Source organism: Tripterygium wilfordii, chromosome 11 (genome assembly GCF_013401445.1).
Source record: "Tripterygium wilfordii isolate XIE 37 chromosome 11, ASM1340144v1, whole genome shotgun sequence".
In the NCBI taxonomy this organism is placed as follows: domain Eukaryota; kingdom Viridiplantae; phylum Streptophyta; class Magnoliopsida; order Celastrales; family Celastraceae; genus Tripterygium; species Tripterygium wilfordii.
The window spans coordinates 9,699,327-9,760,274 of record NC_052242.1 but is presented as its reverse complement, the minus strand read 5'-3'; the positions used below and the strand labels follow the sequence as shown (position 1 = coordinate 9,760,274).

The following is a 60,948-nucleotide window of genomic DNA, read 5'->3' as shown; positions in this document are numbered from 1 at the left end:
CTCGTAAAAGGAAATACACCATACGAGTCTGAGTCTTGTCGCCAATTCATAGGTGCCAAACTTGAAACCCTCATCTTATCACTATCAATAGTGTTGGATGACTAATTTCACACTCGGCATTATACAAATAGACTCATGAATGGCGGGGAATCATTCATGTCGGTTTTTCTTGTTTGAATAAACTCATCTTGGCCCTAACCAAGGCGACTACATTTTCAATGATATTGAATTATATTCACTCCCACTGCGCCCAATCACGTTCTGAGCGTTCTAATTCAAATAGTCTCATCTCTACTCGCCCTCCTAGCGTAGACTTACGTCAAAAAGATGTTAGAGCGCTATCACATGCAAGATAGTAAGCCGATGGATACCCTTGTTGATAAGAACTTGAGCCTAAGTTGTGATATGTGTCCCAAGACTCCAGAGGAGATAGAAAAAATGTCCAGAGTACCATATGCCAGTGTTGTCGGTAGTTTGATGTATGCAATGATATGTACACGTCCCGACATATGTTACGTTATTGGGTTGGTTAGTTGATTTCAATCGAACGTTGGTCAAAAGCACTGGATAGCAGTCAAACGAATTCTGTGATATTTGAAAGGGACTTCAGATTACATGCTATATTACCAACGAAAGGAGGATTTGCGACTGATCAGTTACTCTGATGCTGATTGGCGAGGAGAAATAGATCAGTGTAAATCAACTTCAGAATATACTTTCTTTCTTAATGGCAGTGCAATACTATGGAGTAGCAAGAAGCAATCCTATGTAGCTTGTCTTTGATGGAGGCTGAGTACGTAGCTTGTTCCACAGCAACACAAGATGCAGTTTGGTTACGGAGTTTGCTGCAGGATTTAGAAGTTGTCAAATCAACGTCAAAACCTGTGACAATTTTTTGTAATAACACTGTTGCATTGGCTGTAGCCAAGGATCCCAAATACCATGGAAAGAACAAACATATCAAGATGAGATATCACTATATTAGAGATGCAATTGCTGAACAAGAAGTGGTCCTCAAACACATTTCTACACATAATATGGTGGCTGACCCACTCACCAAACCAATAGTTAGGGATACATTTGTTAAACATGTGAGGCCCCTAGACTTACGTACAATGTGATTTATAATGTTATATGTTATGTGTACGATGTAAATACTTACAGCTACTGAATAATATTTGAATGCCGTTAGTATATTAAATTATTCAATATTTATGGCGTATACTGTAAGTATTGATAGTACAATTTGTGAAGTGTGTCAATAGACAAAGATTGACTCACCCATACGAGCAATCGCCTCTCTTGAGAAATACCCAAAAGCCTTCTAGAGCGATTGTTCAGCTATTTTGGAACAACAAAATAGGTGCTGAAAAATAACTCAATTTAATCCTTGCAACTAAAAAAAAAAAAAAGGTTGTTGAGTATAGTGAGAAGCAAGGGTATCTCCCGCAGAGGATTGGAATGTAATTGCAGGTCAAATCTAATTGTGATTCGAGCTAAACAGTATTGTGACTCAAGCTACACGACTAACTTAGAATAATCAATAAGAAGTAGGAAATGTTTTTGATTCTTATAAGAGAAAGAGTCAAGGGAAAGCTATTCACCACTAACAATCATGTACTGCTGCAATCTTCAACTGTAATTCTTGATTCACGAATGATGATATTTAAGATAAAACAATGGCGTGTTGATTTTACCATATTGCTCTCTCTTAATTAGTATGTCAAGTGCATGGCATGTACTCCTTAACTTAGTTCTTAAGATGCAATCTAGAATGACATGTTCATAGATTCAACACCCAAGAATCATTAAGCACAAAGAAAGCAAACATCACTAAATTCACAAGATGTGGCATGCATCTTACATAACCTAGAATCAATTCACATGAATATGAGCTATCTTATTCATTGGCTACTTGAGACTTTATGAAGATATGGGCGATCAATCATATTGTCCTAGCAATAGAATTCTAAGACATGCATCTAAGCGTGCACTCAAAGAAACATATCTCAGATTTCATCAACAAGTAATATAGTGAAAAGATTTTCATTCGATATCAAGAAATAAGATTAAAGATTAACGAAACATCAATACAATCATGTTCAGGCTTCAACCAGCCCCTTAACTGAAGGAAAACTAGCCACTCATCATCTGTTTTGAACACTAAAACACAAAAGAGAAAGAGACAACCAAGTAGTAGATCTCCGCTTGCTTGCTGCCGATTTCACCTTCTCTTTGCGTCCTCCGTTCGTTCTTTCCTCCGTCCGTGTGTTCTTCGATGACTTTTACATCCCTTTTATAGTTTCACAATAGGGCACGACTGAGACTTTTGAGACAAAATAGGAATTAAGTCCAATTACCATAAGGAAGTGATTCTCCTAATTGATACAGAACTCGACTTTCGATACACTTCTCCTTATGGAAACTGAACTTAATTGACTGAGAGAGTTGTCATTGACTTCTAACACATGATTCGAGTGCCCCGTAATCTCCCAAGATTTGTTCCGTGTCTTGAGTACCAAGAATAGTAACTTGAGATATCAAATCTTCTAATTCCGTATATAATTTCTGCACTGAACCACTGATGCTAAAACTGATGCAACTTCCTCTAGGGAACTCCAAATCACGAACCGTAAAATTCTATGGAAACGAGACTTCTAGATCTTTCCAACGGTATATCACTCGTTGTCCAATTCCTCCTGAGCACGTCCAGTTTATTCCGTGAAATTGACGAATCTGTTTAGGAACCTGACTTGGCTTCAAAATTGTGAACATATTCATCTTTTCTTATTTCACCATATTTTTGCCTCTTTAGCTCTCAATCACCATTAGGGACGTATTCCTTCAAAACTTACACAAAACACATCAAAACAACCAATTTCACAAAGGAAACTAGTGCAAAGTATAGGAATAAGGGATGTAAAATGTGCATAAATATGTGTTATCAAATACCCCCAAACCTGAACTTTTGCTAGTCCCCGAGCAAAATGGTAAACAAAAGATAAATAATAACCTAGGCCACTTTCGTAGGGAAACACGATGACACTTAGCGTGTGTCACAAGCCTTTAAACCTCTAGGTGTCCCTAGTAGGAGGAGTTGTGTCTCCTGAGGGTTTACTAGAACGATACCCACAAACATTTATGAAACCAAAATTGTAAAAGGGCATCCTTTAAACAAACTAATAGAAACCAATGTGTGTCAATCGTACTCAATGAACTAAGATCATGCCACTATAAGGAAATACATCACAATGTATAGACTAATGCAGATACTCATAAAATCCAAGCTTAAAGAAACACCATACCCGAATGCCATGGAATAAATTCGCCTCGACTCTATACCTCACATGATAACTTTCTCTCATTTTCTTTTAGTTCACTCAGAACCTAGGGCTTGAAATCTCTCACAAGCATAAGTGGCGGAAGTTTTGTGAAATAGGTAAGGATATTCCACGTATGAATAGATGACAATGAAGCACATTTATAGAAAGAAGATCTCACGAAAGAAATCAGATACTAAGAGCACAGATAAACCATAACACTTATCTTCACTTCCAAGAGAAATTCACCCAAAAATCAGTTAGGTCTTTTGTTATGGTTGTAACGTAAGGTAAGGCTTATGGGTAGTCTTGCATTCATGAAGTACAATAGGTTGGCCCGCTTATAAACTTTGTAATTGGTGTCCAGGCCTTCAGTGCCCTCTTTTTCTTTTTCTTCTTCTTCTTTTTCTTTTTTTTTTTCACTTGGGAGCTCAAATGATTTTTCCTTAATTTGTGAGCTCATATTCTTCTCAACTCCAATTTCGTTTCTTTTTTTTTTTTTTTTTCATTACAACATATTTCTTTCTTCCAATCAAAGCACAATCTGCCTCGGTACACACCATATTTTTTTTCTTTTATTTCCAGCTCAACCTCGAATTTCTACAAGATTACCTTAACATAGCTCAAGCTACAGGGTAGGTTCAGAACAGGGCAAGCTGGATAAGTTGAGGGTAATGAAAGAAAAGGCTTAAGTGTTTGGTTTCAACAGGGTAAACGGCGCACACAAAAGGTAATGAATTCAAAAGGTTTAACAAGGGTAAGACACACATAGCCTAACTTCATCTTTCAGGGTTCATTCAACTCAAAAGCAAAGGCAAGCATCATGATATCAGTATAGAGATTAGTTCTTTAGTATCCAATGCAAGGCCTAGTGAGATCAATCTAAACGATGAAGTTGAGAGTGTTTAAGAATAGAAATAACAATGCATCTCTCAGAAAAAATCAGTATAGGCTCAAAAATCTCACAAGGTAGTCTCCACTATTTTTCCGCAGTTCATTCTGCTATGGCATCCTTGTCCACCAAGATATTAAGAGCACAACACAATTAAATGAATCATCTATGATGCAATCCCTACGTGACACTCTCTCAGTCAAAGATTATTGATCAATGCACACCATATACATCTCCATTAGTAAGCAAAAGTAGCACTTCAACTCAAGGTTTCAAAACAGTTTTTTTTTTTTTTTTTTTTTTTTTTTGACTGACTCTAAACCTGGACTCTAAACATTTCCCGCACCCCCAAACCTAAACTAAACATTGTCCCAATGTTAAGAAATTAAAACACAGAACAAGCTAAGCCAAGCATGGAAAGAGGGAAACACAACTAGCTATTAGAAATTAAAACTGAAAAGAAAAGAAAAGTTACGAGAGTGTAGCCTTCTTCTCCCTTGTTGGGTTGCCTCCCAAGTAGCGCTTGAGTTAACGTCTTCAGCCAGACGGCACCACAAATCATGCACTAACATCAGGGTCACGGAGAGGTACATTCTCCACCAACCGCTCTGTGACCAACTCAAGGTATGGCTTAAGCCGATGCCCATTCACCTTAAAAGTGCTCCCTGTTTTTGGATTCTGAATTTCAACTGCACCATGAGAGAAAACATTAGTAACAACAAATGGTCCACACCAACGAGAGCGAAGTTTACCCGGAAACAACTTAAGTCGAGAATCAAAGAGAAGGACTTTCTGGCCAACTTCAAAGGTCTTCTTGGCAATTAGCTTATCATGAAACGCCTTCGTCTTCTCCTTGTAAATTCGAGAATTCTCATATGCTTCAGTCCTTAACTCGTCAAGTTTGTTCAACGGAAGACGTCTATGATCACCCGCCAACCTCATATCAAAATTGAACTTCTTGATGGCCCAATAAGCACGGTGTTCAAGCTCCACTGGAAGATGGCATGACTTCCCATATAGTAACCGAAAAGGACTCATGCCAATGGAGGTCTTGTAGGCAGTTCTATATGCCCATAAAGCATCGTCCAACCTATCACTCCAATCTTTTCGGTTTGTATTGACGGTTCTTTCTAGAATGTGTTTAATCTCTCTATTCGAAGCTTCTGCTTGACCATTCGTTTGAGGGTGGTATGGTGTAGACACTTTGTGAGTGATATTATACTTCTTCAACAAAGCTTCAAAAGATCTGTTACAAAAATGAGTTCCTCCATCGCTGACAATAGCTCGAGGCGTACCAAACCTTGAAAAGATTTTAGCTTGAAGAAAACTGAGAATAACTTTAGAATCATTAGTCCGAGTGGCCTGTGCCTCCACCCACTTAGAAACATAATCTACAGCGAGAAGTATATAAAGGAATCCATGAGAAGAAGGAAAGGGACCCATGAAATCAATGCCCCAAACATCAAAGATTTCAACAATATTGAATGGGTTTAGTGGCATTTGATTTCTTGGGCCAATATTACCTGTCCTTTGACAACGATCACAAGTCTTACAAAAATGATATGCATCCTTGAACAATGATGGCCAATAAAAACCACTCTCAAGTACTTTAAGAGCTGTCCTCTTAGCTCCATAGTGGCCTCCACATGCATAAGAGTGACAGAAAGTTAGAATAGAATCAAACTCACTTTCGGGTACACACCTTCTTATCACTTGATCCGGGCATTGCTTCCATAAATATGGATCATCCCACACATAGTACTTTGCCATCGTGACAAGTCTATCCTTTTGTGCTCTAGTGAAGTCCGCCGGAATCTTCTTGGTAACAACATAATTGATGATATCCGTATACCAAGGATCCGCAACCTGCATAGCAAAAATTTGTTCATCTGGAAATTGTTCTTGTAAGGGTAAAACCTCACCTTCCCAAGTTCGAGTATGTGTCATGCGGCTGAGATGATCCGCCACAACATTCTCACACCCCTTCTTGTCTTTGATTTCAATATCAAACTCTTGAAGCAAGAGCATCCATCGAATCAGTCTAGGCTTAGCATTCTTTTTTGTGAGAAGATATTTTAATGCTGCATGGTCAGAAAAAACAATCACTTTAGTGCCTATAAGATATGATCGAAATTTATCTAAAGCGAAAACAACAGCAAGTAGCTCCTTCTCTGTGGTGGTATAGTTGATTTGAGCCTCATTGAGAGTCCGAGATGCATAGTAGATAACGTGAGGCAGCTTGTTTACTCGTTGTCCCAAAACAACGCCCACCGCGTAGTCACTTGCATCGCACATTAATTCAAATGGAAGGCTCCAATCTGGTGGCACAATGATAGGGGCTGTCGTTAACATTCCCTTAAGCTTGTCAAACGCCACTTTGCATTCTTCATTGAACTCAAATTCCACTTCTTTTTGAAGTAGGCGGCAAAGAGGCCTTGTAATCTTTGAGAAATCCTTGATGAAGCGTCGATAGAAACCTGCATGACCAAGAAAAGAACGAACCTCCCTCACACATGTAGGGGGTGGTAAAGAACGAACAAGATCTATCTTTGCTTTATCAACTTCAATACCCTTAAGAGATATAATATGGCCTAAAATTATGCCTTGTGTTACCATGAAGTGACACTTCTCCCAATTAAGTACAAGGTGAGTTTCTTGACAACGTTTTAAAACAAGCGACAAATTATGAAGACAATGGTCAAAAGAATTACCGAAAACTGAAAAATCATCCATGAATACCTCAATAATTTTTTCGACCATGTCAGAAAATATGCTCATCATACAACGTTGAAATGTGGCAGGCGCGTTGCATAAACCGAAAGGCATCCTCCTATACGCAAATGTTCCGAAGGGACAAGTGAATGTCGTCTTCTCTTGATCTTCCGGAGCTATGGCAATTTGGTTGTAGCCCGAGTAGCCATCCAAGAAACAATAATATGCATGACCTACAAGACGCTCAAGCATCTGATCAATAAAAGGTAAAGGAAAGTGATCCTTACGCGTAGTATTGTTGAGCTTGCGATAGTCGATGCACACTCTCCAGCCCGTTTGCAAACGTTGAGGCACTAGTTCATTGTCCTTGTTCTTGACAACTGTTATTCCAGATCGTTTGGGCACAACTTGTACAGGACTCACCCATTTACTGTCAGAGATAGGGTATATCATACCGGCATCAAGAAGTTTGAGAACTTCTTTCTTTACCACTTCCATCATAGGAGGGTTCAATCGACGTTGGGATTCTCTTGTAGGTTTTGATCCTTCCTCAAGAAGTATTCTATGCATGCATGTGGTTGGGCTTATGCCCTTGATATCTGCTATACTCCAGCCAATTGCTGTTCTATGCTCTCTGAGAACTCGAATCAGCTTATCTTTATCCTCTACCGAAAGGTTAGCTGCGATAATAACTGGTAGTGTCTCATTGTCTCCCAAGTATGCATATTGTAGATGGTCCGGTAGCTGTTTAAGCTCCAATTTTGGTGCCTCAATCACAGAAGGTACAAGTTTTTCATTAGAAATTGGAAGAGAAATAAAAGGAGAATAATACTTACCTTGTATCCGTGGCAAAGCTTCAAGGGCAGCCACCGAACTCTCCAATTCTTCACACCCAATAGCTTCTTGGGTGGTCATTGTGATGGCTGATTGTTGGCATGGTAACAAACCCAACTCCAGCACAGTTTTTAAAGAGTCATCACCCATGCTTGTATTGAATGTATCCTGCACCAAATAATCAAAAGTATCAATGGAAAAACAGGATTGATCATCACAAGGATACCTCATTGCTTCGAAAATTCTAAAGCCGATTTTTTCTCCTTGAATTTCCATGGACAAGGTTCCTTCATAGACATCAATCTTGGTACGCGCAGTTCTCATGAAGGGCCGACCAAATATGAGGGGTAAGGAGACCGGCATAACAGCTTCTTCCATCTCCAACACAAAGAAGTCGGCCGGAAAGATCAATTCATTCACACGTACCAAAACATCTTCCAACAAACCTCTTGATCGTCTAAGTGATCTATCCGCGAGTTGAATAGCCACACTAGTCTCTTGAAGCTCACCTAGATCAAGTGCTTCATAAACAGAAAAAGGCATTAAATTTATAGAAGCACCTAAATCAAGTAAGGCTTTTTCAAACCTTTTTTCACCGATGGTACACGGTATGGTAAAGCTTCCATGGTCTTTCAATTTGGGAGGTAGTTTACGTTGGAGCACAGCTGACACCTCCTCACTTAGAGCTACTGTTTCATGTTCTTCAAATCTCCTCTTGTTAGTGCAAAGCTCCTTAAGAAATTTCGCATACTTGGGAATTTGTTTTATAGCATCCAAGAGAGGAATGTTTACTTGGACCTTACGAAAGGTATCCAAGATATCTTTTTCGTGTTGCTCCTTCTTGGTTTTCATGAACCTGCGAGGGAAAGGAATGGGCACAGTATACGAATTTGAAGCATTGGTTACCTGATGGTCGGTTGTTTGCTTCTCCTCAATATTTTTTTCCATCTCCTTTTGCCCAAGAATTGTGTCCCTTTTGTCCTCCTCCTCTACCACATCATTCTTTCCTTTGTTATTCAACATTGGTTTGTCCAGAACGTGCTTTCCACTCCTCAAAGTCACAGCCGCTGCTTGTTCAGGGTTTACTCCTTTAGGATTAATTTCGGTTTGGCTAGGGAGTTTACCCGGTTCCCTTTGAGAAAGAACAGTCACAACTTGACTCATTTGTCTCTCAAGGTTCTCTATAGCCTTATCTTGCTTTTGGAAACGACTATCCGCTTTCTGTATAAAGGAATTAGTGCTATCAACCATAGTCATAACCAAATCTTCAAGTGACTTACCAGGTGCACGTTGCAAAAGTGCTGGAGGATTCATAGCTCGAGCTATCTGTCCTTGGCTCGAGCCTTGAGGTGCAGTAATTGCTTGTTGGACATTGTCATTGTTACTCCATCTTAAGTTTGGATGGTCATGCCAACCCGGATTATAAGTATTGGAGTAAGGGTTATACCTTGACCTTTGTGCCGCATAGTTAGCTTGCTCCAGCTCTGTAGAATACATGTGACAAGTTTCAGTTGTATGATCAATATTGAAACATTTAGCACATACCTCACTTTGAGTAGCTTGTCTTATTGGGAGTATGGTCTTCATTAGCATGTCTAATTTATTTTCAATAGCTGCTATTTGTGAGGAAGATCCATCTCGAACATTTACTTCATAAACACTCCTACTCCTTGATCCTTGCCTTCCTCCAGTAGAGAATTGCTGAGAATTTTCACTTAAAGTCTCGAATATTTGAAAAGCCTCATTACTTGTTTTATTCATGAAAGCTCCCCCACATGCTGAGTCCACTAAGACTTTGTTGGCATCGTTCAAGCCTTCATAAAAGGATTGAGCTTGGTCATCTTTGGAAAAACCATGATGAGGACACTTGCGAAGCAACTCATTAAAATGCACCCATGCTTCATGAAAAGAATCTCCATCTTTCTGCTGGAAGGCATTTATCTCCTTTCTCAATTGCCTTGTTTTCTGAGCAGGGAAATACTTTGCGATGAACTTGGTAGCCAGTTGATCCCATGTGGTAATAGATCCTGCTGGCAAAGAATTTAACCACCACTTAGCATCATCCTTTAGAGAGAAGGGAAAAAGAATTAACCTGAGTCCCTCGGCATTTAGGTGTTGGATGTTCTGTGTCCTACACAGATCATAGAATTCCCGAAGGTACATGTTCGGATCCTCCATCGACTTTCCATAAAAGTGTGGTACAGAATTGATCAATTGAGGAGATATGCTATATGTAGATGCCGCAGTGGGAGTAAAGGCAATGCAAGACGGCTGAGCTAGATTTGTAGGGACAAAAGAAGCCTTGAGTGGTTTCTCCTCTTCAGCCATTGCGTTATCCTCAAAAATATGCTGCTCTTCCTCTTCGTCCAAACTAGATCGTGGCGATGGTGGTAGTGACTGAGAGGATGTGGATTCCGTAATTCGGCGTTGGGCTGCTTCTTTACGGTGTAGACGAGCAGTGCGTTCAATCTCTGGATTGTAAACAAGGTCCTTTCCTTGAGAACTTCGAGTGTGCATACACTGAAAAGAGAAACAAAAAGAAAATTAATTTGCAATTAAATTAAACAATCCCCGGCGACACGGCGCCAAAAATTGTTCAGCTATTTTGGAACAACAAAATAGGTGCTGAAAAATAACTCAATTTAATCCTTGCAACTAAAAAAAAAAAAAGGTTGTTGAGTATAGTGAGAAGCAAAGGTATCTCCCGCAGAGGATTGGAATGTAATTGCAAGTCAAATCTAATTGTGATTCGAGCTAAACAGTATTGTGACTCAAGCTACACAACTAACTTAGAATAATCAATAAGAAGTAGGAAACGTTTTTGATTCTTATAAGAGAAAGAGTCAAGGGAAAGTTATCCACCACTAACAATCATGTACTGCTGCAATCTTCAACTGTAATTCTTGATTCACGAATGATGATGTTTAAGATAAAACAATGACGTGTTGATTTTACCATATTGCTCTCTCTTAATTAGTATGTCAAGTGCATGGCATGTACTCCTTAACTTAGTTCTTAAGATGCAATCTAGAATGACATGTTCATAGATTCAACACCCAAGAATCATTAAACACAAAGAAAGCAAACATCACTAAATTCACAAGATGTGGCATGCATCTTACATAACCTAGAAATCAATTCACATGAATATGAGCTATCTTATTCATTGGCTACTTGAGACTTTACGAAGATATGGGCGATCAATCATATTGTCCTAGCAATAGAATTCTAAGATATGCATCTAAGCGTGCACTCAAAGAAACATATCTCAGATTTCATCAACAAGTAATATAGTGAAAAGATTTTCATTCGATATCAAGAAATAAGATAAAGATTAACGAAACATCAATACAATCATGTTCAGGCTTCAACCAGCCCCTTAACTGAAGTAAAACTAGCCACTCATCATCTGTTTTGAACACTAAAACACAAAAGAGAAAGAGACAACCAAGTAGTAGATCTCCGCTTGCTTGCTGCCGATTTCACCTTCTCTTTGCGTCCTCCGTTCGTTCTTTCCTCCGTCCGTGTGTTCTTCGATGACTTTTACATCCCTTTTATAGTTTCACAATAGGGCACGACTGAGACTTTTGAGACAAAATAGGAATTAAGTCCAATTACCATAAGGAAGTGATTCTCCTAATTGATACAGAACTCGACTTTCGATACACTTCTCCTTATGGAAACTGAACTTAATTGACTGAGAGAGTTGTCATTGACTTCTAACACATGATTCGAGTGCCCCGTAATCTCCCAAGATTTGTTCCGTGTCTTGAGTACCAAGAATAGTAACTTGAGATATCAAATCTTCTAATTCCGTATATAATTTCTGCACTGAACCACTGATGCTAAAACTGATGCAACTTCCTCTAGGGAACTCCAAATCACGAACCGTAAAATTCTATGGAAACGAGACTTCTAGATCTTTCCAACGGTATATCACTCGTTGTCCAATTCCTCCTGAGCACGTCCAGTTTATTCCGTGAAATTGACGAATCTGTTTAGGAACCTGACTTGGCTTCAAAATTGTGAACATATTCATCTTTTCTTATTTCACCATATTTTTGCCTCTTTAACTATCAATCACCATTAGGGACGTATTCCTTCAAAACTTACACAAAACACATCAAAACAACCAATTTCACAAAGGAAACTAGTGCAAAGTATATGAATAAGGGATGTAAAATGTGCATAAATATGTGTTATCAGCGATCTCTTATGATCTTCACACCTAGCACGTAGCTAGCCTCACCCGTGTCTTTCATTTTCAAAGTTCGATAATAACCACTTTTTAGTGGCATCAATCAATTCTTTGCTATTCCCAGTCAACAAAATATCGTCAACATACAAGGACAAAATTATGAAACCACTACTTGAACATTTTAAATACACACAATGGTCTTCTTCCATCATCGTAAAGCCATCCCTTTGGATTACTTGATGAAACTTGATGCTTGTTTAAGACCATATATGGATCTATTTAGCTTGCAAACTTTGCGCTATTGTCCTTTAGACTCAAAGCATAAAGGTTGATCCATATAGATTTCCTCGTCTAGTTCTTCATTGAGAAGTATAGTTTTCACGTCCATCTGGTATAATTCTAAGTCCATGCGTGTGACTATTGCTAGGATGAGATGTACCGAAGTTATTCTCACAACTGGTGAGAAAGTATCTGCATAATCAATTTCCTCTTCTTGAGTGTATCCTTTTACTACTAACCGAGCCTTATATCATTCTATTGACCCATCCGCCTTTCGTTTAATTTTTAGAATCCATTTATTTTCAATTGATTTTTGACCTAGCGGTAAATCAACCAACTCCTAGACTTGATTAGTTTTCATAGACTCCATCTCTTCTTCCATAGCTTTAATCTATTCCTTAGCTTTAGGACCAGATAGAGCCTCATTGATTGTTTTAGGCTCTTCATCATCCTGTGGAGTAATCATGAATATTTTCCCCTCAAACTCAAATTGACAACGTGGGATTCGTTCACGAATACTTCGACAAGGTTGAGATTGCTCATGATCTCGCTCCATAGGAGTTTTATCATGCACTACGTCGCTCCCACTTTCCCCAGGAGGATTAAGAGTTTCCTCTAATCCCCCTGTTGGTATAGGTGCATTATTTTATCGATTTTCCATTTTGTAAAATTGAAAATTTTTATCAATCTCACCTCTCACAAGAAAGTCATCTTCTAAGAATACAACATCACGGGACTCCATTTCTATCACCTTCGCATCAACTTCTTCACCAATAAACACGAATCCTTTGAGTGAGAAGAGTATCGAATGAAAGATACATTTCTTCCCTCTAGGATCATGTTTCCTATGTTGATGGGAATTATTATGAACATAAGCTGCACACCCCCATGAAAGCAAATTTCCTAAATTAGGTTTTTCACCATTTCATAGCTCATATGGGGTGGAAAAGGATAGATTTAGAGGGCACACGGTTAAGAATGTAGGTAGCAGCCAATATTACATATCCCCAAAAGGAAATTGGTAAATTGGCTTGTGCCATCATTGACCTAACCATGTCTAATAAGGTCATATTCCTTCTTTCTGCTACGCCATTTTGTTGCGGAGTATAAGTAATAGTTAGCTGTCGAGTTATACCTTTTTCATCACAAAAAATTTTGAATTGGTCAGACAAATATTCACAACCTCAATCAGTCCTTAAAGCTTTGATCTTTGTGTTTAATTGATTTTCCACCAAATTAGTGCATCGTTTGAAGCAGTCCAATCCTTCAAACTTATGTGAAATTAGATAAACATGACCAAAACATGTGAAATCATCTATAAAAATGATTAAATATATGGCACCATGCCTAGCCCTTATATTCATTGGTCCATATATGTCAGAATGAATAAGCCTGTAATGGACTATTGGCTCTCTTGGATTTGCTAAATGGTAATCTTGTTGCTTTTCCAGCTAGGCAATGCTCACAAGTAGGCAATTCTAATTTGGCGAGAGATCTTAAAAGACCTGCTCGAGCCAATCTATTTAATCGATCTTGCCCAATGTGTCCTAATCTAGCATGTCGTAATACACTATCAGTATTGGGAACAGAACTGTAATTTCCAACAACAAAGATAGACGCATTGTTATTAAGTATAATATTAACGATGTCTAACACCATAAAACCATCCAACACATAGCCCGAAGCATAATATACGTTGTCCAGAAATATTTTCACACAACCTTTATTAAAAGCAAGATGAAAACCTAGTTCTAGCACCATAAGAACAGAAACTAGATTTCGTCGAACTTCTAGAGCATAGAGCACATCATGGAGATAGAGTGTGCGACCTCCCTATAGCGCTAGCTTACAGGTACCAATCCCAAACACATCAACGGAAGCATTGTTCCCCATTTATATACATCTACTCCCCTTCAGAATTCGATGAAAATCTACAAAAGCTATTCGATCCCTTACTACGTGGTCGGTTGCTACTGAGTCTACAGTTCAATAAGACACAGATTCAACAAGCATTAAACAACTACTAACATACAAGTTAGAGGGACTAAAGTGGTCAAACATTACATTTGACTCAGTGCAATCACGAGCAAAGTGACCTGGTTTGCCACAATTAAAGCAGTTGTTGTTTCTACCTTTCTTGCCACCAGATTTCCCACGCTTGCACTTGTGTCCACTAAAACTAGCTTCATTCCCCCTCTTGCCTTTATTGGGACCTTTACCTTTTCCCTTTTTGCGATCAGAGTTTGATGCTCTTCGCGAATCAACCATAAAAACCTCTTCAGTAGATTTTACAGCGAGAAGACGATCTTCTTCAAGCTCAACATGGCGAGCGACCTCATCAAATGTCTTGATGTTGTCGTTGTGGGTAAGGTTAACACGCATGTGTTCCCAAGTACTTGGTAAAGAGCAAATAACAGCTTGGACTTGCTGCTCGTTAGTCATTTCATACCCAGCAACCCTGAATTCACTGATCATGTTAGACATGACCGTTAGATGCTGTCTCATCGTGTGATTCTGGCGCTTCTTATAACCATCAAATTTGAGGGTTAACTGACGAAGTCTAGCAGTCGAGGTTCCCCCATATTGAACCTTCACAACATCTCAAACTGCTTGAGCTGAACGGTGTTTCTCAAAGCACAGATTATGTCAGTTTTCATGCTGCTCAACACCAATATGCGAGCCACACGATCTTTGCGCTTATAGACTTGACATACTTCCATATCATGCCTATGTTGAGCAGTGTTCCCATGCTCAGGTTCAATCATTGATTGAGTGATTGTTTCCAGCTTGTCTTGCTCTTCTAGGAGATACTGAATCTTACGATGCCAAACATCATAGTTCTTTTCATTCAGTTTGTCTCATTGGTTCAAGTCAGCGACAATGCTTTTTGTTGCAGCCATTTCAACTATACAGACAAAATTGCTAACATTAGAATCTAGTACAATTTAAGTTTTCAAATAATTTTGCCACTTCATTTCAAGTCCATAATATTAATCTAACATGTCACAGAAATGAATAACAATATAAACATTCAATCAATTTCCCATTAGCATAGTCCAATAAGTACTTTTGATTCAAACTAGTGCAAAATATTATAGTTATTAGTTCATCTAATAACTCTCACTATTTGATGACATTTCCATTCATACACATTTATTGTAATTAAATAAAAAAATTACATAAAATAAACATGTCATTAATGAAAATATCCAATATGTATATCCAATACATAAATACGTACATACATGAGAAAGATGTACAAATAAAATAAATACAACATAAATAAAATGCTAGGAACATAATCAGGATCTTTTATAATGACATCTTCATCTTCTTCGTTATGTCCACCAAGTTTGTGCACCTCATACCATGGAATAAATCGAGCAGCAGAATCCAAATGATTTGCGCTATGACTAGTGCATCGTATACCCATTTAGGATATAGACGTTCTTTCTCTAACAGTAGCTCATCCGTGAGAGTTTCGAAACTCAACGTGCTCAACCTTTTCTTCAATGAATTTCGAACCATGTTCCACTCTTCTGGTAGAGAATCAAGAACAATATGAATTTGTTTCTCGATGTAGAACTCATGAACATCCCGAGTCCACAAAATTTTCATCCAATTATACATATGATATGTATGTAGATGCATGGTGTGACTAGGATTTTTTCTATATCCCAATAAGTGTATTATTTGTGCTCTTGTAGCCACTACAAACACAAATAATTAAATCACATTAACAATTATACTTTTAACTATTATCATATGTAATGATTTTTCGATTACCAAAAAATTTCACAAAAATAATAGAAAATATTATTTTAATTAATCTGGAAAAAACAGAATTAGAATCGAACAACACGCGCCCTCACGCGCCAAAACAAATTGGATGGCCTGATAAGAAGCGGTGCGCTACACACGCCACTGGCGCGAGTGGGATGGGGTCGTAGCTATACTGTTTGGACCACGGGTCAAACCCGATCCATACCCGCTTGTCTGATCCGCTAATTGACCCAATCAGTTGATCGGGAAGACCCACTGGCGCGTGAGCCACAAGCGTTGCCTTATGCGACGTTTTTGGCCGAAATAGTCTTTGAAATTGGTGTTTGACGTTCAAACTCTAATGTCGCGATTATAATTCGTCGTTGAAAAACATAAAACCAAAAAATTTAAACCAGTTTCGATTCTAATTTTTGAAAAATCATATCAATGCACATAGTTCTCCAAAAATTTTACAAAAATATCCGTTAGAAAACTTGTTTCAAGAGTTTTCCAACCATACCAAACTCGTTCATAGAAAAATTATATATGATTCTCGATTTTGAACTCAAAGTTTCGGTTTTTTACATGGTTTTTGAAGAACATAAACTTGATTTACACAATTTTTCAGCCATCAATTTATGTTCTAACCATGTAAATCTGATTTAAGATTATAGAAATTACAAGCTCCGAAAACTTACTGCTTTCCTGATCGGTATGAATATACGAGAATCGGTTTTCGACTTGATTACTAGAACCAAGAACAATTCCACAGTACGAACACCTTTTTGTGTTTGCTTGTAAACTTGAGTTCTCCAAATCAAAAGTATGGAATCAACAGAGAGTACTCTCTACATCGTTTTCTCTCTTTTTAAGAGAAAAGGACCTAAGTTACTATTTTGTAACTGACGTAAGGAGGTTACCAGTAGTTGTCTCCAAGACAACGACTCAATAACCCACCTATGGGCCTATGTGTTGGGTTGGGTCAACCCCTCATGGGCGGCCCATATCTAAGTCCCAATTTCCAACACAGACCACAAGAGTCATCACGGAAGAAGAATGAAAGAGAAAAATCATAGCAGCACCAATACCAATTCTAGAATGGAAATCCATGGACACCCAGAGCTCGGTTTGGCTATGGTGGGGATGGTCGACGATCTTTTGCATTTCAGCATAGCGCTATTAAATGCTACAACTGTGGCAAAAGAGGCCATTATGTCAAAGATTATTGACAAAGAAAAAGCCAGTAGAAGGAAACCTGGTGACATCAAATGGTCACCAAGGTGAAAGTGAAGAAAAGTCGGACTTCCAAGCATCTATGGCGGTGACGGAGCCCATCATTAATGATGAAGTGTTGGATTACCCCAAGGACACTAGCAATTCGACTGTGTCTGATGAGTCGACTCTTGTGACTGTATCCAAGACTGGAGGAATAAATTATTCTAATGACTATATTGTTGATTCAGGATGCTCCAACCATATGACTAGAGGAAAGGGAAAGTCATCCAGTATGTCTGAGTACAAGGGAGACCGAGAAGTGGTGACCGCCAACAACTCGAGGCTAGCTGCCTATCTCCTATGTCGGTAAGACACTTATCAATCCTGGCTTAGGTTATAGTCATATTCAATTGTAGGATGTCTATCATGTGCCTAGGATGAAGAAGAATCCCTTGTCAGTATCACAATTAACTACAATAGGAGAGTATGTATCGTTTGGACCAGAGGATGTCAAGGTATATGTAAAACTTAAATTGACTGGTACTCCTATCATGGAGGGAAGACAATTGGAGTCTATCTACGTAATGTCTGCAAAATTAGCTTACGTAGATAAGACTCAAAAGAATGAGACAGCTGACCTCTGGCATGCATTTTTGGGGCACGTGAGCTATCACAAACTAAAGGTAATGATGAAGAAATCTAAGTTCAAAGGTCTTCCTTAACTTGAAGTTCGAGAAGACACAGCCTGTGCTAGATGTCAATATGGTAAGGCACATCAATAATCATGAGGAATCAAAGTCTATATCTATAGAACCCTTGCAGCTTATCCACTTAGATGTCTTCGGACTGGCAAAGCAGGCATCGATCAGCGGAATGCGCTATATGTTGAATGTCAGTCATCACCGACTCTAGATATTTCTAGGATATTATCTTTCTCTTACCTTTTAGAATTTTCATTAGTTTTATCTTTTAGATTGTCGGTAGCTTCTAGAGATATTTTCCACCAACTATCATAGATTTTTGTAGACTTTTCTAGAGAGTCCAAGTCGGCAATTCCACCGAATTTGTACTAACAAAATAGGATGTATGTGATAGTGAGGGGAACAAGTTGTGAGAACAAGTAACAGTGAGTGTGAGTGAGCAAGGCAAAGAAGTAAAGTGTCGAGTGATTGTGTGAGTGCATAGTGAAGTGTCAGTACATTTGGATTTCTATCAATAAAAGTGAGTTGTTTTTGAGCCTTAATCTCTACACAACTTTGTGCCACAAGATAACTATGCATACAAATTGGTTTCCTTTATTATAAGGTTTTTGACTAGTATAAACCTCTTAAATAATAACTATGCATACAAATTTTCAATTTAATCCGTTGACATAACGTCATATCGTCATACAGTTCGTAATGGGCTGGGCCAAGATTTTCGACCCATATGGGCCATCTGTGTTGGGCTCTAGTCTTCATAGGTCGGCCCACCCGATTTAAAATTTTGAAGTTATTTAATATATACATAAGGGAATAAATATCACAAAAGATGTTGTGGTATAATGGTTAGTACATCGATTTTACATATTTAGAGTCAATTTTTCATTAATAGAAGACTGGGCCAGGCGTAGGCCCTGGTCGGCCAACCAGCCCGACCCTTGTTAAGCTTCTACATGAGTCATGACATGTTTCAAAACTTGGTTTCGATTAACACAAACAAAAATGTTCACCATTATTAGTTATTCTGTCATTGTAGACCCAAAAGCCTGCAATCAATTTGTAAAGTCGGACGAGGCCTTCGACAACCTGCAAAATCACACTAGAGGTCGACCGTCAAGCTTGGACATAGGTGTGGTGTTGGTTGGGAAAGCTCCGACGGTCAAGTTAGTCATTTGTGGAGAAAATGTTTTAGTGAGAGAAGTGAAAGGTCTTAGAGAGAGGGAGAGAGATGTACCAAGTAGTTGAGAGACTTAATGAAAAGGGGTTCTTCCATATTTATAGTGCTCTGGTCACGTGATCCGCACGTGTCAACCCATACGGACGATCCTTGGGCTTTGATTGGGTCCAATGACTTAAGTGGGAGCTTCCTTAGCAGTATGAGCTTTGAGCCTTTCGGGTAATAATTGGGCTTCAATGAGCCTACTGGTATTGAAACGGCGCATCATGATGCGGATGAAACAACCTTGTGGCCTCGGTGTTAATGAAGCTAACAACTTGGTCAGACGAGGTGGTATTTGTGTCTGTCAAGCGAAGTTCTGGATTAATGGTCTTCCACGCATTTCTCTTAGCAGTTGAATGGGATATTCCGCTTATCTCCGATCCGCCAAAGATGACGTTGATCGACTCCTTAGTCTCAGGTCATTGTGGCGGTGTCGAGTCCCGATCTGCCCTCTTTGCTAATGTCTTTTTCCCTTTGTCGGTCAGAAGGTCTTTCAGATTACTCTAATTTAGTAGTTCGGCAACCTCATCTTGCAATGCCCGACAATCCTGGGTAATATGGCCATGATCATGATGGAATTCACACCACTTAGTGTTGTGGCGTCGATCGGAGCCCTTATTTTGTCAGGCCATTTCACTTTATCACCCAACTTTTTTAGTACGGATACCAGCTCGGTCGGTTCAATGTTCTACGAGTATTTTGGCTTGCAGAAACTGTGGTCTATCAAGCGAGACCTGTTGTACGACCTCTTGTCATCCCTTGAACGCCCCTGGCTGCGTGGTTTGTGATCCGGATGTTAATCATCATCAGTTCGACATGCCGACGATGGAATGATCAATTGGTTGCACTCATCTTCTTCCCACTTGACCTGGGCCCATGCTTGATCCAGTACATCCTCCATGTTGGTGCAAGGGAACTTAGTCAACTCTTTGTACAATTCATCGAACGGAAGGAGCCCCTTCTTAAAAGCCGTGATAGATGTTTCTATGTTGTAGTTGGTGATCAATACTTTCTCCGCTAAGAAGCGACCAATGTATGAGCTAAGTGATTCGGCTGACCCACGTTTAATTTTATAAAGATCGCTCGACATCTTTGGCACTCAACGACTGCTAGCAAACTGCTCGACGAATAGGTTGGTTAATTGAGCGAAGGAGGAGATGGAGTTGTTAGGTAGGTTAATAAACCATTGGAGGGCAGGACCAGTGAGGCAGCACCTGAAGCCCTTGCACATGCAGGCCTCTCGAGACTCTTTAGGTGCGGTAGTTGTCATCATCCTCTGACGGTACTGGGCAATATGATCATCTGGGTCGGTCGTCCCGTAGAAGGATCTCATATTGGGAAAATGGAACTTTCGCGACATCTCAACCAATGAGATGTGGTCTACAAAAGGAGAATCACAGTAGCTATTGGGTTGGCTTTTCCTGATCGATGTTGGGACTCTTGGGAGTCATCGTATGATGGATTCTACGAAAGTCAGCCTCTCAGATTTGCTCGATAGTGTGGATTGGTCATTCAAAAGGGCTATCCCCACGCCGAAAACGAAGATGTGATGGTTGGTCGGAATCGTTGTCGAATGAAGAGGAGGTGGTGGAGCGGTTGATAATGGAGGGCATCCGTCATTCGACTGAGGAGGATTTTATCGGTTGGAGGCTTCAGGCAGTATGCCAAGCGAAGACATTGGGCCTATGACTTCGTGAAAGCGAACATGGGAAGTCCGCGCGAGAGTGGATAGTTGGGTCATCAGTTGCTTTATCTTGTCGTGGATAGTGGCATTCTCCGCATGCATGGATGCACTCTCGGCTCTCAACTTGGCATTTTCCTCTACAAGTAGAGTCGACCGAGTTGCTTGTTCCCCCATCTTTGCGTTTAGTGCTACTAGCTATGCCGCAAAGTCGCTTGTGTTATCTGAAATCATGATAGCGTCGAACGGACTAGCGTGATGTCACGCTCCGACCCTTAGAGCATGAGGAGAAGGAAAGAGGAAGACAAATGACACCACGACACCACTAACCCCACACAACTCTAATAGAGTTGAGAGAAAATCGAGCAGAAAATCGGACAGCATCTTCCCATAAATTAGAGAATGTCATCCTACACATATACAAAAAACTCAACCAGTTCATAATAATCTAATAACATCCAGAAAGAATCAGAATCAGTACAGTCAAGACCCTCAGGGTCCACTACCATAACCATACTACCAGACACAGGAGTCCCAATATTCCGGAGCACCCTCCTGGTCATCCAACATAAATTCCGAAAACAATCTCATAATGTATATATATATATATATATAATCCCAAACCAATAAAGGACATCCAAAGTCCAACACATAAGCTTATCACTCGTTCAGACCACCAGGGTCACGCCCCCTCCTACTGATCTGTAGTACCGACCTCAAAAACAAACTCACCTGAAATGATAGAAAAAAGGGAATGAGCCGAATGCCCAGTGGGGATATAAATAGAGTGTAATGAAAGGCTGAATTTAAAGATAGTAAATGCAACAACATGTCAATGCAAAAATATACACCTGGTCACCCATCTGAACCTCCAAACTCGCCTCCAATGACTCCTCAATCATTATCACAATGTTACCATGTCAATCTCATAATGGCACACTAAAGCCGCCACGCAGTTCTCTAATACCTGGCAATCTCATAAGAGCCCCATTAGAGCTGTCACGCAATTCTCTAGTATCGAGTTGATCACATAAAGCCACACTAGAGCCGCCACGCAGTTCTCTAGTACCTGGCTATCTCATATATCTGGCACAAGAGTCCCGATCTCACGGAGCACCCTCTTGGCCCAAAAACCATAGTAACCTCCAATCCACCAACACCTAACGTGAACCACCCAGGTCCATACTTGATGATCCACCATGCCACTACTAATGTACAAAAGAGTGCAATGTCCACATACACACACGTTTCATAGAGAGCATTTTAAACATGTCAATCAAACTTGACATTTCCAAGCTTTAATATACAAAGAATAATCGATTGTAGAATTGACAAGTAACATGGATAAAATAGGGGCTTGGCTCTCTTTGGAACAAACAAAGAGTAGCCCAAATGAATTTGCCAACCAAACAATGGTAAGATATCACAGAAGAGGAAATTCAAGATATTTTTATAAAACTTGAAGAATTCAACAAAAATGGGGAAAATTCTCTACCTCAAAGCGAATTGCAAGTTCTTACCACAATCGCAATGTATACTCAACGTAAATTCACTAACCTATTCAATAAAATAAACTTCATTAAATTTCCATATTCCTCGACCCATTCAACTCTCACATTCCATATTTTACAATCCAACCCATTTCTAAATATTTACAGTCTACCTTAATTTTTCAAGGTCAAACCATTAAAATTCTATCACAATATTATTTTCATCCTAACCCAATTTTAATTAGAACAATTTGAGTCAAGAAATCTTACATTGAAACTTGTTAGTTTCACCAAATCAAGAAAGCAAAGTCTTCTCTTGAATTGATTCAAGAACCACACATGAACCTAATAATATAGGAATATTAGAGCCTAATTTCGAGTTATTGAACAAAGAAAACTCCATTTGAATCAAAATCTCCATAACCCATTTAACTCCTAACCCTAGAACCAAGAATTTACCTTAATCCTTCTCTTTTCTTTAACCAAATGGAGTGTAGGTGTAGGTTTCAATCTTGGAGCGCCCTTACCGGCTGGAGCTTCGTCGAAAAGTCGCCGGAAGTGGAGCTGTCGTGGTGTGGTTTGAGAAGAAGCAAAGCAAACCTTTTTTTTTTTTTTTGAATGTTACTCAAGTGAAGGCATCTGCGCCTTCACCCGTTTTATTTTTTATTTTTATATTTTTTTGTTTTGTTTTGTTTGTTTATGTTATTATTACTTTTTTTCCATTACTTTTTGTTCTTTTACTTATTTGACCCTAACTTTAATTCAACTATTCTTTAAACTCTTATAGCATTCTAACTTCATCTCACAACTTTTATTATTTTCCACAACTAAGTCCCATTTATTCATTTTATTTTTATTATTCTACATTTTTCTTTCCTTTTTATTAGGACGGGGTATTACACGTGAACTTAGCTCGAAATAGTTTTCGAGGCCCCACGGTGGGCGCTAAATTGTAGACCCAAAAGTGCAATCAATTTGTAAAGTCGGATGAGACATTCGACAACCTACAAGATCACACTAGAGGTCGACCGTCATGCTTGGACATCGGTATAGTGTGGCCGGGGAAGCTCCGACAGTCAAGTCAGTCACTGGTGGGGGAAATGTTTTAGTGAGAGAAGTGAAAGGTCTTAAAGAGAGGGAGAGAGATGTACCAAGTAGTTGAGAGACTTAATGAGAAGGGGTTCTTCCATATTTATAATGCTCTAGTCATGTGATCCGCACATGTCAACCCGTACTGAAGGGCCTTGGGCTTTGATTGGGTCCAATGACTTAAGTGGGAGCTTCTTTAGCAGCATGGGCTTTGAGCCTTTTGGGTAATAATTGGGCTTCAATGAGCCTGCTGGCATTGGTTCCTCTGTGGGCCTTCATGTAGACTGAAATTTATATGGACTTGCTTGAGTAGGCGGCCCAGGCTCTCGTTTGCTTTCTGGGTTATGCTCAAGACTCTCGTGAGTCTTTGTGAGCTTGACTAAGACTCTCATGGGTCTAGTTGCCAATTGCTTGGGCCTTGGGCCTACCGGACTCGACTAAGACTCTCGTGGGTCTAACATATATAGGCTGAATCTCAGGCCATGGGCCTAGTCGACTAAGACTCTTATGGGTCTAGCATGGTCGATTGAGGCTCCCATGGGCTTTATGATACGGATTCCTATGTAAATAATTTTTGGCCCATACAGTCATTCAGTCCAATAAATTAACTTGTTGGGTTGGTATATTTCACATAATTTTAACACTCCCCCCTCACGTGTGGCTAGAAAATCCGACGGCCCAACATGTACACAATAAACGAGGCCCAACACTAGGGTTAGTTCACACAAGACCTTCACTTGGGGCAACAACAAACACATATAAAGGTCCATACTTGGGACAACAATAAATGGATGATTAAATTGCGAAAGTTAAGGTTTGAAACCAAGACTTTCCGCACAAGACCCTTAGTTGGGACAACAAATACACATAAAGGCACACGCTTGGGCAACAACAAATTTGATTTTAAATTGAGGAAGTTAAGGTTTGAAATCCTAGCCCCCCCATCTCCCATCCTATATTAAAATTAGTTACTTTACCAATTAATCCAATGAGTTAACTTATTGGGTTGAGATATTTCATATTATTTATATATATTCTAACATAATAAAAATAAGATATTACCATAAAAATATCGCATGTTGCTGCACTGTTAGGGTCCGTTTAGAGCAGAAGGTAAGACTCCGTATAATATAAAATTATTATACCACAAATCTTATACTATCATTTTTGTCTAATATCAAACCAAATATTGTATTATTTAAGAAATATACTATACAATCGTAATATCATATTCCTTACAAACACTTGATAAGATTAAATTACATATTAACTTATATAGTGATTAATTTATGCATTGGATATCAATATCATAATATCCTATACGGTGTCCAAAAGGACCCTTTACAGTAAAGCACAACATTTAGCAGCATTAGCATCTACTAAAAATCACCAATAAGCATCATTTGACCGATGTTTCGTCGACTCACATTACACTATTGCAGGAACAACGCATATAATCAGGGAAAGCATGCGCATAAAATGCACCTTCAATTGTTTTAAGCCGTTGTCTAGCCTCGCTTTGGTGGTGTGTTTGCAAACTGCCATGAAAAGCGCTGTATTACCTCAGGTGCTCTATCCCCTGCCACCTCATTGATGGGTATAGCATCAGAAATTTCATCCATATCTCCCTTTGTCAGCTTGACGGTTACGGAGCCAATGTTGTGATCCAGATTCTTTACTTTCGTCGTTCCTACATGGAAGGAAATTGAAGAAAAGGAGGAAGCAACAAAATATTAAGTTCGAACCTCACAACCAAAATGTGTTTTTTTTAAATGTCACGGCCTCACGGGGTCATGTTCTCAGTATTTTTGAGAAAGGCGAGAATGAATATTGCTTCTCAAGTGATATGGAGCAATCCACACGTAGGTCACAAGGGCTCCTTCCAAAACAGGGTGTGAAGGGCATATTACACATGTTTCAGATAAAAGCTTGCAGGTCAGCTGTATATCAGTTTGAAATACAACCAAATATTTTAAGAAATCATTAATCTCAACGTTGCAGTTCAAATTCATCTCCACTCAAAAACAAACATGAAGCTAATAGTTACATAAATGATGCCTTGATTGTTGATAAACGGGAATAGAAAGAATCACTTACCAGGGATAGGTACTACATCATCCCCTTGATGAAGAACCCATCCAAGTGCAAGTTGAGCTAGGGATACCTTCCGCTTTTCGGCAAACTTCTCCAGGCGATTATGTAGTATTTTGTTCTTGTTCAAGTTATCTCCTTGAAGCCATGGCAGCGTTGCCTATAGGAAATGAGGGTAAGATATAAAAGGAAATTACTAAATCGTGCCTATTTCAAAAAGATGGATCACACATATCAACACAAACTGATATGTTCAATACCAGTGCTCCATCCGGTGGTAAACCCTCTTCAAATCCCTTCCCACCGAAAACTCCATGGCCAAGCGGGCTGTATGGTACTATTCCAATCCCGAGTTCCCTACAGATTGTAACAAAGAAATTTTCTCTTTGAATGCAAATAGAAACTTAGGATGCTCAGAAATGACCTATAAATTGCAAATAAGAATTTATTTTCTTCATTCTAGATAGCTTTCACAAAAATTTCTTAGGAGGATAAATTTATTATCCTTAAAAGCTTCCAAAAAGAAGATTGAGTGGAATATAGACGAACCTACACAGAGGGACTATTTCTTCCTCGATATCACGAGCCCACAGGGACCATTCCATCTGTAGAGCAGTGATCGGGTGAACAGCATGCGCCCTCCTTATTGTGTCAGGACTGGGTTCAGATAGCCCAATGTACTTGATTTTTCCTTCTTCCACTAACTTCTTTAGTTCCCCAATCTACAATAAAGAAACAGCAGGACCACTTTAGTTTAAACCTCAAGCAGTTTCAATCCCAAATACTAAGTATTGGTTTCAGAAAATCTAGAGATCAATTTATGAGTTAATGGAAAACCAGACCATCTAGAAACATGATGAAAAAGTAAAGTCATCACAGTTTCAACTTTCAAGTGGTAAAAAGCAAAATGTTGTAGCCCTTACAGTATCCTCGATGGGTACAGATGTGTCAATTCGGTGTACATAATATAGATCGATGTATTCCACATCAAGGCGTTTGAGACTAGCCAGACAACAGGCCCTTGCATATTCTGGGGTTCCATTTATTGCCATTGCCATACAAGCAGGATCAAGGCTGAGAATCCCAAACTTTGTTGCTAATTGGATCTCTTCTCGAGGCAACTGCTTCAGTGCCTGAAATTTAACTAAACCATTAAACCTATAAATAAAGCAAGCACGCCAAAATGAACAAAGAATCAATTAAATATCTTCTTATGGAACTTTAAACAAAATTTTCACAACAAAGGAGCTCTTGGCCTAGTGGTAGCTACTCTTTAGGATTTCAAACAAATTGAAGGTTCAAGTCCTCCGACACGCTAAGTTAGCAAACATTAAAATCAATATATGTGCTCTTTACATGGAACTGAAAAAATTAAACACTAGTACTCAGGTGCCATCACAAATTGTGATCCTTTTGGCTTCCTTTCTAGAAGACATAATCTATAAGAATCCTCACTGAAATCATCTAATTCCTTATTTCTAGACCGAAATCAAGAATTAAGGTTCCAATTTACACAAAATGGTTCCGGAAATGTCGAAAAACCGAAATACTGATACCGTGCGACCGAAATGGGTGGTCTGACTAGAACCCCAACCATCATTGAACGACTCTTCAGTGATTGAGTCGCCAAAAAGATAGATCTTTGGCCGCATGTCGCAAATATAGAGAAGCCCCAAGCAAATTCCTCTCTTGCTATATAAAAGCTGAAACGGCCGAGGCCTCCCCCAACTACTAGCAGTTGAAAATGCGAGGAGCATTAAACCAAATAAATACGCAGTTGTGGCGTTATTTCTTTTGTCCTCAATAAAATTTTGTTGCAAGCCTGGTTCACAGTAAGGCTTATCGCACTAACCAAACCGAAACAACGGCCTTCTATTGATTGTTGATGGTTATTACAACAGAAAGACTGCTACTTTTTGGAAGCCCCAAAGCTTTGCCTTGGTAAACTTTCCTTATCCATCCCAAAAAGAATACAACAATGGATAGACAACTTGGAATGCAATAACGGAATAACCATTAACAGTCACTGTCAGTTGAACCACTGAAAAATAGGAAGTCAGAAAACTATGCTAATAAGCTGTTGAAAATTGGGGATTAAGATCCAATAAGATATATGCTTATAAGATCTAATAATAGGAGTTCTTGTTACCAAAATTACCTTTCCAACTAAAATTTCATTCTGGTTTGCCCCATATACATCTGAGGTATCAAAGAAGGTAATCCCTCTGCTGACTGCACGCTTGATGATGGAGATACCAACTTCCTCGGGTACAGGGTCATTGTAGATTCCAGAAAGGCCCATACATCCGAATCCCAATTTGGAGACCTACATTACATACTCAAATCATCAGTTTAAGAAGACATTTAGAGTGGGTTTACTTCAAACAACTGCTCCATCCTATCAAAAAGAACAGTAAATTATTGGAACTTGTTGAAGCAATTTTGGAAGGAAAATTGAAAAACTGAAAAATGGGTTGTATACCTCAAGTCCTTGATTTCCCAATTTCACTCTCGGAACTACAATCCTTTGCTCGTTCGCCATGTTTAGTTTCTTGTTCTTGTTCTTGGTACCGAAGGGAGGCTTCAATGGTGAGAGATTGCAAAGAAATCACACTTAAAAAACCCAGTTGAGAGTATGGAGGTTAAGCCTTCGCCTTCAATTGCTTCTGCCTCTTTTATTATTAATTCACCCAGATGAGTATCTCGAGGTTAAGCCTTCGTCTTCAATGGCCTCTGCCTCTTTTATTATTAATTCTTTGTCTATGTCGTTTTTCCTCCGTCGATCTCCATCTACCAATCGCATTACATACATGATACGTCATCATTTCTTGGTCTTATTATCGCTGTTGTTCAGGTTCGCTGTTGTAATAATGGCCGTGCCTTGCCACCGTGACACCGTCATCGGACTAAGCCTGGGAAGCGGGGCTGTGCCTAATGAAAAATTGAGGCCGAATGACAGGTAACAATAATAATTTTCATTCAGTTAGTTAAACAAATATCCCAAACCTGTTGGGTGGGAAATCCTAACTCATTTAAATGAATATTATGTACATCACATTTTTTATTAAATACACCTCATTAAACACATTAAAGTGGAGTGTGCTTAGTAAAAAATGGGGTACAAATAATGTTCATCCTCATTTATCCGTACTCATAAATTGTATCGTAATAACTGTAGTAAATATAAAAATAATAAATTAAAATAAAATTGGAATATATGAATATCACTAATAAAGGTTTAAACTAATACTCGGTGCGGATTTTTCAAAAAAAAAAAAATACTCGGTGTGGGATCCCTTTACTTATCCTCGTCTCCATTCGATCCATTAGATAAAATTATTTTAATCTTACCTCATCCCCAAATCCTTGGGCGGAAAATCTCCGCTCGTTTTTCCGTATTCACAAACTGTAATAGTGGCAACTCTAGTAAATATAAAAATCAATAAATTAAAATAAAATCGGAACGTAAGAATATCACAAATAATGTGTAAAACTAATAATCATTCAAAAGAAAAGGATCAAATACGGTGAGATAAATTAGAAATTTTATTATAAGTAATATATATTAGTAAACAATAAATATTATAAGTGTTAATTTTCTTCTTTATATTGTACAAAATATTGTGAAGGTATCTTGATATTAAGTATCTTAAATGAGAGGGGTACCTATGAAAATTGTTGGTTAAGATGCTCAAATGCTCTTAAAAATGTTGGTTTGTGTAGTATTTTTCAAATGGTACTCAAATTATAATAAATATGTTACCTTTAAATGAGTGTTTGGTTGAACAAAAAACATATATATTAGTTAAAATTGTTTATCAAACGGTATATTTTAACATGTATCATGTTAAATGGGTTTACATTAGCCATTGATGGTGTGACTTAGTGGTAAGGAGTCTTATACTTCCTTCCGTCAGAGTTCAAATATCACGAGAGGCATGAGCCCACACATAAATTAAATGTGATTTATCAAATGCACACTCAAAATATAGTGACTAGGAGTCTCATTGTTAAAAAAAAAAGGTTCACATAACTTATTAATAATTAAAAATGATTGATTCATAGAATCAAAAATAATTGTACTATCAATTTAATTAGAATGAAAATATTTTCCTTGTATACCTCAAATCCATTTTCCTATAAATAGGACCTCTTCACAATACAACTTAAGTAGTGAAAATAGATATTCATTGAGAGTTTTAGAAAGTGGATGTAGACAATTTTACCGACCCACTATAAATCTTTTGTTCTTTTTTTCTAATTGTTTCCTTACTCTTATTTAAAAATTTCTATATGGTAATGGTATCAACAATGTCACTATCTTGATCTTATATTATATTGAGTGTCTTTTCATTATAAATGTTGGCAAAGTGTCATCATTATTAAGACCTCCTCCAGATGAGTTGTTTCCTCATGAAAAAGTCAATGACTTCTTGAGTACTCAACTCTTCATATGTGGTGACAAGTGTAAGCACCTCTTAACAGGGACGTAGCTAGAATTTTGACTAAGGAGGGGAACTGTGTCTCTGTGTATTGTTTTACATAGAAACTTACTTAGAAATAGAATACTTGATTGCTTGTAGTTGTAGTCTCGTAGATTTGCCGTTGTCGAGGAACTGAGTTGCAAGTGGTAGCAGGTAACAGTGGGGGGACTTGAGTCTCTGTGCAATTTACAATTAATTAATCTAAAAAGGACTTTGCCTACAGCGGTGGCGTTGAAGTGAAAATAGGTAAAGTAAAGAAAATGACAAAAAAAATTACAGCAAGACTGTTTGCCTACAGCGGTGGCGTTGAAGTGAAAATAGGTAAAGTAAAGAAAATGACAAAAACAATTATGCCGAAAAAAATTGCAACATGCAAGACTCGAAGTCAGGATGTGTAACGTATGGCCTAGTGCGGTAATCATCACACACTAATGCTTCTCTACAAAGGCACTACTGATGCTTCTCTACAATAGGTGTAACTTAATATATATATACTTAATTTTTTTTTTGAAAAATCCCCCTAAGGACCCACGTGGCTCCGTCCTTGCCTCTTAGTATTAAAATGTGGTGACATCAATCAAATCACCATGAAAATTAATATAATATTTGATTGGTTATATTTAAAATATTATTTTTTTATTTTTGTTTTGTTTTGTTTATTCCAGAACGACACCATACAAGTTTACTTATTGAATATTCAATATTGGTCGAGTCGCATAATTTTTTTATTTTTTTCTTGTGTACCCTAAATTCATTATCCTATAAAAAGAAACCTCTAGTATAGTATTAATTAAGCAATACAAAAATATTTATGTGTGGGCTTTACATAGTGAAGAATTTATGTGTTACCATGGGGCTCGAGCCCACCCCCCCCCCCTCCCCGCCCTCCACCCAAACTTTTTTTGTCTATAATTAAATACTTCATAACAATCCGCCTCATAGCATAGTTTTTAAACCCGACCCGCGCATCGAACCGTCAAGGCTGAAGAGTCAAGGGTTTCGAGGTTCAACCAATATGATGGAGGTTGAATCGCGGGTTTTTAATAAATAATAAAATAATAAATATTTATAATTTAATAGTTATATACTATATAACTATATACTATATTCAAACACAAAATTCAAAAACCAAACACAAAATCCAAATTCCAAACACAAAGTTGTAAATAAACTATCAACAATGATCAAAGTACATACACAAAATTCAAATTCAAACTTAAAAGTTCCAAACACAAAGTTGCAAATAAACAATCGAGAATACCAAAGTCCATACATAAAGTTCAAATCCAAACTTAAAAGTTCCAAACTCAAAGTTCTAAAGTCTAAATATGAAATTCCAAATACAAAGTTCCAAATAAATTCCAAGCACTAGTTATTTTGTTCATTGACTTGAGTTTCTCCACCAAGATTCTCAGTGAAAAATGGGATACTCATCTCAACATTCAATCGGTTTTGTTGTGGTGACACATCATCATCATCATCTTCCTCCTCATCCCCAATGAAAGCCTCATCCAAATTTATCTCCACATTGTTATCTAGAAAATCATTATAAATTCATCACTACAAGATAATCTTACAAACTTATAATAAGCATTTTAAAAGTTTAGAACAATTACCTTGGATGCTTGAAGAAGCATCCAATTCTCTAAATGCTTGAACTTCTTCAATGGTCAAGAGAGGAGGTTCCTCTTCTAAGATCCATGAACCATAGGAGGTGAAATCTTCAAAATTAATTGGATCATAGTTCCGACCTTGTCAATAATTCCTACCACACATGTAAATGAGATACAAAAATATAAATTAGATAGTTGAATTATTAATCTACAAAGATTACAAATTAACCGAATACCTCTGTTGTAGCCTCAAATTATAGTGAACATAAATCAAATCATTTAGCTGCTGATGCTCCAACCTGTTCCTTTTTTTTGTGTGGATGTGCTAAAAAATACTCTAATTCCTCTCGCACCCTGAGGAACTACAAGTTTGGCTCAACACACGCATAGCCAACTTTTGAAGATTAGGAGCAGAATTTCCGTAGTATCTCCGCCACTCAGCTGTACATTTGTGAACAAAGTTAATAAAATTATCAAAAATATAAGTACTTTAATAGTAATAGATTAATAAACTTTACTGGGAAGCATTGTGTCTCGGTCATTTATGGCAGTCTTTCTCCCAAAATCTCCTTCAGCATCTACGAAAATCCTCATCTCAGAAGTCAACTTATCACTCAAATCCATATCTCTATACGAGAATTTCTCAATCACATCCAATATACCAGATCCTGTGTCTCTATGCTTTGTCATCTTTTCAATATTGTATTGGTTACTAGGATTCAACCAGAAACCAACAGCATGGAGATTCTTGTACAATTGACTATCCCACCGAGAATCTACAATTGACAATAATGGTTGGACCCTTCTCTTCTTTCTCTGAAACCACCTGATCATCTCATCCTTTGCTACATGGATGCTCTTATACAGATAACCCATAGCTGGCCTATCATCACCATCAACCAAACGAAGCACACGCATAAGTGGTTCAGTTAGTTGCACAATAATACCACATTCACTCCAAAACTTTGAATCCAAGACATTATTAGCAAATCTTCTTCCATTCACGTCCTTTGAATATGATGATTGTATCCACTCCTTACATGTCACCATAGCTCGCAATGCATCTTTTTGAGCCAATATACTTTGTAATGCAACAAAATTTGTAGCAAACCTAGTTGGAGCTGGATGAATAATTTCTCTACCACCTGTGTGTTGCCTCATCAAATTCAAAACAAAGCAATGATTGTAAATGTACTTAGTAATCCCAGCAGCATGTTTCACAGCACTACTCACATCTTCAAGCTTTCCAATATCCTGAAACATCAAATTAAGGCAATGTGCGGCACAAGGAGACCAAGATAATTGGAAACTCACCTTCTAATAACCTACCAGCCATGACATAATTTGAGGCATTATCCGTGACCACTTGCACCATATTTTCCACCCCCACATCTAGCACAACTTCCCTGAACAATTTGAACAACAACTGACCGGTCTTAGAAGCTTCTGAGGCATCAACGGACTTCAAAAAGATTGTTCCCTTGGGACAATACACTAAGAAATTGATTAAGGTTCTGCTATTTTGATCTGTCCAACCGTCAGACATGATTGTGCAGCCAGTAACTTTCTAAATGCTGTGAAAATTTTTTACAAACATCTTCACCTCTTCCACACTTTTACCCAACAATTTACCTCTAACAGCATGAATACTAGGACCTTTATAACCTGGTCCTATACTTGCTATTGCATCAATCATCGGTTGATAAAGTTTTGAGTTAGTAGGTTGAATGGAATTGATGCATCTATCATCCACTTGGCAATGGCAAGGTCCACCTTTTCTTTTGCCTCTTGAGATTGCAAGACACTTTTGATGGTTGGTTGAGATCCAGGACTCGTCCTAGACATGAAGTAAGAATTTATTGGATTATCAATACTTTTCTTCTTCCCCTTTTTTGCAGTGTTAGTTGACTTAGTTCTCTTGCACATCACTTCTTCAACTTCATCATCTTCAGTTGCAGGACCATCTCCATATTGATCCTCATAACGATCTTGGGATAGCCTTTTTTTATTCTCGTAAGATGTAACATTTTGCAACATTTCATTTTGAACCTCAGCAGGAACCTTCTTGCATCTCTCAACTCCTTGACCACTAACTCCAGATAAATGAATTTTGAAACGGTTGATTCCACCACCTTTAATCTCTTTGAGGCAGTACATACATATAATTGTATTCTTTGGTCTTCCAACAAAATTGGTTTCCTGCACATGCTTACAATACCTTCATGCTGGATCACTTTTCCCCCTTACATTTTTGCTACTGTCACTAGCACTTGGGGTTTGGGATGAACCTTCAGGATTGGAATTAGATGTCATATTATTTCAGACCTTCCTGCAAGAATGTATAAGATATAGACAGAGCATAAGACAGAAGGATAGAGTATATGGCATGTGTAAGAGAATAAAGACAGAGTATAAAGACAGAGTATATAGACAGAGTATAAAACAAAGTATAAAGATAGAGTCTAAGAATTTATTTCAAGAATTCTACTAATGTGACAAATTGACAGCAGCTATGTATACAATGGCTAAAGGAAGCTGAAGAAGAAAAACAAAATAAATAGTTAGATAAAATCAGGCCCTTGCTTCTATTTCCCCATTTCAAGTCATTAAGTAGTTCCAAAACTCTATGAAGCACAAAATAACCTCCAGAAAGGAAGTAAAACAGTAAAGAATAGGAAAAAGTCAAGCCCTGATGATAAAACCTCCCGGGCAAACAAGATTCTTGCTCCCAAAAAATTTGTGGAAGCAATTATAATCAACCTAATCTTAAGTTTTGCTTCCACAGTTTCACTTGAAACTATTAGGTAGCAACATATCTCGTTTGGAACGTCACTATGGTGATTGGTGTCCTTATTTCAATGGGAAAGTGTGTGTGTACCACACTGCCACATACAAATCATAAGCAGTTCATCCCTCCTCCATACAGAATTGACAGCGCTAAAATAAATATACAACTACATAGCCAAAACAAGCTAATTCCTTATGCGCAAGGCTAAACTTGAAAATAGTAAGCTCCCTGTGCTAAATACCCAAGCAAAGCAGGTATCTCCTTCCCGTATAAAAATCAATACTGATAGTCCAAGATAAACCCTAATTTGCAGTGTATCCATGAGGTAACCTTCAATTTAATAGCTATGGGAGAATGGATAGATCGAGTAAGAATCAAGAGGGAAGAGTACCTGAGGCCTGAGGGAGATGGGCTCACGTCGTTGGTGCTTGGTGGTGCCGTGGTAGATGACTGGTAGTCACTCAGTGAGGCACGACCCAACTCGCAACTTCAGTGAGGCACGGCTTCGTGAGGCACAAGCTCGCAAGTTCCCAATTCGCAAAGAACAAAGAAGAAGCTTAATGGGAGAGAATCAGAGAGAGATTAGGGAAATTTTGTGTCATTGAAGGTAAATGACATATTTGACCTTAAAATTCATTAACAAAAAAATATATTCTTTGTTTTTTAAGTCATTTTAAATACATGCGATTTTTCAGTTAACTCGGCAGGTCACGGGTTTAGCGGTTTTACGGGTTAACCCACGGTTTGACAGGGTTGATGCATAAACAGTCTTTTTCTAGCAAAAAACCGGGGAGGCCTCCGGTTCACGGGTTTTGCGGTCCTACCGGAGGGCCGGTCCGGGTTTAAAAACTCTGCCTTATAGTAGGCTTTGTTAGTTAGTTTTGTTAGAAGTATAACTTTAATAGGAGCCCTTTTATAGAATTATAATTTATTCCTCTTGATAGGGCTTAATACTAAGGCTAGAAAACCACTTAAATATTAATACTCAATTAAAAATTTTAATGGCTATAATTTTATTCCTCTTGATAGGGTACTCTCATACCCCAGGACAAGTTTGTCATCTCCGACGGGCTCTTTATGGTCTCAAATAGGCTCCCCATGCTTGGTTTGAGAAATTTAGCCGCACTATAGAGTAGTTCGGCTTCATTCGTAGTTCCTATGACTCAGTTGTCTTTATCCGTCATTCTGATAATGGTCTTATATTTCTCCTACTCTATGTTGATGACATGATTATTACAAATGATGATACTGTTGGTATTCACCTACTCAAGAAGTCTCTACATCAACACTTTGAGACGAAAGATCTTGGTCATCTCAGTTATTTTTTGGGTCTCCAAATAACCACTACTCCTTATGGTTATTATTTGTCTCAAAGTAAAGTACACTTCTGATCTCATGTGGGAATCACATATATCTAAATTGTTAACACTCTTCTTGAGGCACATAATCCTCTTACTCCGACAAATAGGACTTTGCAAGTGATTCCACTCTGTATCGACTGCTTGGTAGCCTTATCTACCTTATGGTCACACCCATTGATATTGCTTATGTTGTTCATCATGTTAATTAGTTCATGTCTACTCCGTACTAGTGTACTCACTTTGATGTTGTGCTTCAAATTCTTCGTTATATCAAGGATACTTTATTTCATGGTCTATATTTCTCTACACAGTCTTCTCTAACTTTGTGTGAATACTCAGATGCTGACTGGGTAGGACTCCTACCACCGTGACACCGTCATCCCAAACCTGTTGGGTGGGAAATCCCAACTCATTTATTCGTATTCATAAACTGTATGGTAATAACTCTAGTAAATATAAAAATTGATAAATTGAAATAAAATTGAAATATATGAATATCACTAATAAAGGTTTAAACTAATACTCGGTGCGGGATCCCTTTACCTATCCTCGTCTCCATTCGATCCATTAGATAAAATTATATTAATCTTATTTCATACCCAAATCCTTGGACAGAAAATCTCCGCTCGTTTATCCGTATTCACAAACTGTAATAGTGACAACTCCAATAAATATAAAAATCAATAAATTAAAATAAGATCGGAATGTATTAATATGACAAATAAAGTGTAAAACTAATAATCATTCAAAAGAAAAAGATCAAATACGGTGAGATAAATTAGAAATTTTATTATAAGTAATATATATTAGTAAACAATAAATATTATAAGTGTTAATTTTCTTCTTTATATTGTACAAAATATTGTGAAGGTATCTTGATATTAAGTATCTTAAATGAGAGGGGTACCTATGAAAATTGTTGGTTAAGATGCTCAAATGCTATTAAAAATGTTGGTTTGTGTAGTATTTTTCAAATGGTACTCAAATTATAATAAATATGTTACCTTTAAATGAGTGTTTGGTTGAACAAAAAGCATATATATTAGTTAAAATTGTTTATCAAACGGTATATTTTAACATCTATCATGTTAAATGGGTTTACATTAGCCATTGATGGTGTGACTTGATGGTAAGGAGTCTTGTACTTCCTTCCGTCAAAGTAATATCACGAGAGACATGAGCTCACACATAGATTAAATATGATTTATCAAATGCACACTCAAAATATAGTGGCTAGGAATCTCATTGTTAAAAAAAAAAGGTTCACATAACTTATTAATAATTAAATATGATTGATTCATAGAATCAAAAATAATTGTACTATCAATTTAATTAGAATGAAAATATTTTCCTTGTATACCCTAAATCCATTTTCCTATAAATAGGACCTCTTCACAGTACAAATTAAGTAGTGAAAATAGATATTCATTAAGAGTTTTAGAAAGTGGATGTAGACTATTTTACCGACCCACTATAAATCTTTTTGTTCTTTTTTTCTATTGTTTCCTTACTCTTATTTAAAAATTTCTATGTGGTAATAGTATCAACAATGCCACTATCTTGATCTTATATCATATTGAGTGTCTTTTCATTATAAATGTTGGTCAAGTGTCATCATTCTTAAGGCCTCCTCCAGATGAGTTGTTTCCTCATCAAAAGGTCAATGACTTTCTTGAGTACTCAAGGTGACAAGTGTAAGCACCTCTTAGTATTAAAGTGTGGTGACATCAATCAAATCATCATGAAAATTAATATAATATTTGATTGATTATATTTAAAATATTATTTTTTTTATTTTTGTTTTGTTTAACCAAGAACGTCATTAGACAAGTTTAACTATTGAATATTCGATATGGGTCTAAGCTCTAACTATTGAATACTCGATATGGGTCTAAACTCGAGTCGCATAATTTTTTTATTTTTTTTCTTGTGTACCCTAAATTCATTATCCTATAAAAAGAAACTAAAGTATTAATTAAGCAATACAAAAACATAAATATTGTGGGCTTTAGATAGTGGTGAATCTATGTGTCAGTACTAAATTTTTTTGAAATTTTTTGTCTATAGTTAAATACTTAATAACAATCGGACTTGTAGTAGGCTTTGTTAGTTAGTATTGTTAGAATTATAACTTTAATAGGAGCCCTTTTATAGAATTAATTATTATATATTCCTCTTGATAGGGCTTAATACTAAGGCTATAAAACAACTTAAATATTAATACTCAATGAAAAATTTTAATGGCTATAATTTTATTCCTTTTGATAGGGTACTCTCATACCTCAGGACAAGTTTGTCATCTCCGACGGGCTCTTTATGATCTCAAATAGGCTCCCCATGCCTGCTTTGAGAAATTTAGCCGCACTATAGAGTAGTTCGGCTTCATTGGTAGCTCCTATGACTCAGCTCTCTTTATCCGTCATTGTGATAATGGTCTCATATTTATCCTATTCTATGTTGATGACATGATTATTACAGATGATGATACTGTTGGTATTCACCTACTCAAGAAGTGTCTACATCAACACTTTGAGATGAAAGATCTTGGTCATCTCAGTTATTTTTTGGGTCTCCAAATAACCACTACTCCTCATGGTTATTATTTGTCTCAAAGCAAAGTATGCTTCTAATCTCTTGTGGGAATCACTTATATCTAAATTGTTAACACTCTTCTTGAGGGACATAATCCTCTTACTCCGACAAATAGGACTTTGCTAAGTGATTCCGCTCTTTATAGGCAACTGCTTGGCAGCCTTATCTACCTTATGGTCACACTCGTCAACATTGCTTATGTTGTTCATCATGTTAATTAGTTCATGTCTACTCCTTAGTGTACTCACTTTGATGTTGTGCTTCAAATTCTTCGTTATATCAAGGGTACTTTATTTCATGGTCTATATTTCTCTACACAGTCTTCTCTAACTTCGTGTGAATACTCAAATGCTGACTAGGCAGGAGATCCTACCGACCGTCATTTTATTAATGGCTATTGTTTCTTTCTTGGAGACTTTCTCATCTCTTGGCATAGTAAGAAGTCTATTGTGTCTCATTCAAGCACTGAATCTAAGTACTGGGCACTAGCAGATACTACATCTGAGCTACTTTGGCTTCGCTAGCTTCTTTCTGATATGAGTGTGGAGCATTCGGCTGGTACATTAATCACTATTATAACCAGAGTGCTTTTCAAATTGCTCACAATAATGTTTTCCATGAATGAACTAAACACATAAAGAATGATTGTCATTTTGTACGTCATCATCTAGCTCATGCCACTCTCCACTTGGTCTGTAAGCTCTACTGCCCAAACAGCCGACATCTTCACCAAAGTCCATCCTCCTGGCCGTTTTCACACAATTGTTTCCAAACTCTATTTGACTTCTTTCAATCCACCTTGAGTTTGAGGTGGAATGTTACATATAAGCATTGTATAATAGCTGTTACATAGCTATCATATTGAAACTAGGCTTACATTATGGCAAGAAATCAGGAAATATTTATATATATATATATATATATATATATATAGGCAAGTATCTCATGTAGAAACTAAGTTGTATAATACAAAATATACTTCTCACAAAGTGTTTGATTGAATTGAATGACAATAGTTTTGGGTGAAAAGCAAATGAGCAATTGAACTGTAAATAGCCTTGACAAGAATTGAAATCAACAAAAATTGAAATGAAGAAAACTTAGCTGACTAAGGCCTTAAAAGGAAATTAAACGATTGGTTGTCTACGAGCTAACAAAGTTTTGATTTGATTCTTGGGTCGATTTGTGTTGAGTTGTGTCCCCATACTCTTGGTGTTTTCTTCATTTATACTTGCTGTCTTAAAAAATGTCAATAATTATCTGCTATCAGTAACAAACTCTCTATACATTAGTGCATGTCTTGCTTTGAGTAAATTAATTGTCGTTCTTTTTTTAGTTTAGTAAATCATCTAATTGAACTCCATTTAATCACTTCTCCATATCCCTTCAAAATAGGCTACTACTAGTAACAACACTCTTACCATTTTAACTAAATTGGCTGCCACTTAATCTCTAACAACCTCATGATAATAGGATTATGTTGCTATTTTTATATTTATTTCCTTATTGTCTCAATAATTTGACACAACCTCCTCAATTTGTAAGTACTAAGAAGGGCAGGTGATGACATGATGGGTTTTGATGAGCAAAGAGAGATAGTGGATTTAGGGGGGAACTGTTGGATCTTGAGAATAAGATCCAACGGTTCACAAAGTGAATAGGTTAATAACCTGTTCACTAGGTGAACCGGCCCTCCCCTGAATCCGCTCAGATTGAGCCTTCACTACTTATCAAATTGGATTTCTTCGTGTTGAACTATTGCCGCCAAAGTATTTTTCATATCTTGGGCCGTTACCATTAAAACTCAATTTGTTTTCTTTGAATTTAATACCTGGCCAACCCAAAACCTATTTTTAGTGTCAATAGATATATTTATGAAAAAATGATCTAATAATTGTAGTTGAAAGATACATGTGGGACACAATTAATTAAGATAATATATGATCTAATGCTTCCACTGCATACATTAACTATATATGTGTTCTCGTGCGTTTAACAATTATGAAAGGGATGTACTTTTGGCCGTCCACTCTCGTTTCACTTTTGAACAATCAGAATATACAAATGAACAGAAAAGTTAACCCCAATTCATAACTAGTATTGATGACTCGAGGATTCAAAAACCCTATTCTAACTTCATTATTTTATCAATAATTATTTTGATAAATAATGTTGTTTTCATTATTAACTATATTTTTAACTTGTGAAAAGATTCGAACCTTAAATCTGATGGACCTAGGTTACATAAGAGGGGGGTGAATTGTGTCCCCAAATTCCGAATAGGAATCCCCTTATATCAATTTCACAAATCAAGCACCACACCAAGCACACAAAGTGAGTCTTACTAATACAATTTCCCTAATTTATTTCCAAGCAAACTTGTAACTTAAGTATATAATGTGTCTAGATGCAAAATCCTATGAATTTAATTAATGGCAAAGTATAGTTGCACACAAATGGATCTATATGAACAATATGAATAAATTGCACAATAGGAACTAATTGAAGCAAAGCTTTTAACAAGATAAGCACTATAAAGTACTTAACTTGCAATTTTACAGAACAATAGCAATATGAACAGAATAAACAATAATGTAAAGTAAATAAAATAAAACAAGTTATGTTAAATTAGAAGAGTTAATGAAAGCTGTAAAAGTAAAGCAAGTAAAGAACACACAAGTAATTTATAGTAGTTCGGAGACCCTTCTCCTACGTCTACTACCTAGGTTCACCACCTAGGATTTTCAAACCTCCACTAAGGTGTGGCTTTTCAAGAGCTCCACAAAACTCTTACACAAGGGTTTCAAAATTACCCTAACTCTTCCAAAATCTCACAAATATAGTACCCGGTTTAGGTTTTACAAAGATAGGCTCAATGATTCACTCACTCAGTGTTTGCACTCAACAAACTAGGAGGAACTCTCAAGAGATTTTAAAGTGAGGCTCACGAATAGAAAATCGGATTTGAGTTTAGAAGAGCTCACAAGAAGAGAAGATTCTTCACACCTGGAATTGCAATAGCAATCGGTGAAGATGAACAATGAAGATTTAGTTCTTCACACCTGTGTTTGCACTAAGCAAACGGTGAAGTAAGATAGAAGAATATTATATGAGCTTGGGTGAGAAATTGAGAGCAAGTAGCTTTGATAATTCTAACTCTTTCTTGTGTGTTTTCTCTTGTGCTAAGGAGCTGCTTATATAGGCCAAGAAAAATCATGTTCCCACGATTTTAGCTCTGGAGATAATCATCCATAAAGTCAGCAATAATGTCTTTATTCTTCTCTTTCAATTATGAGATTTTGCCTTGTAAAAGTCTTCGGAACATGTGATAGAACCAACTTCTTTTGACTTGTATAAAAAGCTCCATGATTTTCTCTCAATTAGACGCATTAATTTGACACGTCAAACTATGTATTCAGCTTTGAATTTTGCACTTGTAACATAATCAACTTCAAATGTCAAAGTCTTCCCTCCAATTTTGAAAACATCCTTGAATTTGCCCCTTCTTTATTCATAGAAGAATCAGCTGCAAGATCTTCTCAATTTATTGTGATTTTGGTAAGTCAAAAAGAGAACTCCTTTATTTGATTTCCTTCTCCATAATTCATGGCTTAATGGCTTCAATCAAATATGGTAAGTCTTTCTTTATTTGAAATCAAATCCCAGCCAACTCTCTCTCCAAATATCTTTGCATAGATAGGCTAATGTGTATGTAAGTTTCCAGCTCAAATAAATATCATATAGTCATATAATAAGTCACATAAATCAATTGAATAATAACATTTCGTAGCAATTTCAAACAGATATTTGGGCAACGATTTTGAGTAAGAAGAAGTCAACATTTCTTAGTCATGTCTTCATGAAAAATGTTTATTATGATGTAAATAAGGTCTCTACCAAATTTCAGATTAATCCGAATTCATTTGATATAAAAATGATCAGTGAGTTCACAAGTAGGTTTAAACCTTATCAATAAAAACCAATTTCAAATTCAATCTTAAATTCATTACATAGTGCATGTAATCAAATAGCACAATAATATTGAATCATCAAAATTAAAATGTAGGACCTTTGGTCCAACAATCTCCCCCTTTTTGATGATTATAAAACCTAGCATGTAGAAAGCTATTTGATATCAATTGAATTTGATACCAAACTTGAATATATGAAATGTACTAATGCATATAAAATATAATATTTAAAGTTTGAGCACTAAGCCGTTAGGGCACTAAGCTCCCCCTTACTTCATACTTCACTCATTCCTAAATTAAAAAATAAACACTCTCCCCCTTGACTCATGCACTAATGCAACTAATGCACTTTCTACATCATCAAATTTCTCCCCCTTTTTGTGATCAATCAAAAAGGAAGTAGAAAAGAGGTTAAGTTTTCGGGTCTCGAATGCGCATATACATACAAATGATTTTATATAAATACTTGAGATGAATAACCATTTTTCAATCTCTCCAAATTAATCCGAAAAGGATACTATTGTATATACTCTTATCAAATTATGCATATGATTCATACCTTAATGAAAATGCACAAATACTTCTTATTTAATCAACTAAGGAGCTTCTTTCATGCCTAATGCATCCCTAAGAGTATTAAATCTATCCTTAGGCAAGGGTTTGGTAAAGAAATCAGCCAAATTAAATTCACTTTCAACATATTCAAGGTAAATTCTATTTCTTTCTCATCAAAATTAATATTTCTAGGTAAATTCCCCCCCTACTTTTTTAAATCTAAAACCATAAGATAGTAGGTTAGACATATCCATGTATATTAACGGCTTAACTTTCTCATACATCATCAATATGAGACTTTAATTAGCTGTGTACCAAAAATATATGATCTTAAAGATAAAATCACACCATTAGAAGTTTGTGCTCACTTTGAAAACTTAGAAGTGACTTAATCAACAAGCAAATTAAATTGCAGCAATGATGATGTGATGCGACAACAAATGAAAATGGTCGGTTGTAGAGTATTATTAAATTAATTAATGACTTTAACCTTTTGAAAATATTCATTAATGACTTATTTTTAATGATTAACACACAAGTGGTAGGAACTTCATATCATAATTGTCTACTTAAAACATATATTATGATGCTATGAAAGGTTGTTGAAGTCGGCGAGATTAATTAGTGGTTGCACTAATTAACAAATGTTATTAGCAAAAGGTACATGGGTAGTGAATCATTTAAAAAGTTGATGAAAAGCAAAGGCATTTGAAGATACTGAATTCATTAATTGATCTACTTCATACCCTACCAAGTGTATTTTGTTGCATCAAGGAGGTGGTTCGACTTCAACTTTTAGTATTGACACTATATAATTTAATTATGAAGATATTCAAAATCAAGAGAACCAAACTTACCAATTTGAATTCAAATCCCTCAAAATTCGTGTGAAAAACTATTCCATAATAAATTATATTTTAATAAAAATCTCGAAATTTTCTATGACTTTTTAAAAAATATCAAAAAAAGTGGGGTAATCTAAATATTCAAAAATGATCATAGAAACAATTTATACGAGGTCTAACAAGTGGACTATACGAGTTTGGGTTCATATGGAACCCCTCACCACGTGGGTGGTCTATCCATAAGGACATCCGAAAGACCCAACATGTGACTCAAATGGGTAGAAGGTTTTTTATAGGATCAAGACTATGCTCCAATACCATGTTGTAATTCGAAGAAAGAGGTGAGAAGTAGAAGAATATGGTGAGAAAATTTGACCCAATCCACTTGAGGTATTGTCCACATTTTAGGTTAAGACCCGTGTTGTTTTGTCCTTCTAAAAGACGTCTCAAGTGTTAAATAGATGGGTCATGCTTATAAAGCACATGGTTTGGTTTGCTTCTAAAAAAGCGATGTGGGACAACAAACCCCCACAAGAGTTTTTCAAGTGGATCAAGTATTGGTTTCATAGTAGCCTACCCAACATAAGGCTACCACTTCAATTTAATTAAAGCACAATAACTTTTTATTAGTTAATTGAGAATGTCCGATGGCTAAGTATATTTATAGACTAATAATGCACTACATGTTACCAGATCCGTGGTATATATATACATTTAGAACGTCCATGGCTAAGTGTATTTGCAGACTAATAATGCACTACATGTTACCAGATCCGTGGTATATATATAATATTCCTTGCATTTCTTGGCTTCAATTATATGAGTACATTCTTTATTTTATAAATTTGGGGAAAGATTCTCTGTTTGTTTAATGGAAAAGTGCTCGTCCGTGGAAATATAGAAGTTATTGGAAAATTGAGCTAAAATTAATTTATTCTTATTGTAATGCCTCAGCCTGTTGTTTCTAACATGTTATCTTAGAAAGAGATTTGGGTTTGAATTGTATGTTTATGGATGGAGGAGACTTGGATTTCTTGGAAATAAGGTTTGTTGCAGATTCCGGCAATGGCGTCTCATCGGTGGAATGATGGCGAAACAAAACAAATTTTTTTGGTGATTTAAAAGTATCGAAAATGCTATTAAAAATGAGCTCTTGATAAACACATTTAGAACCCATCAAAACACCCCAAAATTCATATAATAAAATCCTTAGCACAGATGCCCGAGTCACTAGTGAAAATGATAAGGATGGTGTGCATCACTTTGATGATCACAGTTCGATTCCCACTCCCCCATTTAAAAAAAAAAAGTTCTTAGCAAAGAATTTGGGTATGTTGTATCTTTTATTTAAAATAAAAAAATGTCACCATAACTAAACAAATTGTTATGAGTTAAAAAAATCCTACATCAGTTGGGCAATGCCTTATCAATGGGTTAATAAGTCGAAGCCCACCTCCTACATACAATAAGATCTTTTCCTAGCTCAAATGAGTTGTATTTTGACTCATAAGCTTTAGCCTGTAGTAACTTGGTTAAGGAGAAATAAAGTCGTGTAAACCGATGTATCCATGTGAACCGAATAATTCAAAGTAGACAATATTGTTAGTATGTAAATGAGTGCGGATTTCTGTTACAAATTAGCTAAAGATGCACAAAAACAATGATGGAGGACAAATGCTGCAATAACGAGAGATAGAGAGAGGAGAGAGGTGGGTTTTAGCTGGGATGAGATGCTCTTTTTCTTTTTCTGTTTGTCCCAACATATATATATATATATACATATACATATATATATATATATATATGAAGCCATGCAAAATGGTCCACTATAATAAGCCTACTTGAGTTTTTTTTTTTAACTTTTCTTTCGGTTTTCATTGGTTCATACTTTTACCAGAGACATGGGCATCAAAGTGTCAATTTATTAAAAAGCTTTTGTTGAGAAAACTCCCACAAACCTGTTGCATGTGGTGGTGGTTGCTCCGGCGTGATCAATATTTAATTACTTTGGTTGCTTCTTTTTGGTTGGAAATAATAAATAAATAAATGAACCAAAATCAGTCCACTATCATATTGCAGGTTGCTATCAACAGCAAAGCAAAAGTAAATATTCTATTTACATCAATTGTAATTCATTGCCTTACTTGATAATGAATGTCATTCGAGTTGGTTGGAAATAATTTATTCTAAGTTGGAGGATTCCCAATGACACTCTGCCACTAGATATTTGAAGAAATTGGGCTATCGAATAATATAAAGAGTGCAAAAATAGCTCATAAAAAAACAAACTCTCATGCAATAGACAGTTTCACAATTGTGATGTTTGTAGTGGGATCTGAGATTTCTAAATTAAAACTCAAGAAAAATTTGTATTTCTCTCGAGCAACAAAGCGATCATTGGAATCTTTTAAGTTTGTCTCTGATTTATTATAGTTCTAGATGCAAGAATAAGATGAAGATTATGTTCTGGGGATCACAGATTAGATGAAGTTATTGAATTCATTTGTGAAGGAGGTTTCTGTGCGGCCTGAGTGTTGGATCAATTGGAAGGGGTATAAGATATGACAACATTAAAAGACTATGCGCAAAAAGGAAGGACTCGAAGACTTAACATGCAATTTAAATTTGTGCTATGTTACAAATCTGTATTGTATGAGGAGTCGTTCGAACTCACTTTTTTAAAAGTATAAGGACTTAATGGATCTATTGTTTAAAATACAAGGCCTTTTTTGATATTAGCGACACTTTTGTGCCTCATCACTTTGTTTAAACGAAAATGTATATAAGGGCTAATGAAGACCAATACATAAAGTAGAGGGACTTGTTTAGCCCGAAATTTTGTACAATGGTTTATTTGAATTTTTTGTGAAAGTATATGGGTTTTTCCGAATTTATCCCTTAAAAAAACAAATCTATTAAGTGAGTAGACTAGTGAAATAGCTCTAAAAGAAAGTCATCACATGAGTAGCTCATTTTTCCCTCTATTTATATCCTTTCATCCTTTCATGGTCTTCACTTTGAAAACCATCAACCTGAAGAGAATATGAGTTTGAAGACCATAGCTATAAATATGGTTTCTGTGGTCCGATCGATGAACGTGAAGGGAAAATATGATCGATGCGCGATCAGCAGACGTACACATGTAGCATTAGTAGTTGAAGCTGCCAGCATGATCTAAGCCCTCCTGTTTCTTATATATATATAAGATCAATTGCTAGTTAGGAGAGACTAGATCATCTGGCAGTTTCACCTACTCATGTTAGCATGAGAAACTCTAATCGATATGAAACCCTAAATTCACTCTTCCTTCCATTTACAGCTCTACCCATCAATTACCAATCTATTATGTGAGATAAGGTATTTCTTCTTCTTTTACTTGATTTTCTTTCATCTGGGTTTTGAATTCCCTTATTATTTTTAATGGATATATATGTTTATTGTGGAAGTACTTCTGGTTGGGTGTTCTTTTTCTAAACAAGCTAGTTTTGTGGGGAATCTTGGGGCAAGCATGGGATGTTGTTAGGGTTTTGAGTGACAAAATTTGTGAGATCTCTCTCTCTCCTCTTTCCTTGTGTCAGATCTAGAGTTTGTTTTATATTCCATGCTCTACTGTTTCTGTTCTTATTTAGCTTTTGTGTTCTACTTTGTTCACGTGCTTTCGATCTAGTCGTATTTCTATGTTCCTATACCTTTTTTCCCCATGATTTTGAATCGAAATTTGGTCTAAAAAGATCAATTTTTCTGTGGAACTTAAGAAATGAAGGTAGCATAGTTGAGGAAGGCATGAAATGAATGAACCGAATCGATACGGTATAATATCCTAATCTTAACTAATTAGCCTTTGTAAGTGATGAAAGAGAGAGCTGTTCTTCTTGTAGAATCTTCATTTACAAAAAAATTGAGTCATAGCCTTTCAGGGAAATATGTCTTGTACGACTTGCTTAGACAAAACCCAATTTTTTCTTTCAATTGTGGTCCTCATAATTGACTACTTACTTTGATTTCTCAGATGTCATAGTGATAGGTAATTTAAGGTCAAAGTAGATAAAAGCATGCAGGACTCTGGGTGCTTGTTGTCCCTAGAGTTTCAATTTCTAAGCATGCATGTGTGACATAAAATTTGTCCATATATAAAGAAATGTGAGATAAGTAATGATTATATACATCTCCCATGTATGTTATGCTTCAACATTCAACATTTTCAATCCATAATTTCCATGCCATTGCTGCCTAACCTCAGGACTATTTACTCCTTAGGGGACCCCCAGCTCCTCCTCTCTCTATATATATATATCTCTCTCCTCCATGTGTGTGGATATTTTTGTATGTGAGATTTTTATTGGCGTCGTTTGGGTTTTGAAGTTTTATAACGTAATGAATTTTAAACATTTATTTTTTTCATTTGTCTCCTAATTTTGGTTGTTGAATTGTATGTATGTCAGTGTCACATGCAATTGTTTGTTTGGAAGCTCCATCTAGGCAAGAGTCTTTGCAAGCTTTTATTAGCTTGAAGGAACACACGTCATGGACTTGCGTCCAACAAAACAACTAGGGATCTTTTTGTCTTGATCTCATAAAAGAACAAATGGTTAAGTTGTTGGAGTTCCTTTATAGAGTTTGTTACATGCCATAAATAGGATTTGGACTTCCCTAATGACTTATTTGGACTTAGTAGGACTAAAAGTTTAGTGGGAAAACAATATGTTTTTGTTATTGTCGATCACTTTTCTAGATTTATATGGTGTTTATTCTTTGCACATAAAAATGATGTATTGCATGTTTTTGAAAATTTTATTAAAGAAATTACAAAATGAGCTTAACTTACATGTTTCTAAAATTAGGAGGGACCATGGAGGAGAGTTTGAAAATCATGAATTTGATTCATTGTGTGACTCATATAGCATATCACATAATTTTAGTGTTTCTAGGACATTCCAACAAAATTGGGTTGTAGAAAAGAAGAATAGGACACTTCAAGAATTAGGTAGAACCATGTTGCTTGAATATAATTTACCTAAATATTTTTGGGCCGAAACTATTAACAATGCATGTCATGTAGATTTGCAAGTTAGACAAACATGTAGGGGCATTCATATTAGTCAAACAAAGTATACCAATGACTTGCTAAAGAGGTTTGGAATGGATTTATCAAAAGGTTCATCCACACCTATGGGAGTGGGAACCAAACTTGAATCCGACCTTAAAGGTAAGGAGGTAGATCAAAAGATGTATAGGTCCATGATTGGTTATTTATTGTACTTGACCGCATCGAGGCCGGACATAATGTTTAGTATTTGCATGTGTGCTAGGTTTCAATCTAATCCTAAGGAATTACACTTAGTGGCCGTAAAATGGATTCTTAGGTACCTAAGAAACTAACCTTCATTAGGGCTATGGTATGGTAAAGAGTCTTCATTTGACTTACATTCTTTTGTTGATGCCAGTTATGGAGGATGTAGAATAGATAGAAAAAGCACAAGTGATACTTGTCAATTCCTGGGAGAGATGCTTATCTCTTGGTTTTTCAAGAAGCAAACTAATGTTATTGAAGCACTATTAAAGCTGAATATATGGTTATAGGTAGTTGTTGTGCCCAATTATTATGGATCAAGCAACAATTGCTTGATTTCAATATGTCATTTGACCACATTCCTATACATTGTGATAACATAAGTGCAATCTATCTAACTAAGAATCCGGTTCATTATTGAAAGGCTAAGCATATAGAAATTAGACATCATTTTATTAGAGATCATGTGCATAAAGGTGATGTGGTGCTTGATCATGTAGAAAATGAGCATAATGTTGTGGATCTTTTCACTAAACCTTTAGGAAACGATTGATTTTTAAAATTGAGAGATGCCTTAGGGATGAGAGAAGTATCATGATTGCATGTTTGTTTGTCTATATGTTTCTATATCTTTTCTTATAAGAAATTAATTTAAGCTTATTTGATTGAACAACTTGATATGCATGAGTTAAGGGGAGTACTTCATTTGGCATTACATACACTGTTGTCAAATTTAGATGAGTCTAAATGGTTTTACATGCATGATTTCACCCTACCTTATACACTGCTTTTGATTCATTACAAAAAGAGGGAGAAAGAAAATGATGATGAGAAAGGAAATGTGACGTTTAAGATGATTTTTAAACTTGGAGAAAGGAAATGAATGTTTGATTTTAAATATACATAGTTTTTGAAGGTTTAGGGCAGAAAGGAAATTTCCTCATTTGGGGTCAAAAGTGCATTACTTGAGAGGAAGTGCATACCTTAAGAGGGGAGTAAATGTTTTTTTTTTAAATTTTTTTTGAAAGGATTGTACATTAGACCATATCATTCACTATATTTGCATCAAATTCAATTCGTATGAAATAGCTCATACACATTTAGATTTTGTAAACCATCAAAAAGGGAGAAATTGTTAGACCATAGGTCTTACATGTATGATTTTAATGATTCACCATCGTAAACTATTTGATTATGTGATAAATTTACCGATATGTTAAGTGATTGAATTTGATATGTATTGGTATCATGATGATTGACAATGTCTATGTGACTCTATTTGGTAGTGCATATTGCTAAAAAATGAACTTGTGCATAAATGACTTAATTTACAAGTAACCATGATTCTCTTAAGAATATACTCTTGAACTAAGATGATCATGAAATCATATTTGAACATCACATCATATATTTTTAATCATGATTCATCATACTTTGAAAGAATTAAGTAATTTGGAAGCTGTTCAGTTTCATGCACTTAAATCTGTCCATAAGTTAAGCTATACACACTCGGTTCCCAATGGCATATCCTAGTATATGAAGTTTGATGTGTTTTTTTAACTGAAATTATTTAAAACATAAATGATCATATCATCTTTAGAGTGAATGAACAAATTTCACCTGTTTACGGTTCAATTTTAGACATGAAGTTATTGCATCTGTGTAGACCTGAAACTTTGATAGTTGACTTTTCATTTTGAAATTAATGACCATATGTATGAATCTTGCTGTGAAATTCGGCATGGACATTCTAATGAGATCATTACGATTTATCATACACAAATTTGAATTTATTGAATTGTAATTCTATATGATTGGCTGATTTCACAACAAGTGTAAGGCATGAATCTTTATAACCTTACAAGCCAAATGAAGTGTAAGGACACCCAACTCCTTATAAGTACATTCTTGTGAAGGTTCAAATATCTCTAGAATTCACATTTGAGGAGGAATTGATTCCGACTATCCAAGAATGGACTTGGTTCTATGATATGTCTGTTAATCTTGCTTCTTCTTCTTCTTCTTCTTATAGTCTTCTTGATCTTTATGATGGTCATCATCTCCTGTTTTTTGGGCACGATCTTGGCACGTCCTATCGTTGTAGATGGTGAAAAATTGTCTACTTGCTTGCTACTTGAGTTATTGGACCAAATTCCCATGTAATCGCAACTTCTTCAAGTTGTATGGATCATTGCAATGGATTCAGGTTGTGGTTCTCCTTTATAGAGGTTGTTGGAGCACTAAACACATGTAGCTCGTTCCACTCCCTTGGAATGTAGGCTTCATAATAGTTGTTGATGAAAAGAGGTTGACAGTTGATATTCTTGGCTTCTTTTGGCTGATGAACATTGAATGGTGGCATGATCCTCAAAGTGCAAGAAAAAAAATCTAGTTTGGACTTTGTTCGATGTGCAAATGCTCAATATGTGTCTAGGATAATCTAGGAGCATGTGGGTTTTAAACTCCGTATTTCTCTGAACTCCCTTGAGTTTATCCAACTAAAATATCTCCCAATTGATAACAAACTTCTTTAAAACAGGAGAAATGACAGTAACATTAAATCTCTAAACTTTAGCCATTTCGGACAAGCTTCTTCAGACAATCTAGATTTCCAGCAACAGATTTCTGGATTTAAGCTCAAATAAAATATGATTTGCTGTAAAATGAAGAAATTGTTAGCCATAAAGCCTCTTGCTTCTTCACGTGTCCTTTATTGATTCGATGAAAGTGTCCAAAGACAGGTCCCACATTTTCACATGTAAATTGGCGACTATATGTCATTTTTGATACAAACAATGCCCACAAACCCTCTTCTTATTTAAAGAGAAGGATTTGAATTTGAATTTGAATTTGACACTTTTCTCTCACCCTTTTGAATTTCAAAACTAACTTACTATTCAATCAACAAATGACTTGATTGGTCTGTTGTCAGCCACCGTATTTACTGTCCAATAACTATTTTTGGCCCTGAATGCTTCGACTTAACCCCCTTCTTTCCCTGGATCTTTTCCAAATCTCTTGAACCTTACTACCTCTTTTGCTATCATAGTATTCTTTTTAGACATGATCGCTCTTGAAATACATATTTCAAGTCCTCACCAATCCACCTCTGGCTCATTGAAGACCTTCGCTATGAGGCCTGGCTGGGTGATATGTACCTCAAGTTTATGGAAAAATTTGGGCATTCACGAATTCTTATTAGTCATTGAACATAAGGTTCATGTAGATAAAGCTCTTCTGTGTACCGCAATCCATTTATGGGACGTGGTTACCAGCTCATTTCATTTTAGGATTGGGTTCATGAGTTCCACTCTCCAAGACTTGGCCTTTATACTTGCGATGCAACTAGATAGCCCCGAAGCCAACAATGCCATGGAAGCTCCAAAAGGTACCTCTTTTTCGTTAGAGATATGTCATATTCCTATTGACTAAAAATTTATACCTATGCGGAGAGTAAAGAAGCCATTACAGATGAAGAGTAGCCAAATTCATGATCTTCTGGTTGAATAAGTTTGTGTTTTGTTTAAGCTCCTCCAAGATCACCCAAGACTTCAACAGACTTGCTCTATCATGGACCTACGGTGTTGTCTACTCATAGAATATGGTTTTGAAAGTTGTTTAGGCCCCTTTTGGATAATGCAGCTCTGGTTGTGGGTGTATTTTAAGAGTTTCCATCATGAGCGTAGCCTCAATGCCTCTAATCTTGATTGCTTTGCCCTACAATTTAAAGGAGTGACTCCTTCGAGTCACAATTTCAGGGATTATTTTTCTTACTTCTATAAGAACTTTACCAATAAGGATAACTTTTCATGGTCCCCCTTTGATCATAGGCAAGCTCCGAATTGGGTGAGTACAGAGCTAATTGATATTGATTTAGCTAATGACCCTGCGAGGATTCTGTTGATGGAGATAAACTTCTTATACTCTCACTACTTGCCTTGCTACTTCTGTGAGTCTCCCCATAACAATAAATGTAGAGTAGAATACTATAATGCCGCAGAGCTTGCCCAACAATTTGATCTCATCCAAATGGTTTCGTTGCCTCTATATCTTTCAGAGAACAAGTTCTTCACTAGTAGGGGGTGGTTAGTGAATGTGTTGAGTAGCATATGCTTTATGTTTGCATCCATTCTATCTTCGTGAGAATTTATTCTTTTATTGAATGTCATCATGGTACCTTTGACTTTACCTTCTGGTGGAAAAATACATCAACAAACAATTCACCTAAGCCTAGAGGAAGTCCTTGTTGTGGTGGCCCCTGACCATATAGTAAATGGGTCCAATAGTTATGGTAAGTTTCTATGACTTGCTGCTCTTAATTTCCTAGTGCAAAGACTGGATCCTCCAATGATTCGTCTAAAAATGATGATAGTTAAGATGTTAAGGTTGATGTTGTAGTTTTCGTGTGCACTATTGCCACACTCTATAGCTCTTGAAAGACTATTGCCACAAAATCTTTTACCAAAAGGCAAGGAGTTGGCCATCAGCTCCAATCAATGAAGAGAACCATCCCCGCCAAAGGCGCACTAAAGAATTATATCATCCCTGATTCTCCAAAGAAGGTAATTTAAATTATTCATGGTTTCATTCTGCAGTCAAGAAACTTGAATATAATTCTCTGTTGATGTCTGCAGAGTAATTATCACTCCTCTCCATTTAAACTACCATTGAAAAAATAGAAAACCACTCTTTCTATGACTCCTTCTAAGACTATTGATGTACAAGGTTTTTTGGCCAAGTTTGTCAGTATAACTCCTATCTATGTGCCTAGAACTCTAGACTTTGGAGCCTTAGGTTCTTTAAGTTCTGTCGTCCTTATTGAGGATAAAATCGTTTCTACCAAATTTTTTTAAAAAATCTCTGTTACAAGGAGCCTGAATTCTACTTGCACCACTCTCTGTACTACAATATGAGAGCTACCATTGAAGACGTTATGCAAGCCTTTGATGTCTTTGAAATCATCCAATGAAAAGTCTATGTTTTTTTGAAAACTCTTCGAATTCTAGTAAAGGACTTCAGAAGCAATCAAGTTTGTCTTTCTAAATTGATTTCAGAAGAAGATAAGAGAACTAAACTTGCTTCAAGACTAAAAAAACTCAAGGCAAAAATGGAGTCTTCCTTGGATGGTAAAACTAATGAGAAGAAGATCATTAATAACTTGAAGAGCCAAATCATCGATCTCCAAACTGAGGTAAGGATTCTTGAAAAGTCATTGGCTGGTATCCTTTACAATAATACTGCCACACTCAGAGACTTTGAAAATGTTTATGCCAAGGTGCTTGAACGTGATGACAAGGTTCCTGTCCTTACTGATGAGAGAGCCTACATTGAAGTTACTACTACGGCCTCCATTGTATCTTGGAATAAATTAAAAAAGATATGTGATGAGTTGACTATCCCTTCTGAAGAGCTTGTCCCCCTATTACACATATGCCAATAGAAGATGTGTCATTGGCTAGTGATGAACTCATTGAGGAGGCTCCTACTAAAAATGCACCTCCTACTGTTAACAACCCCTGAACAATCTCTGGATCTGTTTGGACTTTTGTTGTTGGAACTATTTATTTTGGGATTTTATGGTGGTGTTTTTATTTTTTTTCGTGCATGTTTATACTACTTTTTTGGATATTTGAGAAATTTTTTTGGTGTTTTTGGGATGCTTTAAGAATGAAAAAGAAAGTTTATGTACGTAATGGCTAGTATTTTTGGCTAGTATTATAGACAACAAATCTGACATTGTCTAGTCTCTCTAGTTCTGTCAACATAGCCTGAAAGTAGGGGACGATTTTTTTTATCATTTTTTCAAACCGCCCAACATTTTGGTTTTAACACATCTAAAAATCGTTCGGTCAACGGTCTTGTAATTGTTTCGAACATAACCGAACAATTGGTTTTGGTCGGTTTTTAGGTTTGGACCGGGCCACTATAAAATGTTCATAAATTCAATCTTATCTGACTTGAAAATGGGTCTAATGCAGTAATTAATCTAAGCCCAACAAACATTAATATTAGTTACATGATTATATGTTCTAGTAGATACAATAATTAATCTAAGCCCAACAAACATTAACATTACCTACATGACCATATGTATCTTGTCTTTCAATCCCTGGTTTATCCAAATACCAAGAAAAAGTTCAAACTAGAAATGGAGAGTGACCAGGAAAGAATAAACTTTGCTTAAGATAACAAGCTTTTTTTCTAAGATTTGACAACATACATTCAAGAAAAAATTTACTAGCAGAACAATCCGCCAAAGTAGGATTCTTAATCAATTATCTTCCAGTGATGTGTAAACATATTTTTTATTGTGAAAATTTCCAACCAAATATTCAGTTTTTTAATATTAACATAATCAATCGGTTCGATTTCATTTACATGTATTTTAGGAACCGCCCAATCGGTCGATTTGGTCGGGTGATTTGGTTTTTTTGGTTAACTTTGTCACCCCCAACTAAAAGTAATCCCCATAAGATAACTGATTTTGCAATGCCACCCTCGTTAACTTGACTATCATCTCCATTGGAAGTATTGCAGGCGTTACTCCTGTTCTTGATCTTTGAAGTTCTGTAGGCCCAAAGAGCTTAAGATAGGGCCTCATTCCATGATCTTGGCCTATTTTTCACCATTCCCTCAATCTTCAAAACCTTATTAGTAGACTCTGATTGGCCATTTCCTTAAGTGTAATACGGTGTAGAATGTAAAATTTCAAAATCATATTTCAAGGCAAAGACTTGTACCTGATCATCATAGAAGACTGTACCTCGGTCATCTACAATGTGTTGGGGAAGACCGAGCCTGTGGATGATGCTCTCATTGATGACTTTGATAACATCCTATTGGGTCAAGGATTTGAGCGGAAAGGCCTCCATCCATTTTGTGAAATTATTCATGGCCATGATGATGAAGTGATGTCCTTTGTTAAAAGGTGAAAAAATCTTACCAATAAGGTCCACAACCCATCCTCTAAATGACCATGGTTTCACGATAGATTGCACGACAGTAACAAATTGGGGTTGTTACCATCATATCCCAATTTGTTTTCCTTGACTGGCAAAAACCTACTTTTAGTGTCAATAGATATATTTATGAAAGAAAAAAATGATAACTAATCATTGTAGTTGAAAGAGAGCCACTTTTGGCTGCCGACTCTCGATTCATTCTTGAACCACCAAATATACAAATGAACATAAAAGTTGACCCCAATTCATATCTACATTTGATTATCGATAGTTCGAGAATTCAAGAACCATGTTCTTATTTCAGCATTTTACCAATAATATAATTTTATTATTAACTATATTTTTACCATATGGAAGAATTTGAACCTTAGAGCTGCTCAAAATTTTAATTAAGGATTGGTTAAAAAAAATGTATATTTTATCTTTTTACACTGCCCAAACAATGAATAACAATAAAATCTTTGTATATATAGCATTATCTAGTATCCAAACTTTTGATGTCCCAAAGTAGGCTTTACTATTTGGCCCGTGGGTCTAGGCCCAGTCCGAGATCGGCCCCTGTCCTCGGGCCAAAACCCGACCCAGTCTCGAAGTTGCATCAGGCCTAGGCAGTTCGACCTTATGCTTTGGGAGGCTTGGGTTCCATCTCTGGAGCCTAGCCCGGCCAGCAACATAGGGTAACTTATTTACAAAAGTAATATATATTGTAACTTATATAAAATATATATTGTAATTTATATAATATACATTGCTTTGCATGCTCCATATAGTGATTTTGATGCTGTGCCAACAACGACACAATTTTTTGCAAGATCCCTACCATCACAAAAAGAAGGAGAAGAAAATGAGCTACATAGTTTCAGGATCACAAAAAGAGGCATTTAAATACATGGTTTATGTGCCATATGCTATACTAAATTTAAAGAACCAAGGGAGACAGAGGATGTTTGAAGAAACAGAGACAATATTTGACAAACTGTTGTTTTTTTTAAATTAAGATAAAAAGATTAATTTAATTTCATATGCTATGCTGGAAAAAAAAATCAAAAAAAATATACGCAACCACCTCTAAGGTACTCTCATACCTCATAACAAGTTTGTCATCTCCAACGAGCTCTTTATAGTCTCAAATAGGCTCCCCGTGCCTGGTTTAACGAGCGGATGGACTTTGGATGCACTGGGGGCCCAGGCCCCCAATGAATTTATTGTATAAAGATAGGGTAAGCTTTATTTACACCCCAATTTTTATCAATTACACCCTAGTATATCTATACCCCATAGAAATTGGAAAATAATTAACTACATCCCAAATGGCCAAAAACTGAAATATTTATTAAATACACCCCAATATGATAAAAAACATAGGCAACAATGATCTCTTTTTTTTGGGTAATTAAGTAAGTAGGCAAGAACCAAACAACTCTAAAAAACTGCACCAAAACATATCTAAAATATGTACAAAAAAAACCCTAGGTACACACTCACCGTCGTCCTTGATAGATAAGCTAAAGTCATCGATTTGTTATTTTCGAGAGAATCCACACGAGCTTCTTGAGAACGATGAGGACAGACTAGAAACGTTGGGAGGATTCTAGAGGCCAAGAATTGGATACCAGAGATAGGTTGCAAGTTAGGTTTGGATTGGGGTGTGTTAATCCTATACCTAGAAAAACATATGGTCAAAGGTAAATTGACCAAATTGGGGTATAATTGGTAAAAACTGTAGTATAAATAATACTCACCTAAAGCTTGGCTATAGTACATCATTTTACTAGGCCCTAGTGAATTTTTTATAGGCCCCCAATGTCAATTAAAAAATACAAGCCTAACTGTCCATAGCCAAGCAATCTGCACTACGAATTAAATATCCTAGCCCAATTGTCCATAGTCAAGGTAGCCCAATCTTTGTTCGCCCGATCTTCGTCTTTTGTGCGATTGCGATACAACCCAATCTTGGTCCAAGTCACAGAAAAATTATTTATTCACTTCCCAAGACAAGAGTTTAGAGAAAAGAGGTACCATTTGTTTATTTTCTTTAATTCTAACTAGCTTATTATAATTGATTCTTTTGTAGTGATTCAATGCTTCTAATGTTGGTGTCCCGTGGGTGGTGAATGGTGATTTATGATGAGTTTGTGTTAAAATAGTTATGTCTTTTATGACGAATTTGTGTTCAAATAGTTCTTTTTTATGTATTGGTAGTTGATTATTGATACCCTAATTTTCATTCTCAATAGTAAGCTGCATTTTGTGGAGAGATTTTTCAAAAGAAAACTTAGTGAATAATGCTCTTCTTCAATGCCAAAGGAGGTTGATTTGAACAACCTTCCTTCGGATCATGTAGCAAGGAGAGAGATTTAGAGTATCACCCAAATCAAAGAGATGAAATTAGACGTACATATATGCTTAAAGGACCCTGTCAACCTCGTGGCCATAATTTTCCTCTAAAAGTGATCGGCAATAAGGAATGTCAATTCAATCCAAAGTGGTTTGATTGAGAATCAGATAGAATATAGTATAAAAGAAGACAAAGCATATTGTTTATGTTGTGACATATTTAGAGATCAGTTTGGAAAATAATGTGGGAGTGAGGCAATTGTTATAGAAAGGGTTTTTATCTTGGAACAAAATTGAAAGACTAACTTCTCATGTTGGTCATGTTTATAGAGCACATAATCAAGCAGTTTAGATATGTAACAATCTATTGAGACAAAAGTAATCCATTGAGGTTGTTTTTCATAATTAGTTAGAAAGCACGAAGAATGAATATAAGATTCACTTAAATGCTTCAATTGATGTTTCTAGATTTTTATTGCACCAAGGATTACCTTTTCGTGGCCATGATGAGTCAGAAGAGTCTGATAACAGACGTAATTTCTTGAAATGATTAAATATACAGCTACTCAAAATGAAAATGTATGTAAGGTTGTTCTACGTAACGCTCCAAAATATGGTAGCTCCAGGTATTCAAAAAGACATTGTTCACTGTTTTGCACAAGAAATTGTGCATTCTATCATTGAAGAATTTGTCGATGATTTTTTTACATTATTGGTTGATGAATCTAGTGATGTATCTAACAAAGAACAGATGGTTGTGGTTTTGACAAAAATGGAATTGTTAAAGAGATTTTTTGGAATTGTTCATGTGATGCAAAACTCTGTTTTATCTCTAAAAGCTACTATTGATTCTTTATTTGCTGTCCATGGTTTGAGTTTGAAGAAAGTTAAGGTTCAAGGCTATGACGGGGCAAGTAATGTAAAAGGTGAGTTCAATGTTTTGAAAACTTTGATTATGAATGAAAATAAGGCAACTTATTATGTTCATTGTTTTGCACATCAACTTTAACTAGCTCTTGTTCCTGTGGCTAGAAAGCATGTTGATATTGCATATTTTTTCAATATGATCTCTAATTTGATGAATGTTATGGGAGCATCTTGTAAGAGTAAAGACATGATTCGACAAAACTGTGTAGGGAAAATCGCACAAGGAATCTTGAGATTCAGACTAGGAAGGGATTGAATCAAGAGTTAAGTCTTAATAGGGCTAGAGGTACACGTTCGGGGTCTCATTACAAATAACTTTTGAATATAGAGGAAGCGTATGTTGATCCACATCATCCCTACGTAAAAGCAACACTCTTAATGAATTTCATTATCGCGTGGAATGTTTTAATACGATTGTGGATATGCAACTTTTGGAACTTAATGATCGATTCAATGAGGTAAATTATGAGTTGCTTCTTTGTGTTGGTTGCTTGAATCCAAGTGATGGTTTTGGCGATTTTAATTTATCAAAGTTGATAAAGTTAGCTCAATTTTATCATGATGACTTCTCTCACATTGAATGCATAATTCTTGAGCATCAACTAGAGACATACATTGTAGATGTACGAATAGATGACAGACTTAGTTGAAGGGGCTTGGTGATCTTTCTAGATTGCTAGTGTAAACAAAGAAGCATATCTCTTTTCTTTGAAGTTAACATTGGTTTTGCCTATAACAACGACAAGTGTCGAAAGATATTTTTCTGGAATGAATATTGTTTAGACGGATTTGCGGAATCAGATGAGTGACCAATTTTTAAATAATTATCTTGTATGATTCATTGAAAAATAGTTGCTTGGAACTATTACTAATGAAGTTGGAATAAAGCATTTTCAGAAAATAAAAACTCCTAGAGAGCAATTGTGATAAATAAAGATGTAATGTTTTAATACTTGAAATTATTACTAGTAATTTTCTTCGTGCTATATAAATAACCCCAAAAAAATTCCCGAGAACGCTGCCCCAGGACCACCGCCACTTATTTGTACCCCCAGTGATTTCAAATCCTAGATTTGCCACTGCCTGGTTTGAGAAAATTTAGTTGCACTATATAGTTGTTTTGCGTCATTGGTAGTTCCTATATCTCAGCTCTCTTTATTCATCATTCTGGTAATGGCCTCATATTTCTCCTACTCTATATTGATGACATGATTATTATAGGTGATGATACTATTGGTATTAACTTACTTAAAAAGTCTCTACATCAACACTTGAGATGAAAGATCTTGGTCATTTCAGTTTTTTTTTGGGTCTCCAAATAACTACTGCTCCAGAAGATTATTATTTTTCTCAAAGCAAAGTATGCTTCCAGTCTTGAGTGGGAATCACATATATCAAAATCGGTAACACTCCTCTTAAGGCACATAATCATCTTACTTCGACAAATGGGACTTTGCTAAGTGATTATACTCTTTATCGACTACTAGTTAGCAGCCCTATCTACTTTATAGTCATGCATTGACATTGATTATGTTGTTCATCATGTTAGTCAATTCATGTTAGTACTTGAATGATGTTTGATTTATCCTCCATTAATTCTTCTTTAATATCTTCTTGTACCAAGAAATCTGATTCATCTGGATAAATATCAAAAATGGACTCACCTTGTTCATCCACGAACTTCAAGAAGGGATTGGATAAATCTATCACTTCTTATTCCTCTTCATTAAAGATTGGTGT

General features: G+C 36.4%; 4 protein-coding genes, 1 long non-coding RNA gene, 1 other non-coding gene and 1 pseudogene across 8 annotated transcripts; 3 read left to right on the top strand and 4 right to left on the bottom strand.

The window, feature by feature from the left end:
• Window positions 1-2,833: 2,833 nt before the first annotated feature.
• On the bottom strand, window positions 2,834-10,275 carry LOC120008765. The gene has a single exon (XM_038859138.1). It carries the CDS (start codon window positions 10,273-10,275, stop codon window positions 4,771-4,773), a length of 5,505 nt encoding a protein of 1,834 aa, XP_038715066.1. The 3' UTR covers window positions 2,834-4,770.
• Window positions 9,608-9,714, top strand: LOC120009979. The gene has a single exon (XR_005470776.1). It is a non-coding gene; the product is annotated as a small nucleolar RNA R71 (small nucleolar RNA).
• A 9,639-nt stretch (window positions 10,276-19,914) lies between the features above and the next one.
• Window positions 19,915-22,959, bottom strand: LOC120009811. The gene is made up of 3 exons (XR_005470745.1): window positions 22,763-22,959; window positions 21,665-22,648; window positions 19,915-21,545 (listed from the first exon to the last, which is right to left on the bottom strand). It is a non-coding gene; the product is annotated as an uncharacterized LOC120009811 (long non-coding RNA).
• Window positions 22,960-24,603: 1,644 nt separating this feature from the next.
• On the bottom strand, window positions 24,604-28,430 carry LOC120008397 (probable aldo-keto reductase 1). The gene is made up of 7 exons (XM_038858700.1): window positions 27,966-28,430; window positions 27,642-27,809; window positions 26,407-26,616; window positions 26,033-26,205; window positions 25,744-25,840; window positions 25,490-25,643; window positions 24,604-25,082 (listed from the first exon to the last, which is right to left on the bottom strand). The coding sequence occupies exons 1-7, from the start codon at window positions 28,023-28,025 to the stop codon at window positions 24,901-24,903; spliced, it is 1,044 nt and encodes a 347-aa protein (XP_038714628.1). The 5' UTR covers window positions 28,026-28,430; the 3' UTR covers window positions 24,604-24,900.
• A 2,740-nt stretch (window positions 28,431-31,170) lies between these two features.
• LOC120008398 lies at window positions 31,171-34,936 on the bottom strand. The gene is made up of 5 exons (XM_038858701.1): window positions 34,760-34,936; window positions 32,099-33,909; window positions 31,817-32,021; window positions 31,584-31,732; window positions 31,171-31,502 (listed from the first exon to the last, which is right to left on the bottom strand). The coding sequence occupies exons 2-3, from the start codon at window positions 32,841-32,843 to the stop codon at window positions 31,918-31,920; spliced, it is 849 nt and encodes a 282-aa protein (XP_038714629.1). The 5' UTR covers window positions 32,844-33,909; window positions 34,760-34,936; the 3' UTR covers window positions 31,171-31,502; window positions 31,584-31,732; window positions 31,817-31,917.
• A 16,973-nt stretch (window positions 34,937-51,909) lies between these two features.
• On the top strand, window positions 51,910-54,627 carry LOC120009863. Of its 3 annotated transcripts, none has more exons than XM_038860592.1 (3): window positions 51,910-52,370; window positions 54,037-54,173; window positions 54,258-54,627. In XM_038860592.1, the coding sequence occupies exons 1-3, from the start codon at window positions 52,046-52,048 to the stop codon at window positions 54,420-54,422; spliced, it is 627 nt and encodes a 208-aa protein (XP_038716520.1). In that variant the 5' UTR covers window positions 51,910-52,045; the 3' UTR covers window positions 54,423-54,627. The 3 variants fall into 3 exon arrangements, 2 of the variants coding, with proteins under 2 accessions (XP_038716520.1, XP_038716519.1); XR_005470754.1 differs by lacking the exon at window positions 51,910-52,370 and adding an exon at window positions 53,325-53,544; XM_038860591.1 differs by having other exon boundaries at window positions 54,037-54,627.
• A 3,615-nt stretch (window positions 54,628-58,242) lies between these two features.
• LOC120008763 lies at window positions 58,243-60,135 on the top strand (annotated as a pseudogene).
• Window positions 60,136-60,948: the final 813 nt, after the last annotated feature.

Coding starts and splice junctions, on each gene's coding strand:
- LOC120008397 (XM_038858700.1), bottom strand. CDS start 28,025: ATGGCGAACGAGCAAAGGATTGTAGTTCCGAGAGTGAAATTGGGAAAT. Junction 25,841..26,032: donor GAAATAGTCCCTCTGTGTAG/GTTCGTCTATAT, acceptor TACAATCTGTAG/GGAACTCGGGATTGGAATAG. Junction 25,083..25,489: donor TGATGTAGTACCTATCCCTG/GTAAGTGATTCT, acceptor CCTTCCATGTAG/GAACGACGAAAGTAAAGAAT.
- LOC120008398 (XM_038858701.1), bottom strand. CDS start 32,843: ATGTTTCAGGATATTGGAAAGCTTGAAGATGTGAGTAGTGCTGTGAAA. Junction 32,022..32,098: donor CCGAGACACAATGCTTCCCA/GTAAAGTTTATT, acceptor ACAAATGTACAG/CTGAGTGGCGGAGATACTAC.
- LOC120008765 (XM_038859138.1), bottom strand. CDS start 10,275: ATGCACACTCGAAGTTCTCAAGGAAAGGACCTTGTTTACAATCCAGAG.
- LOC120009863 (XM_038860591.1), top strand. CDS start 52,046: ATGATCGCTCTTGAAATACATATTTCAAGTCCTCACCAATCCACCTCT. Junction 52,371..54,036: donor TGCCATGGAAGCTCCAAAAG/GTACCTCTTTTT, acceptor AATTGATTTCAG/AAGAAGATAAGAGAACTAAA.